The sequence below is a fragment of the Microtus oregoni genome, unplaced genomic scaffold (assembly GCF_018167655.1).
Source record: "Microtus oregoni isolate MIOR12 unplaced genomic scaffold, Mior012 000029F_ref0000214, whole genome shotgun sequence".
Lineage (NCBI taxonomy): Eukaryota > Metazoa > Chordata > Mammalia > Rodentia > Cricetidae > Microtus > Microtus oregoni.
This window is the reverse complement of record NW_024543088.1, coordinates 14,825,073-14,897,161: the sequence shown is the minus strand read 5'-3', so window position 1 is coordinate 14,897,161 and position 72,089 is coordinate 14,825,073. Positions and strand designations below refer to the sequence as shown.

The window sequence follows — 72,089 nt, the reverse complement described above, 5'->3', positions numbered from 1 at the left end:
ACCAGCAATGGATGAGGGTACCCCTTCCTCCACAGCCTCTCCAGCAAAGGCTATCATTGGTGTTTTTGATTTTAGCCATTCTGACAGGTGTAAGATGATATCTCAAAGTTGTTTTGATTTGCATTTCCCTGATCGCTAAGCAGGTTGAGCATGACCTTAAGTGTCTTTTGGCCATTTGAACTTCCTCTGCTGAGAATTCTCTGTTCAGTTCAGTGCCCCATTTTTTAATTGGGTTAATTAGCATTTTAAAGTCTAGTTTCCTGAGTTCTCTATATATTTTGGAGATCAGACCTTTGTCTGTTGCGGGGTTGGTGAAGATCTTCTCCCAGTCAGTAGGTTGCCTTTTTGTCTTGGTGACAGTATCCTTAACTTTACAGAAGCTTCTCAGTTTTAGTAGGTCCCATTTATTCAATGTTGCCCTTAATGTCTGTGCTGTTGGGGTTACACATAGGAAGCGATCTCCTGTGCCCATCTGTTGTAGGGTACTTCCCACTTTCTTTTCTATTAGGTTTAATGTGTTCTGACTGATAGTGAGGTCTTTAATCCATTTGGACTTGAGTTTTGTGCATGGTGATAGATATGGGTCTATTTTCATTCTTCTACAGGTTGACATCCAGTTATGCCAGCACCATTTGTTGAAGATGCTTTCTTTCTTCCATTGTATACTTTTGGCTCCTTTATCAAAAATGAGGTGTTCATAGGTTTGTGGGTTAAAATTCGGGTCTTCTATACGATTCCATTGGTCGACTTCTCTGTTTTTATGCCAGTACCACACTGTTTTCATCACTGTAGATCTGTAATATAGTTTGAAGTCAGGGATGGTAATGACTCCAGACAGTCCTTTATTGTATAGGATTGTTTTGGCTATCCTGGGTTTTTGTTTTTCCATATAAAGTTGATTATTGTCCTCTCAAGGTCTGTGAAGAATTTTGATGGGACCTTGATGGGGATTGCATTGAATCTATAAATTGCCTTTGGTAGAATTGCCATTTTTACTATGTTGATCCTCCCAATCCAAGAGCAAGGGAGGTCCTTCCATTTTCTGGTATACTCCTCAATTTCTTTCTTCAATGACTTAAAGTTCTTGTCAAATAGATCTTTCACTTCCTTGGTTAGAGTTACCCCAAGATATTTTATGCTGTTTGTGGCTATCGTGATAGGTGAAGCTTCTCTGATTTCCCTCTCTGCTTCCATATCCTTTGTGTATAAGAGGGTGACTGATTTTTTGGAGTTGATCTTGTATCCTGCCACATTACTAAAGGTGTTTATCAGCTGTAAAAGTTCTTTGGTGGAGTTTTGGGGGTCGCTTATGTACACTATCATATCATCTGCAAATAACGAAAGTTTCACTTCTTCCTTTCCAATTCGAATCCCCTTGATTTCCTTATGTTGTCTTATTGCTATTGCTAGAACCTCAAGCACTATATTGAAGAGGTATGGCGAGAGTGGACAGCCTTGTCGTGTTCCTGAGTTTAGTGGGATGGCTTTGAATTTTTCTCCATTTAATTTGATGTTAGCTGTCGGCTTGCTGTATATAGCTTTTATTATATTTAGTTATGGCCCTTGTGTCCCTAATCTTTCCAATACTTTTATCATAAAGGGATGTTGAACTTTGTCAAATGCTTTTTCAGCATCTAATGAAATGATCATATGTTTTTTTTTCTTTCAGTTTATTTATATGATGGATTACATTGATAGATTTTCGTATGTTGAACCAGCCCTGCATCCCTGGGATGAAGCCTACTTGATCATAATGGATAATTTTTCTGATGTGTTCTTGGATTCGGTTTGCCAGTATTTTGTTGAGGATTTTTGCATCGATGTTCATGAGTGAGATTGGTCTATAATTCTCTTTCTTGGTTGAGTCTTTGTGCGGTTTTGGTATCAGAGTAAGTGTAGCTTCATAAAAGGAATTTGGCAATGCCTCTTCTGTTTCTATATTGTGAAATACATTAAGGAGTATAGGTATTAGTTCTTCTTGGAAGTTCTGGTAGAATTCCGCATTGAAACCATCTGGTCCTGGGCTTTTTTTGGTAGGGAGGTTTTTGATAACCTCTTCTAATTCTTCGCGACTAACAGGTCTATTTAGATTATTCACCTGGTCCTGGTTTAACTTTCGTATATGGTATTTGTCTAAAAAAGTGTCCATTTCTCAGAGAAAGTCTTACTTTCTCTGAGAATTGGATGGGGGTGGGATGGGAGAGTGTGTGGAGGGAATGAAAGGAGCAGAGGGAGTAGGAACTTTGATTGCATTTTTTAAAAAAATCTAATCATTAAATAAAATAAAACACCAAAATCTGAATTTCCAGCAGTAAATCAATAAGGACGCTTGAAAATGTAATGCTTTGATTTAAGTGTATCACACAATATTCAAATAAGTCAGAACCAAAATGCTTTTCTTTAAAGTTTTTTTTTCTTCAGTAGCACTCAGGGATGTTATTACAGCCACAAAAATGAATCTACATAGAATTGCAAAGAACATTCTGAACCCAACTACAGAATATATATGAGAGAAAACAATAGTATGAGAGGTAAAGAAAAAAATTGATACCCACCAATACCTAAGAGGCTTGGGGAGTGGATGACTGCTGGATAGTAGTAGCTAGGTTTCCCATGAACAGTAAATGTCCCGACATGCACATACACATATGCAGCTTCAATTAGACATGGTGCTTATGAAAGGAGAAATGCAATACAAAGGAAACATGAGGGTGGAGTCATGCAAGTGGTGGAAGGAAAATGGTCACCGATGAGATCAAAAGATATTGTATATACCTTGCACTGTTTGGGACTGTTCTACCTTGACTGGAGGTCACAGAGTTTGAGCTTATTTATGTTCTCTCAAAGTTTGTCTACAAACAAGCGATTCTGATCTAGGATGTGCTTAATTACTATTTTGGGTATAGAGGTGGATTCACTACACCCGGACCAAAGGTCAGAGAATTCAGGTCTATTCCTTTTACTAATGTTAATGAAGTCTGTTGCATTACCCCTTTTGGAGTTAAGTATGTAAGCTTGTGTGCAGCGTGATTAATACAAGCCCAGAAGCAGATATTGAGGTTCAAACTAAAGGTCAGAGAAGCAGAACAGCTAGGCACTGGCTCTTGCCTCTACCTCAGTCAGAAATGTTGATTCTGCCTCCAGGAATCCTCAAAATGAGACTGTTTCTGAGTGCTGTCTCCTTCCATCTTATGTTCCTCCATAGGGCTGGGTTTAAAGGCATGCACCACTACCTTCCAGTTTCCATGGCAAACTAGTCTGTCTACTGCAATTAAAGGTATGTATCACCACTGGCTGGTTGGTAAGGCTGATCAGTGCTATTTTTTTATTTTTATTTATTTATTTATTTAATTTTTTTATTGAGAAAAGGAAAAAAAAAGTATCTGCCTCCTCCCAACCTCCCATTTCCCTCCCCCTCCTCCCACCCTTCTCCCCCTCCCCCCAAACTCCTCTCCCCCTCCTTCTCCAGTCCAAAGAGCAGTCAGGGTTCCCTGCCTGTAGAAAGTCCTAGATCCGCCCCCCTCCGTCCATGTCTAGGAAGGTGAACATCCAAACTGGCTAGGCTCCCACAAAGCTAGTACATGAAGTAGGATCAAAACCCCGTGCCAATGTCCCTGGCTTCTCATCAGTCCTCATTGTTCGCCATGTTCAGAGAGTCCAGTTTTATCCCATGCTTTTTCAGTCACAGTCAAGAGACTTGACCGTAGAGTGGCTCCCAGGAGCCCAGGGTGATGTCCCCAGATAGTTCCTTGGGCAGCTGAGGATAGGGAACCTGAAATGACCCTATCCTATAGCAATACTAATGAATATCTTGCATATCACCATAGAACCTTCATCTGGTGATTGATGGAGATAGAGACAGAGACCCACACTGGAGCACTAGACTGAGCTCCCAAGGTCCCAATGAGGAGCGGAAGGAGGGAGAAGATGAGCAAGGAAGTCGGGACCACGAAGGGTGCACCCACCCACTGAGACAATGGGGCTGATCTAATGGGAGCTCACCATGATCAGTGCTATTTTACTCTCTAATCTATCGGCAAGCTTTTGTTATTAAAATACAAATGAAATATCACTACACATGTTGGAAATATATGAGGCAGATTCATTAATCATTGAATGTTTCTCCTGATGCTGCTCTGTGTTTCTTTCTCTTATTTCATTATACCTCTGTCACTTTTGCTTAATAATTTTAATCCTTGTGCTCCTACCCTGGAATGTATGAGTTTTTTATCAAAGCTGGTCTTCGACAGCATTCACAAAGTTTGAATTAAAAAAACAACAACAGTAGTCTCAAAAAACAGAATATTTTGTGATAACTTTGAAGTATGTTAAAGTCTTATACATTAAATATTTTAAGTTATTGAAAAAGACACCATAAGATGGAAAAATCATGAATATCCATGGATCTGTAGGATTATTACAGAAAAATACTCATTCTACTACTAATAATGTACAGATTCATTGTAGTCCCCATGACAATAACAGCACAATTTCCCAATTAAATAGAAAAAAATGACTTCATATAAAAATACATGCAAAAAATTTTATGGTAGCTGAAAGAGTTCTGAATAAGCAAAATGTGCTGAAGGCATTATCATTCCAAATTGCAGGTTTTACTATAGAGTTATAATAATAAAAACAGCAGAGTATTTGCACAAAAGCTGACACATTGGTCAAGGGAATGGAATAATCTTACATAAATCTACACAAATATGAACAGCTGAATTCTTTAATAAATAATCAAGGAAGACAAAATAGAAAAAGATAGCATCATCAGGAAATGGTGTTGGACTAACTGGATAGCTGCATGTTGAAGAATGCAAATGGACACATACTCACTATCCTGCACAAAACTGAACTCCAAATTGATCACTGAGCACAATATCACAGGGAAGAAAGTGGCGAATGCTCCTAAACTCATTTTCATAAGAAATCACATTCTGAAGAGAACTTTATTAGGGCAAGCATTAAGAACAGCAATTAATAAATGGGGCCTTGTGATGCTGAAATGATTCTGTACAGCAAGGACATCAGAATCTGTGCGAAGTTACATCTTACTGAGTGGGAAAATATTTTTACCAATTATACATCTGATAGATTACGAAGATCTCAAATGTATAAAGAACTAAAAAGAAAATTAACATCAAGAAATCAAATAATACAATTAAAATAGGGTACAGAAGGAAGCAGATTTCTCAAAAGATGAAATTCAATTGACTGAAAAACTGTCCAACATCTTTGGTTATCATGAAATGCAAATAAAAACTACATTGAGATTTCATCTTACACCAGTCAGAATGGCTGAGACAGTAAAAGACACAACAGTACTTGTAACATGAGGGGCCTGCTTGTTGGGGTTCCTGTCCCACCCAGTACCCCATAGCTGGCAAGTCCCAAAGAAAATCACACAGAGAGTCTGCATTAATTATAAACCGATTGGCCCATTAGCTCAGTCTTCTTATTAGCTCTTGTGTCTTATGTTAACCAATTATTCTTATCTATGTTAGCCACAGGGCTCTGTATCTTTTTTGGTGGTGCATATCACATCCTGCTTATTTGGTGGTCTGGGCAGGAGTGCAGAGGAAGCTTCCTGCTTCCCAGAATACTCCTGTTCTCATCGCCCCTTCACCTACTTCAGTCTGGTTGACCCACCTATACTTCCTGCCTGGCCAATCAGTGTTTATTTAAAACATGATTGACAGAATACAGACAATTCTCTTGCACAAAGTACTTACTGGCAAGCAGGTGGGGAAAAAGGAAATGTGTTCCTTTGCCGGTTGGAGGGCAAACCTGTATATTCACTATGGAAATAACTATGTGAGTTTCTCATGATCTACTTCAAAATCCAACTGCACTACTCTTGTGCTAATCAGAAGAAATTTACAGCCTACCAAAGAGAAACTTGCTCAACTATGTAAATTGCTGCTCTACCCTGAATAGCCAAACCTGGAAACAGTATATATGTCCTTCAATGAATGAGTGAATAATGCAAATATGTTACATTTACACAATGAAATAGTATTCAGCTATTAAAAATGAAATCATGAAAGTCTCAAATAAATGGATGGTACTAGAAAAACATGAGGCTACCCAGACCTCAAAATACAGATAAAGTTTACTGGCTCTCATGCCTTTGATATGTGTGCTAAAATAAAACAACCATTGAGGTTCTGTCTCTGGTAAGAGAATAGTAGGAACCAGAGGATCTCCCCCCACCCCCAAAAGGCTAATAAGATATATCATTATTGAGACACATGGGGAATTAGGTGGGGAGGAGGATTGAAGAGAGTGGGTAAAAAGACTGATTTTAGGGAGGGACAACTAACAATAACAGTCACTTAAAGGGAAGTTGGAAACTTACTACTGTATATACTGCTTAAAAAGATAACATATATGAAAATTCTAAATAGGGTAAAAAAATATTAAGGGTGAGAGTACCCCAAATTATGACATCAAGATTACCAGGGATGACTTTTATCTTGTTGAGTTGTTAGCCAAATGAGGCCAATGTGGAAACCTCAAAGCATCACAGACTCTTGACAAGGCTATTGTTTACTCTCTACAACCTGCTGTAAGGTTGTACTGCTGAAGGCAACACTTACATTTGTAATCCAACATAGGGAAATCAAGATGGTGTCTAATAGATGTTTCACCTTACTGATTAGCATTTATGGTACTGGAAGTTCCTTTACATGCTACTGGAAGGGAAAAGCAATCATCAATATCCCAGATACAAATTCTGTGACCTATAGCAGTGATCTTCCTGCAAGATACATAGGTGAAAGTGCACAAGTTTTATTGTTAGAATCAACCACTTTCATGCTGGATTTAAGGTTCCATGAGAGGGAACCCATATCTGACACTGCCAATGTGGTCACGAGCCTGATAGCATACAGGTCATGAGCCTTTGTGAATATGTAATAATATTATTACATGAAAGGAATGTTGCAATTAGATGAAACTTTATAAAATATAGAAATTTGACATTTCCTGAGAAGCTATATCTTACAGTAACCTGTACAGGATTTGGAAGTATGGCCTAATGACTCTTTATTTCCTTGTTGTCTGGTGTTATTTCTCCAGTTGGATTTCTAATTTTATAAATTATGATATTCTCTCTTTGCCTTATAGTCAGTTTGATAAGCATTAGCTATCTTGTTGATTTTCTCAAAGAAATAATTCTTTGTTTTGTTGATTTTTTATATTGTTCTTTGTTGCTATTTTATTGATCTCAGTCCTGACTTTAAATACTACCTGCATCTGCTCCTTTTGGGTTTGTCTGCTTCTTTTGATTCTAAAATTTTCAATTGTGCTCTTAAGTCTCTGATATGAGAAATCTCTAAATTCTGTATATAGGCCCTTAGTGCTATGAATTTTACTCTGAGCACCACTTTTATTGTGTCCCATAAGTTTGCCTATGTTGTTCAATCATTTTTACTAAGTTATAGGAAGACATTAATTTCTTTCTTTATATCTTCCTTGGCCTGGTGTTTATTCAGGAGAGGCTTGTTCAGTTTCCAACAGTTTGTAGGCTTTCCATTGTTTATGTTGTTGTTGAAATCCAGATTTAATCCTTGGTAGTCATAGAATATGGGAGGTTATTTCAATTATCACATCAGTGGAGTATTGCTTTTTGACTGAGTATCTGGTCAGTGTTCAAGAAGGTTCCATAAGGTGCTGAGAAGGTATATTGTTTCATGTTTGAGTGAATGTTCTGTACATATCTGATAGGTTCATTTGAGTCATAATAACTTTAAATTCCACTACTTCTCTATTTAGTTTCTGTGTGATTGACCTATCCATGAATGATAATGGGGGGTTTAAATCTTCCACTTTTAAAATTTAAGGTTTCATATATGATTACACTTCAGTAATGTTTCTTTCACTAATGTGCTTACCCTTGCATTTGGGGCATAGAGGTTCAGAATTGAGATGCCATCCTGGTGGAATTTTTCTACAGTATGTAAGAGATATCCTACTCAATCTCTTTTGATTGATTTTGGTTTGAAGCTTATTTTGTTAGATATCAGGATAGCTACACTGTTTTGCTTGCATGTTAGGTTCATTTGATTAGAAAATCTTTTTCTAATCCTTGGAGGCAATGTCTGTCTTTGCTGCTGAAGTGAGTTTCTTGTATGCAGTATAAGTATAGATCCTGTTTTTGTACACATTGTGTTAAATTGTGTCTTTTGGAGGGAACATAGCCCATTGATATTGACAGATATTAATGACAAGTGATTGTTAATTCTTGTTATAATGATGGTGGTGATGATTGTATGTGTGCTTGTGTGTGTGTGTGTGTGTAGAGAAAGAGAGAGAGAGAGAGAGAGAGAGAGAGAGAGAGAGTTGTGTGAGTGTTTCACTTCTTTGAGATGTGCTGGTGTGAGATTATCTATTACTTGTGTTTACATGGGTGCAGTTCACTTCTTAGGGTTAGAGTCTTCCCTCTACTACATTTTGTAGAAATGGATTTGTGGACTGATATTATTGAAATTTGACTTTGTTGGAAACACAGTCTGCTACAATACAGAGAGGACCAAGAGGTGAGTGACCAGCCACCTGAAGGGACATCCCACTCTCTAGGCTCTCCACATGGGGACAAAACCCTGTGACCCTCTTGCACCTGCCTCAGCTTCACAAGTCAGCCAGCAGTAGTTTCCAGCAGGTAGGCTGCCCCAATACTCCTCCCATTCACTAAACCCTGTAAGCTACAAGCACCACACCACCCCCAAACTTGCCTATCCTCCTGCAACCTCAGTGGAACGCTGAAAAACAGCTTGCTACATTACAGAGAGGACTAAGAGGTGAGTTGCCAGCCACCCAGTGGGACACCTCACTTTCTAGGCCCTCCATCTATAGACAAAACTCCAGGCCCTTCCTCACCTGCCTTAGCTTCTCCAGCCAGCCAGCAGGAGATTTTCCTTTATCTAGCCTGTCCCAATACCCCATCCCATCCATCAGACAGTGCAATCTACAAGTCCCACCCCCACAAACACACCTATACTCCGGCAACCTCAGCGGACCTCTGAAACACAGCCAGCTACTACAAAGAGAGGATCAAGATGGAGGCTGCTCCAACACCCTCATTCTATCCATCAGACCCTGGAAGCTCCAAGTTCCCCTCTGCCCCCAAACCCTACAACCCACCTCAACCTCAGAGGAGTGCTGAAACACAAGATGCAACCACACAGAGAGGACCAAGAGAGCAAACTAGGAAACCAGACTAAGAGAGAAGGCTAAGGAAGATCTCAGTGGCTAGCTAAAACACAGACATCGACAATACAGAGCAGACCAAGAACAATTTCCAAAATGCAGACAGCCACTGCAAGAACTGGAGCAAGATGCAAAGACACTGCGGGCACAATTAAAGGAAGAGATGGGTAGGGCGGCAATGCAAAAATCATCCAGCAACCTAAAAAGCAACATGGTAACACCAGAACCCCGTGGTCATACAATGGGAAGATTTGATCATCCTTACCCAGGAGAAGCATAAGAAAGTGTTTTTAAATGTAACTTTGTGAAGATGATGGAGACCTTTAAAGGGGAAATGAAACCCCCCCTTAAAGAAATGGAGGAAGTCTTTCCTTTTTCCCTTCTCTCTCCCCCCTCCCCCAACCCTACCCCACGGAGAGTGCTTGGGGGAGTGGGAGGGTGGAGGTGGAGGAAGGACAGAAATAGGAGCAGGGAAGAAGATATCTACATTAAGGGAGCCATTTGGGGGTTAGCAAGAGACTTGGCTCTAGAGGGGATCCCAGGTGTCCATGGGGTTGTCCCCAGCTAGGTTCTTGGCAGCAGAGTAGAGGGTGCCTGAACTGGCCTTGCCCCACTATCACACTGATGATTATCTCGAATATCACCATAGAGTCTTCATCCTGCAATGGATGGAGATAGAGACAAAGTCCCTCATCAGAGCAACGAACTGAGCCCCCAAGGTCCAGCTGAAAAGCAGAAGGAGGGAGAAGATGAGCAAGGAAATCTGGAATGCGAGGGGTTGGTCCACCTATTGAGACAGTGTGCCTGTTCTTTTTTTTTTTAACTTTCTTTTTGTTTTATTGAGAAAAAAACAATTTCTGCCTCCTCCCAGCCTCCCACTCCTCCCCCCCACTTCTCTCCCCGTCCCCCCACTCCTCTCCCTCTCCCCCCACTCCTCTCCCCCTCCCTCTCAAGTCTGAAGAGCAGTCAGGGTTCCTTGCCCTGTGGAAAATCCAAAGTCCTCCCCCCCCATCCTGGTCTAGGAAGGTGAACATCCAAACTGGCTAGGCTCCCACACAGCCAGAACATGAAGTAGGATCAAAACTCAGTGCCATTGTCCTTGGCTTCTCAGCAGCCCTCATTGTCCGCCGTATTCAGAGAGTCCGGTTTTATCCCCTGCTTTTTCAGTCACAGTCCAGCTGGCCTTGGTGAGCTCCCAATAGATCAGCCCCACTGTCTCCGTGGGTGGGTGCACCCCCTTGGTCCTGACTTCCTTGCTCATCTTCTCCCTCCTTCTGTTCCTCATTGGGACTTCGGAAGCTCAGCCCTGTACTCCAGTGTGGGTCTCTGTCTCTATCTCCATCCATTGCCAGATGAAGGTTCTATGGTGATATGCAAAATATTCATCAGTATGGCTATAGGATAGGATCATTTCAGGTTCCCTTTCTTCAGCTGCCCCAGGAATACCCAAGAGATGCCCGATCATCTGACAAGGGCATTTGTTCAACTATGTTCATAGCAGCATTATTTGTAATAGCCAGAACCTGGAAACAACCTAGATGTCCTTCAATGGAAGAATGGATGAAGAAAGTGTGGAATATCTACACATTAGAGTACTACTCAGCGGTAAAAAACAATGACTTCTCAAATTTTGCATGCAAATGGATGGTAATAGAAAATACTATCCTGAGTGAGGTAACCCAGACCCAAAAAGATGAACAAGGGATGTACTCACTCATAATTGGTTTCTAGCCTTAAATAAAGGTCAGTGAGTCTATAATTGGATATCCTAAAGAAGCTAAATAAGAAGGTGAACCCAAAGAAAAACATATAGCTATCCTCTTGGGTCGGGGAAGTAGACAAGACTGCCAGGCAAAAATCGGGATCTTAAGGGTGTGGGGGGGAGGGGGGTAAGGGGAGATGGGGAGAGAAAAGTGAGAAGGGTAGGATGGGGAGAACTTGGGGCAACGGGATGATTGGGATAAAGGAAGGTTGGATAGGGGAGCAGGGAAGCACATATCTTAATTAAGGGAGCCATTTTAGGGTTGGGAAGAGACTTGGACCTAGCAGGGCTTCCAGGTGCCCAAGGCGAGGTCCCCAGTGTGCCTGTTCTAATGGGAGCTCACCAAGTCTAGCTGGACTAGGACTGAATGACCATGTGATCAAACCAGACTCTCTGAATGTGGCTGAAAATGGGGGCTGACTGAGAAACCATTGATAAAGGCACTGGGACTTGTTTCTACTGCATGTACTGGCTTTTTGGGACCCTAGTCTATTTGTCTATTTGGATGCAAAGCTTCCTAGGACTGGATGTGTGTGTGTGTGTGTGTGGGGGGGGTTGGACTGCTCACAGGGCAGGATTCCCTGTCCTCTTTTAAGGAGGGAGGGGAGGGAGGAGGGGAGGAAGTGTAAATTTTTTGAATGGAAAAATAAAAAAAAAAGAAATGGAGGAAGAACTGGAGAACTTTGCAGGTCCAGGCCTGAGTGTAGGACCTTTGAGTGAGTAGAGCAGAGCCAGAAACCTTTGCAGGACTGGGCCCAACTCAGGAACTTCTTCAGGAGTAGGCCCAGGCAAGACACATTTACAGAAATAGGTCACATCCAGTGAGGTAGGCCAGAGCAAGCCTGAGACAGCAAACTCCACAGAAACAGGAATAAGGGAGCCTCCACTGAGGGAGTAGGCCAGAACCAATGACCTCTGCAGGTCTGGGTGTGAGTCTGGGACCTCCAAGTAAGTAAACCTGAACCAGGATCTCTGCATCCAGTCATGAGTCTGGGACCTATGAGAGAGTAGGCAGGAACCAGAGACTTCTGCCAGAGTAGGCCCAAGGCAGCAACCTCATCAGAAAGAGCCCCAAGCAAGAAATCTCTGTGGGAAAAGGCCCAAATGACCCCTGCTATTGCAGAATGATCCCGGGAGTGTCGAGTGACCTCCAGGAACATGGAATGACCAACAGCTTGACTGTAACTGTAGCTCTGACTGTACACAGGGAGGACCACACTGAGCCTCGGATACACTGGTACCTGGAAGTTTGATTACCAGAGTCACAGACAGCCCTTACTACACCAATCAGAGGAAAAGATGGGTAGACAAGATGAAGCAGAAGAAAATGACCTAAAAATAACTTTAGGAGAATGTTAGAGGACCTTAAAGAGGAAATGAAAATTTTCATCAAAGAAATGGAGGAAAAGAAAAACAAAAATTGGAAGACATCAATAAATCCCTTAAAGAAAAATGAAAAATACAATCAAACAGATGAAAAAAAACTATTCAAGACTTGAAAACCAAAATAGAAACAATAAATAAAATACAAGCTGAGGGAACTGGAGAAACAGAAATCACGAGAAAATAATCAGGAATCACAAATGCAAGCACAAACAGCAGATTACAAGGGATGGAAAAGAGAATCTCAAGCGCTGAAGATACAATAGAGGAAATAGACTCATCAGTCAAAGAAAACATTAAATCTAATGAAAGCTAAACACAAAGTATCTGGAAAATATGAGACACCATAAAAAGACCAAATCTAAAAACAATATATTTAGAAGAAGGAGAAGTCCAACTCAAAAACACAGAAAATATATTTAACAACATCATAGAAGAAAACTTTCTCAACTTAAAGAAAAATATGCCTATGAAGATAAAAGAAGCTGAGAGAATAACAAAAGGACTGAATCAAAAAAGTCCCCTTTCCACATAATTATCAAAACATTAAATATACAGAATAAAGAAAGAATATTAAGAGTTACAGAAAAAGCCAAGTAACATATAAAGGCAGGCCTTTCAGAATTTCACCTTCCTTCTCATTGGTAACAATGAAAGCCAGAAGGTACTAGTCTCATGTTATGCAGACATTAAGAGACCACGGATGCCATCCCAGTCAACTATACCCAGCAAAATTTTCGATCACCACAGAAGGATAAAATAAGATATTCTATGACAGAACCTGATTTAACCAATACCTAGTGACAAACCCAGTCCTACACAAAGTACCAGAAGGAAAACTTCAATGCAAAGAAGTTGTCTACATCAACAAAAACACAGACAATAAATGATCTCACAGCAGCAATTCCCATAGAAGGGAAAACTACGCACAATAACATCACTAACAATGAAAATTAAAATAAAAAGAGATAGCAATCACTGATCATTAATATCCCTTAATATAAATGGACTTAACGCACCCATGAAGAGACACAATCTAACAGATTGGATATGAAAACAGAATCCATCCTTCTGCTGCATACAAGAAACACTCCTCAAACTCAAAGACAGATATCGCCTCACAGCAAAAGGTTGGTAAATATTTTTCCAATCAAATGGACCTAAGAAACAAGCTGGTTTAGCTATCCTAATATCTAACAAAATAGACTTCGAAGTAAAATAGACAACGAAAGACATTTTATGTTAGTCAGCGGAAAAATCCAGCAAGAGGAAATCTTAATACTAAACATCTATTCCCCAAATACAAAGGCATCCTCATATGTAAAAGAAACACCTCTAAAGCTTATATTACACATTAAACCCCACACACTAAGAGTGGGATATTTCAACACTTCACTCACACCATTGGACATGTGTGTCAGACAAAAACGTAACAGAAAAATAAGGGAACTAATAGATGTTGTGACACAAATAGACTTAACAGAAAGCTATAGAGCATTCCATCCAACGATAAAAGAGTCTACCTTCTTCTCAGCACCTCATGGAACCTTCTCAAAAATTGACTATATACTAGATAACTAAACAAATCTTAACAGATTCAAAAAAATTGGAATAACCCCATGTATCATATAAGATCACTGTGACTTAAAATTAGAATTCAACAACAACACTAATTGCAGAAAATCCACAAAAACATGGAAATTAAACAATGCTCACCTGAAGCATCAATGGGTCAAGGAAGAAATAAAAGACGAATTTAAAGACTTCCTAAAATTAAAGAAAATGACCACAAAACATACCAAAATTTAGGAAAGACAATGAAATCAGTGTTAAAAGGAAAGTTCATAGCACTAAATGCCTACATAAAGAAGTTGGCAAAATCCCACACTAGTGTTTTAACAGAACATTTGAAAATTTTAGAACAAAAAAAAAAAGCAAACTCATCCAAGACAACTAGAAAGTAGGAAATAATCAAATTGAGAGCTGAAACCAACAAAATAGAAACAAAGAAAACAATTTAAAGAATCAATGAAACAAAGAGTTCAAGAAAATCAACAAAATCGACAAGTACTCATCCAAACTAACCAAAAGGCAGAGAGAGAATATCCAAACTAGCAAAATCCAAAATGAAAAAGGCACATAATAACAGACATGGAAGAAATTCAGAGAATCATTAGGTCATGTTTTGAAAACCTGTATTCTAAAAAAATTGGAAAACTTAAAGGAAATGGACAACGCTCTGGATAAATATCACTTACCAAAATTAAATCAAGACCAGATAAGCAAATTAAAGAGAGCTATAACTGCTAAAGAAATAGAAACAGTCACCAAAATTCTCCCCACCCCCCAAAAAAAAGCTCAGGACCAGATGGTTTCAGCTCAGAATTCTGCAAAATTTTCAACAAAGTAATAATACTAATACTCTTAAAATTGTTCCACACAATAGAAACAGAAGGAACATTGTCAGACTCTTTTTATGAGACTATAATTAGCCTGATACCCAAACCACATAAAGATATTACTAAGAAAGAGAATTACAGACCAATCTCATTCATGAACATTGATGCAAAAATACTCAATAAAATACTGGAAAATCATATCCAAGAAAACATCATTTGCAAGAAAATGGATGGAACTAGAAAAAGTAATCCTGAGTGAGGTAACCCATACTGCAAAGATAAGCATGGTATGGACCCACTCATAGGTGAATACTAGCTGTAAAGCCAAGGATAAGGCTTTACTCCATAATCCTAGAGAAGCTAAGTAAAAAGAAGAACCCTAAGAGAAACATGCATACATCCCCCCTGGGAAGGAGAAATAGGAAAGATCTCCTGAGAAAATTGGGAATGTGGAGGGGAGATTAGGCAAGGCAGAAGGGGAGGAGGAAAGTAGAAGAGGAGGGAGGAAGAGAACTAGAGGGTTGTTCAACATGGGTGAAGGACAGAGAGGGAGAACAAGGAAAGATATATCTTGATTGAGAGAGCCATTATGAGTCTAGCAAAAAGCCTAACACTAGAGAAATTCCCAGAAACCCACAAGGATGACCCCAGCTAAGAACGTAACCAATAGTAAAGATGGTGTCTGAACTGGCCTTGCCTTGCCGTCAGATTGATGAATATCTTAAATGTCTTCCAAGGACTTACATCTAGCAACTGATGGAGACAGATGCAGAGAACCATAGCAGAGCACTGGGCTGAACTAAAAAAGTCCAGTTGAAAATAAGGAGGAGTGAGAATATGAGCAAAGAGGTCAAGACCGTGATGGGGTTACCCACTAAAAGAGCTTACCTGAACTACCTTACTGACCTGACAGCAAGGGAGCCTACATAGGAACAAACTAGGCCTTCTGAATATGGCTGGGGCAGACGGTGGGGCCACTGGCAGTGAGACCAGGATTTATCCCTACTGCTTGTTCTGGCTTTTTTGGAACCTATTCTTCCTGGAGGGATACCTTGCTCAGCCTAGATACAGTATGAAGGGCCTTGGTCCTACCTCAAACAATGTGTTAGACTTTGTTGACTCTCCGTGGGAAGCATATCCTCTCTGAGGACAGGAGGGAGGGTAGGCTAAGATTTGGCAAGGGGGAAAGTGGAGGGACCATGAAGATTAGAGGGATGGAAAATGTATTTGGCATGTAAAATGAAGAAAGGTAGATTTTTAAAATAAATTAAAATAAAAATTGATTTGTTTTATGCTATATTATAATTCGCAGTAGTGCATAATGAAAGGATGAAATTATATCTAAAACAAAAGTATTTCTGTTGTTTTGATATCAGGATAACTTCAGCCTCATAACAAGAGTTTGTCAATGTTCCTTCTGTGTCTATTATGTGGAACACTTTGAGGAGTATAGGTATTAGCTCTTCTTTGAAGTTCTGGTAGAATTCTGCACTAATTTTTTTGTTTTTGTTTTTTGGAACCCATTCTCTTTGGAATGGATACCTTGCTTGGCCTAAATACAGTAGGGAAGACTTGAACCTTCCACAAAGCAACATGCCTTATTCTCTTTGAGGAGTGGATGGGGTGTAGTATGGGGGAAAGGTGGAAGGAATGGGAGGAGTAGAGGGGTTGGGAACTGGGACTGGTATGTAAAATAAAAAAGATAGTTTGCTTTATTTTAAATAAATAAATAAATAAAATAAAAGAGTATTTCTGATAAGTGGTATTACCGGAAAGAAGTATAGAGATGAAAAATTATTCTATTTATTGATTTTTTACAAGTGTACTTGGCAGGAGCTGTACCAGAGTGCACTTAATAGCAGAACACAGATTACTGCTTGGAAACAATACTGTGAAATGACGAGGTAGGAAATTATCTTATGTATTTGTCTGGAATGTCCTTACTCATTTCTACATCTTTACAATCATTGCTACAAGGAGGAGAGAGCAGATCAGAGAGTCAGGATAGATACGAGGTCAATGTGTCTGTGAATGACAGACACTAAAAACTACATCACCACTTCACCTTCATGTGAAAACATTGTATGAAATATTTCAAGTGTTTGCAATGTGGAGTCCGGCTATGGCTTTTTCTCTCATATGTTCACACTTCCAAGTGTCTTCCAAAACAGCAATCCAAATCAAATATGCTTGACCTATAATTCTGTCTCATGCTATGCTGTTCTCCAAAGTCACTGTGGATGATTATGAAATCATAGAGGTAGGGAAATAAGGAAAGAAGCAAACATGTTTTTCTCCAGTGTAGAGGATGCAGGTGCAGAGTCCCAGGGCAATGATATCCCCAGAGCACACATACAAGAGTGAAAAGCAAGAAAAGCCAGTGCATTCATGTTCACTCTGATTATTTAGAGGAAAATGTCAACATTCACTTACCCTTGGTTTTCTGGACTTTCTTCTGTGTCCCTGTCTTGCATGAGAACCATAGACTATGCAACATCAGGAACCACCTGTAGCTAACAGTCTTCTCTGACACTGTCAAGGTCTGAACCTGTTCCATGAACTAAGCCAATAATCTTCTTGGCTCATCCTAGTTGCAGGGGATTTTGTCTGGGTAGTGCAGACCCTGACATGTCTCTTTCTTTGCTTTGCCTCTTTCTAATCTTGCAATCTATGTATGCGTTAATGAAAATAACTAATCAGAAGTGTTTTGAGTATGGGAAGCCCACCACATACATGAAGGCTGACTTAATCCTAGGTGCGTTTATCCCCATTTTCTTCACACTAGAAGGACCCAAGGAAATCCAGATATTTTTTGAGAAAAAAGAGAATCCACTAATCAAAAGTTTAATGTAAGTACTTGTGCCCCTGTGCTAAGGATTATTCTCAAACTTAATGTAAGTACTTGTGCCCTGTGCTAAGGCTGTTCTAGCTGTACGACAGTGCATGCTCATCTGCACACATGTAATTCCTTTAAGAATAATGAACTGTATACACAGAAATGTGAAACTCAGTTGGAAACTTTCCTCATTCATTATGCTTCTAGAGATCTTTACTCTCCTCCTCTTTATTTCTCTAGTCAAGTAGAGATCAAAAGAGGGAAATCACCAACTTTTGTGTCTGTCCATATTGTGAGTTCATGGTAAGGCTTATATTATTTTCACAGATCGACTTTAATGTGTCAGGAGTGGTTGCACCCTGCTCACATATCTTTGGGACTCTAAATGTGTTGTGTTTGAATGTTTCTTTCTTTCTATAGACCAGTAAAGTTTCTGTTAAATCCCCATGTCTTTAGTGCATACCTTAGCATCTCCGACCCCACATGTTCTTGCATTAGTTTATTTAAATATCTCAAGATTTTGACATTGTGATCATGTTTATTACTTATTTACTTCTCATTGATATTTTAATGTAGTGTCTGCAAATCCCATTCTTCATTCCTGATACTCTGTCTTCTGCTTAGTCAGTGTTGCTGGAGTCACTTTCCACTAAGTTTTACTGGCAGTTTCTTGATTTTATTTCCAACATTTCTATCTCTTCCTCCCTTACCCCAGAATCTCCATTTCCTTTTAGGATTTGACTTTCTTGGTACTGAGTCTTTGATACATATTTTTTTTCACCCTTCAGCCATTATTTTCCTGTACAGTGTTGTATTTGTCTCAATGCCCAGTTGAATTTACTTTCTTGTTTCTATTTTATTTTAGGTCATCCATCTTTTTACTGTTTGAACTACTAATCTGACATTTGATGTTTCTGAATATTTCTTGGTTCATTTGTTGGTTAGTTATATTTTGGAGTAATAATTTTGCTTTTTATAGTTATTTTTGTTGTTTGCTTTTATTGTTTTAACAGTACCTTTGTTCATTTGAGCATCAATTCTAGGTTTATATGGTCCTATACTATGAAGTTTCTTCTTAAATGTCCAACCTATTCATTGCTCTGTAAGAAGGAAACAAACTTCCAGGCCTATACTCCTGGTACTTGTGGTGTTATGGAATATGTGAAGAAAAAAATTCCTAGATGCTAGATTTATTTGTTACATACACTACTCCTAGGAATGCTTTCACAGGATGGAAGGGCTACAGTTCAGTAGCCCACTACAGCAGGAGATGGAAGGAGTTCCAAGACTAGGAGGAGAGAGAGCCCGTCCTCAAGGAGAGGCAATGGGCAGGAAAGCTTTAACTGTTAACTGACAGCAGTACTTATCTGCCTGATGTGTCATAGGTGAATTCCAGTCGCAACTCACTGAATCTTGCATTAATTTGTTTTAGTTTACAGATGAAGATGAAAGACTTAGATATATTAATATTTCCACTCTCTGTAATCTGTACTGAAACCTTATTGTAGAAGAAGCAGATAGTCAGTGTCTGTTTATAGCTGTTGTAGACTCATGATTTAGAGTCATATCAAAAGCTTAGTGATTTAAAGGGGGATACAAATATGAACACTCTTTCCCTGTTTCCTCTGTCCAGATTTTATGTATGTATGTCAGATAAGTGTTCAGCACAGTGAGAAGCAATTGAAGTCTTATTTAGAAAACAATGAAAGAAAATAAAAATTTTACTCATTGGCTATGAAAATAGTAGGTAGTACTTTACCAAGACTAGATTAATAGCTAATCAGAACTCCGCTGATTAATATGATAAACTATATATGTTTGAATCCTTAAGTCTCATTTTCATAGACCTTAGATAAGTTAAACACACCTTTGTGACTTTCATTTACCTACTTTAAATCACTTCCCTAGAACCTCAAAACTAACATCAACTTCAAACTTTTCTCCATCCAGTCTTTTACCAGGAGACTAATATGATTGACTTATGGAAGCAATAATTCAAGAGGAGGTTCTTTACAATAAAAGAATAGTAAAATGTATATTTGTTTCTAGTAATAGCATGATAGTTTCAATTTGGTTTTCTTTTTTTATTGGTTTTTATTAAGCTCTACATTTTTCTCTGTTCTCCTCCCTGCCTTCCCCCTCACTTTCAATCCTCTCCCAAGGTCCCCATGCTCCCAATTTAATCAGGAGATCTTGTATTTTCCTACTTCCCATGTAGATTAGATCCACGTATGTCTCTCTTAGAATCCTCACTGCTGTCTAGGTCCTCTGGGATTGTGATTTATGGGCTGGTTTTCTTTGTTTTATGTTTAACTTGTTTGTGAGATTATCTTTTTTAGTGTTAGCCCTGTGTGTGAGTCTGCCTTTTTCAGCAGATGACCTGTTCACTGTAGAATAAAACAAGACCTGACTTTTGCATATGATATGGACTGACCATGCAACTGCAGCCTTGTTGGGAGGAGCTGAGTAGGACTGCTTGCTGCTGCTAAAATTATAAAGCTGAAACTTGCTATCACCACTATTAGATATCTGAGGATACATGTGAGCAGGAAGTATAATCTAAATTGCCTCTGTATCATCTAAAATGATAGAGACTTACCTGATACTGGGGCAACCAGTTGGGATCCTTCATATGATTTGAATATCTTTTTTTGAGAGCAGAGATTGTCATGTTTAGATGTCACATGAGACACCACTGGACTTTGGTTGCCACATGGGACAGCATCAGCCTTCAACGACCAGACTCATGAGATTTGAGAAATGTATCTATGGAGGAGGAACTTGAGGAAACTGACCTACCTTGCCAAGGCAGAGTGGGGCATTCAACACCACAGTGTTCAAAGTTTGGGCAGGGATCAGGTGGTGGGTGAGACATGTGCCAGCTCTTGACCCAGTGGCCGGCATTAGTACAGCTGAGGTAATATCCAGGTGAAGTCTGTATTTTCCATGGTATTTGTGGATAAACTCAACTACAGATTGTGGAAGCTGGTATTTTTGTTTATAAGGTGAAGTCTTTTTATTAAGTACCTTAAATGCCATGTTCAACAGATCTCTCTGAGGGGTTTGAGGGACATCATCTAATTTATTTACTATATCTGATTTTACACAAACTTTACTTCTTTTTAGTTACTTGCTTAAGACTTGTCATTGATAACATAAGCAGAAGGCTAAAGCTTGTCCTGCTGTAAATGAAATACATTCGTACTCATCGTGACCAAAACAAGGCTCTGAGCAGGGTAAAGAATTTGATCATTTTTAAAGTGACTGACCATTAGCTTGAATGTCTTAATTATCTTCTACAGTTTACAAGTTGGTAGCTTTTATAAGAATAGAATTTACAGTTTCATCCCTGTTAAGTGAGCCTTATAATTTTGAATTGAACATTTAATTGAAGACCCTTTCTGGGCAGTGGTGGTACATGATTTTAATCCCAGCACTAGGGAGACAGAGGCAGATGGATCTCTGTGAGTTCGAAGTCAGCATGCTCTACAAGAGCTAGTTTCAGGAGAGGTACCAAAGCTACACAGAGAAATCCTCCTTCGAAAAACCAAAGGAAAAATAAAGATCCTTTGGCAACAAAATAAAATTTTAAACAAAAAATATAGTCCACAGCACATCTGGGAACACAACTTCATGATCATTCATAGTGTATCTTTACAGAATATCAGTTTCTTATATGACATGTTTTATTCAAAAAGCTCAAGATTAACAAAGTTATCAAATACAAAAGGGGTATGCATCCATCTTAGATTCAGTTTCTTCTAGCCAGGATAGATGTTAGAAATTTATAAACTTTATCAAGCATAACTTATTCATTAACTACATATTATTCCTTATCTATATTGTCTATATGCCTAGGGTTGGACACAGTTAGCAATGGCAAAAGTGATCTGACATACATCTCTAAATCAGTTTCTATTATGGTAAATAGGCTCTTAAAACCTTGGTAATCATAAATCATCTTGAAACTTTTGCCTTTAGCAAGTTCTTTTATCCACAAACAAGAATTAAATCAAATGACATGTGCAGTTTTTTTGTGTCATATCTGTTTTTCTAAACAAGAGTTGCATTCAAGTCACAAATAAGCATATTCTATATTTTTAACTCTAAAGTCTTTCTGTTACAAATTTTAACCTGAGTTTTTGTTTCAGATTTTACAGATTTTTAAACTATATTCAATGAATTCACAAATTCATAGCTACAGAAGCTTTAGAAAATAGACTTACAAATCTTTAAGACAAATACTTTATCAAAAGTTTTAGGGATATAGGAGAGGGAAGTAGATTAGCAGCCATAATCACTATTTCAAAAAGTTTGTTTTTTAGTTATTTTTAAGCATATGGTGTCTTTTACTTTTTGTTCTCCTTCGCCTTATTATAGATTCAGGTATATCTGACACAGAACAGATTTGAATGAAACTTTCAAGCAGCATACTCAAGTCTGGAGGGAGAGGGCTGAAACACAGAGCCAACTTCTTTATCGAATACTCAAAATAAAACAGTTTTTAAAATTATTCATAGTGCAAAGATATTCTAATCTCTGTAAAACTGTTCAGTGGTCAGAGGAAAACACATGAACAAGCAGAGAGTAAAGAAGATTCCATGAGAAGACAAGAGCGGGGGACAAAGAAAACACAGATATAAGAGACCTTGAGAATAAATAGCAGAATGAGTTTGGAATTCAGGGACTTTGGGATCATATGCTTGTGAAGTAGAGAAAGTTGTTACAATTTTTGGGCATTTGGAAATCCAGAGTGCCATCTTTGCTCATTGACCTATCCTTAGGAATATCCATTTGCAAGAAGACAACTAGTATTAAGGAAAACTCTAAATCTGAGAAGGAAAAAAGATGAGAGAAGGTACATGAAAGTATTCAGAGCAAGCTCAAGGAGTAAGCAAAGAATATGTTTGGAGGAAGAGCAAATATGGGAGAGAGAAGGGTAAGTTTCTTGGAGTTGCCAAGAAGTCTGAGAGATTTGTCAGAGCAAATGTCCGAAATAACAAAGGAGAAACATTGCTTTCCATGAGATGGGTGTCCAATAGGGCAAGAGAAACTGCCTCGTGCACTTGCTAAAACTCTAGATAACCCATCCATTCACATATCAATGCTGAGTGGTTTCAAGATTGCATCTCAAAAGTTCTCCCTTGATCTAAAACCAGAGAAGTTGGAATAACAGAAACTAGAGGTTCCAATGTCTTAACAACATTGACCTTACTATTGATAAAACAAACAATCCAATATAAAACACATGGGCCTAAAGTGAGAATTCAGTTTAGTGACTTAGAAAGAACATAAATATGCTCAAGCTCCTTATCAATTAGTGAAATATAAATCAAAACTTCTTTGATATTTTATATTTCACAAGAACATAAATCACAAGAAATGCAGGAATATATATATGAGTTATGGGGATTACAAACTGGTAAGCCCTATGAAAATTAGTGTGGAGGATTTCTAAAAGTGTGGAAAGATATCTACACTATTCTCTATGTTTATCAGTCCTGGGCATATGTGTAAAAGACTGCGTATCCAACTGTAGAAATTCTTGAACATCTATGCTCATTGTTGCTCTATTCACAATAGTCTTGAAATGGAAGCAGCCTCAATGTCAATCAACTGATGAATGAATATTTTAACTGTAGTACATGTATACAACTAAATTTTATTTGGTGCAAATACAAATAGAATTATGGAATCTATATGTAACATATGGAGCTGGAATTACCATTCTGAATGAGGTAACCCAGACACAATAAGACAAAGTCAAATGCTTTCTCTTATATGCAGATGCTAGTTTTGAATCTTCCGGTGTCTCTACTTGACTGGAGTACACATATTAGCCAGGAAACTACTAAGGTGCAAAGGAGAGGGGATTTCACTAGCAGGGAAATAGAACACATGTGGTATGAAGAAGGGAAGGGAAATACTGGAGCAGGAAGGGTTAAGTAGCAAGTGATGGGGAGCAGACCAGAGAAAGTGTGTGAAGGAATAACTAACTCTAAGACCTTGGAGAAAGCTCATGGAAATGTACTCCTATAGAAGCTTCCTAAATACATACACTTATAAAGCACTATTGCTGGGGGAGAATGCCTCTCCCAAAGATCATGAACCATTAAGCAAAATACAAGTGCTAGGTATGAGTTAACTGTCTTACGTTGTTTGCAAATATTTGTCGCTATACACACAAACATTACCAGCTTTTCCTTTGCTCTTGGTTACCCTCCAGAATCTGATGGAAGGACCTGTTTAGTGGGAACATCACATAGTTGAGTCACAGGACATGGAGTAATTAAGCTGTGGCTGACATGGAAATTTCATTCGTACCTGCAGCATCCACAGTAATTAAAAGTGTTATACACATTAATAAAAAATGTAATAAACTGTATAACACACCAGCAATCCCTGAAACCAACAATTATGACTGGCAGGAAAACATATGCCCACTGATGACATTTCTTTATACTGGCATGAATATTATGGGAGTAACCCACAACATTCTTCTCAGGTTTAAGTCCAGCTCCAATAGTCAAATATCATGTCCCATTGACATAAGAAACTATGGTTAGTTGTGTCATTTGTCCTAAATGAGAGCCTAATAATATTATTAGGCTAAATAGAGCAAAATGTTACCTACCTGCTCAGTTCTTACCTTTAAGTGGGAATTTAAGTGCATACTTTCCTTATACCTTCTCAGGGAGGCTTCATTTTCCAATAGATGGTGTTCAATACATAAACCTATAAGTAGTCACCAACCAGATAATGAGAGATTGTGGAGTACCCAGATCTGCATGGGACACGTTTATCATATACTCTTTCCCCTCAAAACTCAGAAGAGAGGGTAGAACTTTCTAAGAGTCAGAGGTAGTGCATAATTGGGTTGAAATTGTTTGTTCATTATATGACATGGCCATGGCACACATGGACTGACTGCACAGGACCATCAAGAAATGAATAAAATCCCCGCATTAATGGGAGAGAGGATCATGAATACTGCTCCTGCCTAAGGAGCCATTGACAGTTTGTAGCTGCTCAAGGTAGGAAAATCGGTTTTCTTCAGGATGTGATCACTGAGAGGATTCCCATTCTTCAGCAGAAGGCCTCCCTCCCATGTATGTGCAGGTAATGCAGAGCGCCCTCTATGGGGATTTACAGAGAATGCACTTGAATTTAGGTGGTGAAAGTGTCAGGAATGATAAGGGAACAAGAAGTGGTTAAGGGGCGATATGGATTTGATGAAAACACATTCTATGCATTAAGATATTCTCAAATAATAAAGACATATATGCTATTTTTTATTTCTTTATAAATAATACCCGTGAAAATTTCCACTTCCTCCCCTCCTCCCACTTCCTTCAAGCTCCTCCAGACACCCTCTCTCCCACCCCCTTCAGTCTTAAGAGAGAGCAAGGCACCTTGGACTGTGGGATGTCCAAGGCCCTCCCCCCATTATCCAGGCTTAGGAAGGTATGCATCCAAAAAGAATAGGATCCCCAAGAGCCAGTACATGCAGTAGAGACAAATTCCAGTGCCATTATCATTGTCCCCTTTGTCTGCCCCAACTGTCAACCACATTCAGAGGGTACAATTTGATCCCATGCTCGTCCATTCCCAGTCCAGCTAGTGTTGGTGAGCTCCCATTAGCTCAGGCATATTGTCTCAGCAGGTGGACCAACCCCTCGGGTCCTGACTTCCTTGCTCATAATCTTCCTCCTTCCACTTGTCAACAGGACTTTGGGAGCTCAGTCCAGTGTTCCTATGTGGGTCTTTGTCATTGTTTCCATCCTTCACCGCATGTAGTCATCAGTCTGACTATGGGACAAGGCCAGTACAGGCACCATCTTTTCCACTGCCCAGGGTCCTAGCTAAGGTCATCCCCATGGACTCCTGGGAAATCCTGCAGAGCCAAGCCTCTTGCAAACTCCAAAATGGCTCCCTCAATTAAGATATCTCCTCCCCTGCTTCCATATCCATCCTTCCTACATCTCAACCATCCCACTCACCCAAGCTCTCCCCTCCCCTTCCCTTGTTTCCTCTCCCCTTCTCCCCTTCACTCTAGCTACTCCCACCCAGTGCCCCATGTACAAATTGTTGCCTGTCAATCTTGTTTGCTTCCAATTTCCAGAAGGTTCTTTATGTGTTTTTCTTTGGGTACAACTTATTACTTAGCTTCTCTGAGATCATGAACTATAGGCTCAATGTCCTTTTTTTATGGCTAGAATCCACTAATTAGTGAGTATATACCATATTCATATTTTTGGTTTTGGGTTATCTTACTCGGGATAGTGTTTTCTACTTCCATCTATTTGCATGCAAAATTTAAAATATCATTGCCTTTTACCATTGAGTAGTACTCTAATGTGTAGATGTGCCACACTTTCTTTATCCATTCTTCAGTTGAGGGACATCTAGGTTGTTTCCAGGTTCAGGATATTACAAATAGTGCTGCTATGAACATAGTTGAACAAATGCTTTTGTAGTATGATTGGGCATCTTTTGGGTATATTCCCAAGAGTTATATTGCTAGATCCTGAGGTATGTTGACTCCCAATTTTCTAAGAAACTGCCACATTGATTTTCAAACTGTTTGCACAAGTTTGCATTACCACCAGCAATGGATAAATGTTACCTTTACTTCAGCATGAGCTATAATTGGTGTTTTTGATTTTAGCCATTCTGACATGTGTAAGATGGTATCTCAGAGTTCTTGCTAAGCTAAGGAAGTTGAACATGTCCTTAAGTATCTTTTGGTCATACTCAGTTTAGTTCAGTACACCATTTTTATTTTTTATTTATTTTTTTTAATTTTTTAATTCATTTATTTATTAAAGATTTCTGTCTCTTCCCCACCACCGCCTCCCATTTCCCTCCCCCTCCCCCAATTAAGTCCCCCACCCCTCAGCCCGAAAAGCAATCAGGGTTCCCTGTCCTGTGGGAAGTCCAAGGAACCCCCACCTCCATCCAGGCCTAGTAAGTTGAGCATCCAAACTGCCTAGGCTCCCACAAAGCCAGTGCGTGCAGTATGATCAGAAACCCATTGCCATTGTTCTTGAGTTCTCAGTAGTCTTCATTGTCCTCTATGTTCAGAGAGTCCGGTTTTATCCCAGGCTTTTCCAGACCCAGGCCAGCTGGTCTTGGTGAGTTCCCAGTAGAACATCCCCATTGTCTAAGTGTGTGGGTGCACCCCTCACGGTCCTGAGTTCCTTGCTCGTGCTCTCTCTCCTTCTGGTCCTGATTTGGACCTTGAGATTTCAGTCCTGTGCTCCAATGTGGGTCTCTCTCTCTGTCTCCTTTCATTGCTTGCTGAAGGTTAATATTTAGGAGGATGCCTATATGTTTTTCTTTGGTTTCTCCTTATTTAGCTTCTCTAGGATCACTAATAATAGGCTCAATGGCAGAATGGCTAAAATAAAAAAACACCAATGATAGCCTTTGCTGGAGAGGTTGTGGAGAAAGGGGTATACGCATCCATTGCTGGTGGGAATGCAAACTTGTGCAACCACTTTGGAAAACAGTATGGCGGTTTCTCAGGAAATTCGGGATCAACTTACCCCTGGACCCAGCAATACCACTCTTGGGAATATACCCAAGAGAGGCCTTATCATCCAACAAAAGTGTATGCTCTACGATGCTCATAGCAGCATTGTTTGTGATAGCCAGAACCTGGAAACAACCTAGATGCCCTTCAATGGAAGAATGGATGAAGAAAGTATGAAATATATACATATTAGAGTACTACTCAGCAGTAAGAAACAAGGACTTCTTGAATTTTGCATACAAATGGATGGAAATAGAAGACACTATTCTGAGTGAGGTAAGCCAGACCCAAAAAGAGGAACATGGGATGTACTCACTCATATTTGGTTTCTAGCCATAAACCAAGTACACCATTTTTAATTGGGTTATTTAGAATTTTAATGTCTAGTTTCTTGACTTATTTAAATATTTTGGAGATTAGTCCTTTGTCTGAGTGGGGTTGGTGAAGATCTTCTCCCATTCATAGGTTGTCATTTGTTTTAATGACAGTGTCCTTTGATTTACAGAAGATTCTCAGTTTTAGGAGGTCCCATTTAATCATTGTTTTTCTTTTTGTCTGTGGTACTGGGGTTATACATACGAAGTGATCTCCTGTTCCCAAGCATTGCAGGCTACTTCCAACTTTCTCTTCTATCAGGTTCTGTGTGTTCAGATTTATATTGAGGTCTTTAATCCATTTGGACTTGAGTTTTGTGCATGGTGATATATGGATCTATTTTCACTCTTCAACAGGTTGACATCCAGTTATGCCAGCACCATTTATTAAAGATGCTTTCTTTTTTCCGTTGTATAATTTTAGTTTCTTTGTTAAAAATCAGGTTTTCATAGGTGTGTCGATTAATATCTGGGACTTCAGTTCAATTCCATTGGTCAAAATGTCTGTTTTTATACCAATACCAGGCTGTTTTCATTACTATAGCTCTGTAATAGAGTTTGATGTCAGGGATGGCAATGCCTCTGGAAGTTCCTGTATTGTATAAAATTGTTTTGACTATCCTGTTTTTTTTCCATATAAAGTTGATTTTTGTTCTCTCAAGGTCTGTGAAGAATTTTGTTTGGATTTTGATGGGGATTGCATTTAATTTATAGATTGCCTTTTGTAGGATTTCCATTTTTACTATGTTGATTCTACAAATCCAAGACCATGGGAGATCTTTCCATTTCTGGTATCCTCTTCATTTTCTTTCTTTAAAAGACTTAAAGTTCTTGTCAAATAGGTCTTTCACTTCCTTGGTTAGTGTAAACCCAAGATACTTTATGCTATCTTTGTCAATTGTGAAAGGTGAGGTTTCTCTGATTTTACTCTCAGCTTCTTTATCCTTTGTGTATAGAAGGGCTACTGATTTTTTCAGTTTATCTTGTATCCTACCACATCACTGAAGGTATTTATCAGCTATAGGAATTCTCTGGTAGAGGTTTTGGGGTCACTTATGTACACTATAATATCATCTGCAAATAACAAAAGTTTGACCTCTTCATTTCCAATTCTAATCCCTTTGATCTACTTATGTTTTCTTATTTCTATTGCTAGAACTTTAAGCACTATGTTGAAGAGATGTGGAGAGAGTGGACAGCCTTGTCTTCTTCCTAATTCTAGTGGAATCTCTTTGAGTTTCTCTCCATTTAATTTGGTGTTAGCTTCTGGCATGCTGTACATTACTTTTTTGATATTTAGATATGATTCTTTTATCCTGAATCTCTCCAAGATCTTTATCTTGAAGGGGTGTTATATTTTGTCAAATGCTTTTTTGACATCAAGTGAAATGATTGTAAGGTTTTTTCTTTCAGTTTATTCATATGATTGATTACACTGATAAATTTTTGTATGTTAAACCAGACCTGAATCTCTGAGATGAAGCCTACTTGATTGTAATGGATGATTTTTTTTTATTATGTGAACTTGGATTTGGTTTGACAGAATTTTATTGAGAATTTTTGCATCCTTGTTCATGAGCAAGATTGGTCTGTAATTCTCTTTCTTGGTTGAGTCTTTGTGTGGTTTTGTTATCAGGGTAACTGTAGCTTCACAAAAAGAGTTTGGCAATGACCCTCTGTTTCTCTTATGTGTAACACATTAAGGAGTATAATTATTAGGTCTTCTTGAAAGTTCTAGTAGAATTTGCACTAAACTCATGAGGCCCTGAGCTTTGTTTGATTGGGAGTTTTTTGATGACAGCTTCTATTTCCTTGAGACATATAGGTCTATTTAAATTGCTCACCTGTCTTGGTTTAATTTTGGTATGTGGTATCTATCAAAAAAACTGTCCGTTTCTTTTACATTTTTCTATTTTTTGGAGTACATGCATTTGTAGTAAGACCTAATGATTCTCTGAATTTCCTCAGTGTCTGTTGTTATGTCCCCTTTTCATTTCTTATTTTAATTTGGATGTTCTATCTCTGCCTTTTGATTAATTTGGATAGGGATTTGTCAATTTTGTTGATTTTCTCAAAGAATAAGCTCTTTGTTTCATTGAATCTTTGTATTGTTTTCTGTGTTTCTATTTTGTTGATTTCAGCCCTCAGTTTGATTACTTCCAGTCTTCTACTCCTCCTTGTTGAGTCTGCCTCTTTTTTTCTAGAGCATTTAGGTATGCTGTTAAGTCTCTAAAGTGAGCTTTCTTTGTTTTCTTCATGTGGGCACTTAGTGCTATGAACTTTCCTCTTAGCACTGTTTTCAATGTGTCCCATAGTTTTGGGTATGTTGTGTCTTCATTTTCATTTAATTTAAGAAAGACTTTCATTTCTTTCTTTATTTGTTCCTTGAACCAAGTGTAATTCAGTTGTTGACTGTTCGGTTTCCATGAGTTTGTAGGCTTGCTGGGGGTAGTATTGTTGTTAAATTCTTACTTTTCTCCATGGTGATCTGATAAGACACAGGTGATTACTCCAAATTCTTTTGTATTTGTGGATGTTTGCATTGTTACCGAGTATGTGTTCAATTTTAGAGAAGGTTCCATGAGGTTCTGAGAAGAAGGTATATTCTTTCTTCTTTGTGTGGAATGTTCTATAGATGTCTATTTGATTCATTACATCTGTTAGTTCTCTTATTTTTCTGTTAGGTTTCTGTCTGGTTGAACTGTCTCTTGGTGAGAGAGGACTGTTGATATTTCCTACTATTAATGTGTGGGGTTTGATGTGTGATTTGAGTTTTAGTAATGTTTCTTTTACATATGTGGGTGCTTTTATATTAGGGGCATAGATATTCAGGGTTGAGACTTCATTTTGATGAATTGTTCCTGTTATAAGTATAAAGTGTACTTCTCCATCTCTTCTGATTGATTTTAGTTTGAAACCAATTATGTTAGATATTAAGATAGCCTCACCCGCTTGCTTCTTAGGTCCGTTTGATTGGAAAATCTTTTCCCAACCCTTTACTCTGAGGTAGTATCTGTCTTTGAGGTTGAGGTGTGTTTCCTGTAAACAGCATAATGTTGGATCCTCTTTTCATATCCATTCTCTTAGCCTGTGTCTTTTTATAGGTGAATTGAGTCCATTGATATTAAGTGATATTAATGACCAGTGGTTATTTTTTGGTGGTAGTGTTTGTGTGTTTCCCTTCTTTGAGTTGTGTTGGTGGAGGGTTATCAGATGTCTGCGCTATTGTGGGTGTTGTTGGCTTCCATTGGTTGAGGTTTTCCTTCTAGTACTTTCTGTAAGGCTGGGTTTGTGTATACATATTGTTTAAATCTGTTTTTGTCATGGAATATCTTGTATTTTCTCTTGATGGTGTAAGAAAGCTTTGCTGAATATAGTAGTCTGGGCTTGCATCCATGGTCTCTTAATGTCTGCAGCACATCTCCAAGATCTTTTGATTTTCAACTTTTTCATTGATAAATCAAATGTAATTCTAATAGGCTTACCTTTATATGTTACTTGACATTTTCCTTTGCAAATCTTAAAATTCTTTCTTTATTCTGTATGTTTTGTGTCTTGATTATTTTATAGTGAGGGTGTTTTTTTGATCCATCCTCTTTAGAGTTCTGTAAGTTTCTTGTACCTTTATAGGAATATCCTTCTTTAGATTGGGAAAGTTTTCTTCTGTAATTTTGTTGAATATATTTTCTGGGCCTTTGAGCTGTAATTTGTCTCCTTCTTCTACTGTATTATTCTTAGGTTTAGTCTTTTCATGGTGTCCAAGATTTCTTGGATGTTTGTTCTAAGAATTTGTTGGATTTTCTTTGACCAATGATTCTATTTCCTCTATTGTATCCTCTGTGCCTGAGATTCTTTCTTCTATCTTTTGTATTCTGTTAGTAATATTTCCCTCTGTAGTTCCTATTTGTTTACCAGGTTTTTCATATCCTATCTTCCCCCAGTTTGTGTTTTCTTTATTACCTCCATTTCAGCCTTCATATCTTGAACTGTTTCCTTCACCTGTTTGATTGCTTTTTTTTATTTTCTTGAGTATCTTTGAGGGATTTATTAATTTCTTCTAATTTTTCTTTGTCTTCTCCTTCATATCTTTAAAAGAGTTTTTTACTTCATTTTTAAAGGTCTCCATCATTTTCATAAAGTTGTGGTTAAAGTTCTTTTCTTCTACTTCTTCTGGGTTAGGATGTTCAAGTTTTCTTGTATGTTCACTGGATTCTGATGTTACCATGTTGCTTTCAGTGTGTTGGAGTAATGTAGGCATTGGCACCTACCCATCTCTTCCTTCTAATGAGGCCAGCAGAGTCTTCGCACCTGTATCCAATCTTTGCTGTGGCTGACTGATTGCTTGGGAGTTTTTCATGGTCTATTGTCTCTTAGGTTCCCTCACCACTGGAGCAGGCTGTGATGCAGGGTTTCAAGGATTTTGCAGGCAAAAAGGCAGGCTCTCCAGTCCCCTCTCTATCACGGTTCCAAGGACCTTGCAGATGAAAAGGCAGGATTTTGGGCAGGGTGGATGGGAGATAGAAGACCCAGTGGCAGGAGCATTCCCTTCTGGCTCTCCAGTCCCCTCAGACCTGAAGCAGGCTGTGTTGAGGGATCCAAGGACCGTGTGGAAGAAAAGGTGGGCTTGGGGGCAGGGTGGGATGGGGTAATGAAATCAGAAGTAGAAACACACCTCACTGGATGGCCAGAAAAGCTTAGGGAACTGGGGAAGGCTGGATTCTGTCTCCCTTGGAAGGTCCCAGAGAGTGGCACTTCTTGCTGTTGGTCTTGTGGCCATCAACTCATCTCTCTGGTCCCCTCAGCAGGAGAGCTTGGTCTCTTGCACGGTTCCAAGAACCTTGCAGATGAAAAGGCCTGCTTGGGGGCAGGGTATGATGGAAAAAAGAAGACCCAGTGGCAGAAGACCCTGCTGGCTCTCTGCTCCCCTCAGCCCTGAAGCAAGCTGTGTTGGGGGTTTGAAGGACCTCGCAGAAGAAAAAGCGACATACAAACTCTTTTAAATGTAATGGGGAAAATTTAAATCGAGTTTTAAAATTAAAAAAAAAGAAGCTAAGGGTTAGCAGAAAGGGATATCCCTGTTTTCAGTAATTGCAAACTTCCACTTGTGCATATGGAAGGAGTTCAGTTAACAGTGTGACCACTTCTCCTTCTTTGGCTTATCTTGTTCCTGTGTCTATACTGAATGAGGGTCTGATGTCCACCAGCCTGTGTTAATGGGAGCCATTTTTCTTCTTTGAACATCAGAACTCTATAGCCACATTGAGCTGTGAATTCTAAGGGCTGGCTAGATTCTCTCACTCTTTGGGACTACCCCTGACCATACTGCTCTCAATGCTGTATAACCACTGGGTGACTCCATATTGACATGAGTCTGGAAAGCCACTTTAGCATGAGAACAGTACAGGTGTTGACACTTTGAAAACCTGTTGGTTGTTAAACAACAGGCAGGAGGATGCTGTGTGGATCTCAGAAACACCACAATAATCTTTCGGTATCCGGCTTCACTGTAATGATCAACAGATTCATAGATTTATATTTTTACTACCTCAGTGGGCTAAGGCTCAGAGGTTTCATTAAAAACTCCAGCATAATTCTCTAGTAAGAAACTTGATTTGTGGTTGCCCATGGCTGGACTCTATTTCTTATGTCCTTTCTAGACTAGCTTATTTGCTGCCTGATCATCTGGTATATAACTTTCCTGCATGCCTGTTTTCTAAAATCCACATTTTGTTCTTTCCACTCAGAATTTGTGGAAGACTAAGTACAGTACCCACACCCTGTGGGTTTTCCTTCATGTCGGTGTGTTATATTGCTAAATCTTTAAAATTTTTGTATACTGAAATTTTTATATACTTTTTCTTTTTTACTAAAAAATTGCAGACAATTTATATTGATCATTTTTTCTCTCCAGCACCTCCACATTTAAAATATAATTCTCTTATTTCCTCCTCTTTACCTACATCAAACTCTGTCTTGTCTCTTAGAGCCATTTTCTATCAAATTCATTTTTATAATTATTGTTAGTTAACAAATTCCGCACATATAAATAAATAAGTTTACATATATAACCAACTTAATCAATTATTTGCTGTATACTATTGTTTTGTGTCATTGCAAAAACCTCAGCCCTGAACTCAAATGGAAAAAGAAAAAATTTATTCTAGAATCAAATTAGTGTGATCATGGCTAGTGAACACAGATTTAGGTGACCCAAGATCTATGTTCCATTGAGGAGACAGTTTCATGAAGATTTCATAGTAAAATATAAAGCAAGTTGTAAATCAAGTAAATTAGTGGATACATCAGCCAGGAGGTCACAGGCAAGTCAGAAAAATATATGCTTCAGGACCAATATGATATCTGATGTCATGGTTAGCTTTTAGGTTGTTGGAAGACAGTGCTCTACTAAGTTCCTAGATTTCAAGGGAATTTCACCTTCGTTATAGGAGATTAACTCACCTCCAAAGTTGTCCATAGATGGCTGTTCATGTTGGTGCAGTTAGCCTGGAGTAAGGTAATGAGCTTCTAGATCTGCAAAATTCCAACATCTCCACATCACTAAAGTTGATATCAGCCAGTCTCTGTAGAAACGGATCTTTCCAGGAGTTCTCATGTATGATTTATACACATGAATACATTTATACACATGTTAATCATATACACACATTTACACATGTATACATTTATATACATGTGTACATTTATACTGCTGAACACTCAGTATTGAATAATCCACAGGAAGGGATTTCTCCTTTTCTTAATAGTGACTATTCATTGGTTATGAACAACAGATTCTCTCTTAACATAGCATCTAGCTATAGACCTCACAGTCACATGATGTAAACAAAAGTCATATTTTTTTCTGCTGCCAACAGATCTCTATGTAGAATCTCTCCTTTAAGAGAACTCAGTGGATACATGATTTCTCTTGCTTGCTCCAGTAGGGCTAACCAGGCTCTCATCTAACCCAGGTTTTGAAAGTATCTCCTAAAATCCCCTCTCCAATCACTGAATATCATAAGTGAGTGAAACAGTTTAGCTCACCTTCCTGCTTCCAAGGTTTCTTTTCCTCTCATTTTGAGAATTCTTTTAGTACTGTCTTGAATTTGGGAGTTTTTACTATTTTTCATATTCTAATTTTACTTATTATTTTACTTACATTTCTTCTTCCCTGGCAGGAGACTCTATTCAGTCATTTAATCTGCAAGTTTAGAGAACCATTTTTTCTTTGTTTACAAGTTTCTGAAATTTTAGAAATATTTCTTTTTTATTTTTTTGTCTATTGTTTGTAGATTGTTTTGTCTACATGTGTATGTGCTCCACATGTGTGCCTGGTGCCTGCAGAGGCCAGAGGAGGACATGGATCCCCAGAAAACAGGTGTTGCAAACTATTGTTGCCCAAAGAGTGGCTTCTGTAACCTGAATCAGAATACTACACAGGAGTAGCAAGTAATTCCAGAAACAAATACTAAAATATAATTCAAATACCAAGAACTTCATGAGCCATGCCATGATGTTCCTGAGCTGTCAGCAGCTCATTCATACAAGCTTTATGTGTTAGAATAGAAGTCAAGGCTTAAAGGCCTCTTCCTGAATCTGTTATGGAGTTTCTGAGAATAATGGCCTGATTGTACTCATCATTCTGCTCCTCCTGTTTAGAGAGAAATGGAAGAACTATCAATATTTGCTGACCTTATACTTTGCCATTGAGGAGATCAATAAAGATGCACAACTGCTTCCCAATGTGACCTTGGGTTTCCACCTCTACAACGCTTTTGACTATCACTACAGAACCTTAGAAGGACCTCAGATGTGGCTGTCTGGAAGGAGTGAGTTTATCCCTAACTACAAATGCAAAACTCAATACAAAGCTCTTGCAATCATTGCAGGAGTCAGGCCTGAATTTTCTGCTGCAATTGGAACACTTTTGGAACTCTACAAAGTTCCACAAGTAAGTTAATAATGTTCTGGTGACTATACTCACATAGGAGACCTGACCAAAAGAAGATGAAGTTGCTATATTTACCTCCAGTAATTTAAAATAAAAGTAAATGAATTACCTGGATTTTGCTATAATCAACAGGGGAAAGAGTGTGGTGAAAAATGTGAGCAGCAAATATTTGAATTTCCAAACAGATCAATTACTAGTATTTATGATTCTATGTCCAAACATTGGCAGTATGTACTGTGGTAGATTATAGCTGAGTGCTGCTCACAAGTCAGAGTCTACAGCACAGATAACTGTCCAAGCTAGGTCATAAACATCTCATAGTTCCTCCAATGGTTTATTACTGACAGAGCAACAGAAAGTTTGGGACATTTAAATAAATTTGGACAATCCTCAAAGATATTATTAATAAAAGTGTTACAAGGAATTTATTTTCTCATTCAGAAAAGTAGATCTCTGAATAGCACTCACAGAGAAGAACTGCTTAGATAAATCCCCACAAGGGGCTCTTACCAGGCACTATTGAAGCAAAACAGCCATCATTAGGCATCACTACAAACAGAAAAACCTTAGATGTGGACCATGCTCAGGAATAAACAAGATTAGAACATTGGACAGTGCAACACTGATTATTATCACTCAGTTAAAAAATGATAAATGTGCTGGATCCTGATATAAAAAAATGATATACATGATAATTTTCAGGTACTCACATTTTATATCAGTTGCTCAGTGATGACTCATCAAATCTATCATTAGGGAAGGAGAAGGCAACAGAATTTGCTGATGTTCCCTCAGATCATCAGGCCTTGCTCTTTTCTAAATGCAGGAGCTAAATCTATGAACAAATTTGTCATTTACTTTCCTAAAACTAAAGATTCTAGTAAAGATATTGATATGTAGTCAGACTACAGCACTTGATAATGCTTCTGCAGTCTTTCTCTACAACAGATGCTCTGTTCAATTGTTATTTGAACAATAGAATTCAATTGTACCTTTCAAAACTGCCATGAAAATGATATCGGTCACTTTTTAGGTGCTTCAAAAACTCTTAGTAACTTTGGAGCCCATAGTACTTGAAAGTGACCGTATGCCATCACATGATGAGAGAGAAAAGCTAATCTCACAGAAGACACTCTCTTCACCAACCTTCAGTTTCCTGATTCTCTTCTGTGAATAATAAACTCATTTCCTCTCTAAGGGTGATGACTCCAACACCCAGAATCTCTAAATGACTTTTTTTGTTTGCTTCATCAGATCTCATATGGAAATTTTGATTCTGCACTAACTGAGAAAGATACATTTCCATCCCTTTACCAGATGTCTCCAAAAGACACAGCACTAATCCAAGGTGTGATCTCTTTATTGCTGCACTTTTCCTGGAAATGGGTGGGGCTCATTGTGTCTGATGATGTAAAAGGTAAGGAGTTCATCTCTGACTTGAAAGCGGAGATCGCATTAGAAGATATCTGTGTAGCTTTTACAGTAAAACTCCCAACTAATTGGAAGATTCAGTTAGTATCTGAAGTTGGGTTGCTGAGTTTAAATCAAGATACACAAGTAAATGTACATATATTCTATGGTGATATAAATGACATATTGTTTTTCTGTTTCAAAAATGGACTCATATCAAACAGAAGGAAAGTGTGGATAATGACAAAGCCACAATTATTTCACTTGGAGTCTGAATATGAGTTAAATATTTTGATGTACATTTTTGGAGGAAGCTTTTCATTTTCAAAAAATGAAAATATTCCTGGCTTCAAGCACTTTATCAAAGCACTTATGCCCTCCCAATACCCAGAAGATCTTTACTTCCGTAAATTCTGGATTGACACATTTGATTGCACACCTCCTCCTTTACACTGTGGAAAATATATACCCTGCCCACCAAATATATCCCTAGAGACTAAAGAAGAAAAGGTTGTGATGATCACTTCTGAAACCAGAGTTTCCATATGGAATGCAGTGTATGCAGTGGCCCATGCCCTCCATAAAATGCTTTTGAGTAGAACAGAAATAGCACCTCACAAAGTGGCAAACAAGGACAGTCTTCTACCTTGGCAGGTAAGCCAACTCATAACTAAGGGAAGCACTGGGCACTTACATTATTAGTAAGTAATTCATGGTACACAAGCGTATAACACATTTTCACCTTATAATTAAAAGAGTAAGGCAAAGTGTAAAGGGGTTCTTTCACAATGTGTGTGTATGTGTCTGTAATATGGTGCACGCTTTGGGAGATGGTAGCTTTGCTTTGAAGATATTAATTCTGTACAAATTTCAACAAATGCTTTCATAGTATGACCTGAAATTCTGCAAGATATCCAAAAACAATTAATCTCAAAATTTTTAAGTTCAATAGTCAATTTTTTCTCTTTTATTTTTTTATAATAACTTAAAAAATACCAATACAAATTACCACTTCCTCCACTCCTTGCCCTCCCTTCACTCATCCTCCATACACCTGCCCCTCTCCCCTATGCAATCTTAAGAGAGGGTAAGGTACCCTGTCCTCTGGAAAGTTCAAGGATACCCCCTCACTACATCTAGGTTGAGCAAGGTATACATCCAAAGAGAATAGGATCCCAAAACACCAGTACATGGAGTAGAGACAAATCCCAGTGCTGTTGTCATTGGCCACACAATCTGACCCAACTGTAAACCACATTCAAAGGGACTAGTTTGATCCCATGATCATCATTCCCAGGACAGTTGGAGTTGGTGAGCTCCCATTAGCTCAGGCACATTTTTTCAGTGGGTCAACTCCTTGTGGTATTGATCCCCTTGTTCATAATCTTACTCCTTCCACTTTTCTACTGGTCCTTGGGAGCTTAGTTCAGTACTTCGATGTGGGTCTCTGCATCTCTTTCCATCTGTTGTCGGATGAAGGTTCTACGGTGATATTTAAGATAATCATCAGTCTGAATACAGGGAAAAGCCAGTTTGGGCACCCTTTCCTCTATTGCTTAGGGTCTTAGCTGGGGTCATCCTTGTAGATTCCTGGGAAATTTTCTAGAGCCAGTTTTCTTGCTAAACCCCAAAAGGCTCCCACAATAAAGATATCTCTTTTCTTGTTCTCATATCTGTCCTTCCTTCATCTCAACTATCCCATTTCCTCAAGCTTTCCCCAACCCTCTCCTTCTCCCCTCCCCTTCCTCTTCTCCACTTCCTTCTACCCCCATACCCTATGCTACAAAGTTTTGTTAGGCAATCTTGTCTGATTCCAATTTCCAGGTGAATCTACGTATGCTTTTCTTTGAGTTAAACTTATTAGTTAGTTTTTCTAGGATCAGAAGCTATATGCTCAATATCCTTTGTTTATGGCTAGAATCTACTTATGAGTTATTACATACTATATTCATTTTTTGATTCTGGGTTACCTCACTCAGGATAGTGTTTTCTAACTCCATCCATTTGCATGCAAAATTCAAGATGACATTGATTTTTACCACTGAGTAGTACTCTAATGTATAGATGTATCACACTTTCTTTATCCACTCTTCCATTGACGGGCATCTAGGTTGTTTACGTTCTGGCTATTACAAATAATCCTGTTTTGAACATAGTTGAACAAATGCTCTTATAGTATGATTGGGCATCTTTTGAGTATATGCCCAAGAGTGATATTGCTGGATGCTAAGGTAGGTAGATTCCCAATTTTCTGAGAAATTGCTACGGTGATTTCCAAAGTGGTTGCACAAGGTTGCATTACTATGAGTGTTCCTCTTACTCCACAGCCTCTCCAGCATGAGCTATCATTGGTGTTTTTGCTTTTAGCCATTCTTACAGGTGGATGATGGTATCTCAAAGTTGTTTTGATTTGCATTTCCCTGATAGCTAAGGAAGTTGAACATGTCCTTAAGTATTTTTTTATCATTTGAAATTCTTCTGTTGAGAAATCTGTTTAATTCAGTACACCATTTTAATTGGATTATTTAGATTTTTAATGACTAATTTCTTGAGTTCTTTATATATTTTGGAGATCATTCGTCTGATGTGAGGTTGGTCAAGATCTTCTCCCATTCAGTAGGTTAACTTTTTGTCTGATTGACTGTGTCCTTTGTTTTACAGAAAGTTCTCAGTTTTAGGAAGTCCCATTTATTCATTGCTGCTCTTATTGTCTGTGATACTGTGTTCATACACAGGAAGTGGTCTCTTGTGCCCATGCATTGCAAAATACTTTCCACTTTCTCCTCTATTAAGTTCAGTGTGGTTGGGTTTATATTGAGGTCTTTGATGTATTTGGACTTAATTTTGCTGTATGGTGATAGCTATGAATCAATTTTAATTATTCTACAGACCTCCAGTTATGCTATTACCATTTGATGAAGATGCTTTCTTTTTTCCATTGCATAATTTGCATAATTTTAGTTTCTTATCAAAATTCAGGTGTTTGTAGGTGTGTAGATTAATATCTGTGTCTTCAGTTTGATTACATTGGTCAACATCTCTATTTTTTGCCAATACCAAGCTGTTTTCATTACTGTAGCTCAGTAATAGAGTTTGCTGTCATGGATAGTAATGCCCCCAGAAGTTCCTTTATTGTATAGGATTGTTTGGCTATTATGGGTGTTTTGTTTTTCCATATGAAGCTGATTATTGATCTTTCAAGGTCTGTGAAGAATTGTGTTGAGATTTTGATGGGAACTGATTTAAATCTATAGATTGCTTTTGGTAGCATTTTATTTTTACTATGTTGATCATTCCTATCCAAGAGCATGGGGGATCTTTCCATTTTTCTGATATCTTCTTTCAATTTCTTTCTACAAAGGCTTAAATTTCTTGTCAAATAGGTCTTTTACTTCCTTGGTTAGTGTTAACTCAAGACACTTTATGTTATTTGCAGCTATTGTGAAAGGTGAGATTTCTCTGATTTCCTTCTCAGTTTTGATGTGGAAGGGTCTTCTTTTTGTGATGATTTCATTGGTTAATAAAGAAACTGCCTTGGCCCATTTGATAGGCCAGCCCTTAGGTGGGTGGAGTAGACAGAACAGAATGCTGGGAGAAAGTGAGGCAATTGCCATGCCTCTCCTCTCTGGGTCAGACATGATGAAGCTCTAGCCCAAGATGGATGTACACTAGAATCTACCCAGTAATCCATCACCTTGTGGTGCTACACAGATTATTAGAAATGGGTTAGTCAAGCTATGAGAGTTAGCTAAGAAGAGGCTAGAAATAATGGGCCAGGCAGTGTTTAAAAGAATACAGTTTCCATGTAATTATTTTGGGGAAAGCTAGCCAGTGGCCTGGAGCTGGGAGACGGGAAGCAGCCCGCAGCTCCTTCTACACAGTTTCTTTATCCTTTGTATATAGGTAGGCTACTGATTTTTTTGAGTTGATCTTGTATCCTGCCACTTTACTGAAGCTAATTATCAGCTATAGGAGTTTTCTGGTAGAGTTTTTGGGGACATTTATGTACACTATCATATCATCTGCAAATAACAAAAGTTTGATTTCTTCCTTTCCAATTTGAATCCCCTTGATCTCATGTTGTCTTATTGCTATTGCTAGAAATTCAACCAGTATGTTGAAGAGATATGAAGAGAGTGAACAGCCTTGTCTTCTTCCTAATTCTCGTGGAATCTCTTTGAGTTTCTCTCCATTTAATTTGTTGTTAGCTGTTGGCTTGCTGTATATTACTTTTATTATATTTAGATATGATCTGTGTATCCCTAATCTCTCCAAGACATTTATCATGAAGGACTGGTGAATTTTGTCAAATGTTTTTTCACATCTAATGAAATTAGTATCTGTTTTTTTTTCAGTTTTTATATGATGAATTACATTGATAGATTTCTGTATGTTAAGTCAGCTCTGTATCTCTGGGATGAAGCTTACTTGATCATAATGGATGAATTTTTTGATGTGATCTTGGATTTTTTTGCCAGTATTTTATTGAGAAATTTTGCATCGATATTTATGAGTGAGATTGTTCTGTAATTCTCTTTGGTTGAGTCTTTGTGGGTTTTGGTGTCAGGGTAACTGTAGCCTCATAAAAAAAGGGTTTGGCAATGACCCTTCTGTATCTATTATGGAACATATTGAAGAGTATCATTATTAGTTCTTCTTAGAAGTTCTGGTAGAATTCTGAACTAAAAAAAATCCAGCCCTGGGCATTTTTTGGTTGGGAGGTTTTTGATGACAGCTTCTATTTCCTCATGACTTATAGGTCTGTTAAGATTGTTCACTTGGTCTTGATTTAATTTTGGTATGTGGTATCTATCTAAAAAATTGTTCATTTCTTTTACATTTTCCATTTTTGTGGAGTAAAGACTTTTGTAGTAAGCTCTAATAACTCTCTGAATTTCCTTTTGTTTTGTCCCCCTTTTCATTTCTGATTTTGTTAATTTGGATGTTATCTCTCTGCCTTTTGATTAGTTTGAATAAGGGTTTGTCAATCTTGTTGATTTTCTCAAAGAACCAGCACTTTGTTTCACTGATTCTTTATATTGTTTTCTGTGTTTCTCTTTTGTTGACTTCAGCCCTCAGTTTGATTACTTCCAGTATTCTACTGAGGTTGAGTCTGCTTCATTTTTTGTAGATCTCTGAGGTATGCTCTAAGTTGCTAATGTGAGTTTTCTCCATTTTCTTTATGTGGGCACTTAGTGCTATAAACATTCCTCTTAGCACTGCTTTCATTGTATCCCATAGTTTTGGATATGTTGTACCTTCATTTTCATTGAATTCAAAGAAGACTTTTATTCTTTCTTTATTTCTTCCTTGACCCAGGTGTGGTTCAGTAGTTGACTGTTCAGATTCCATGAGTTTGTGGGCTTTCGGCGGGGGGAGGGTAGTATTGTTGTTAAATTTGAACTTTGCTCCATGGTGATCCAATAAGACAGGTAGTTACTCCATTTTTTTTTGCATTTCTTGATATTTGCTTTGTTACCGAGAATGTGATCAATTTTAGAGAATGTTCCATGAGGTTCTGAGAAGAAGGTATATTCTTTTCTGTTTGGGTGGAATGGTCTATAGATGTCTGTTATGTCCATTTGCTTTTTTACATCTGTTAGTTCTATTATTTCTTTGTATTTTGATGGTATGAAGTTACCTGTTCCCTGTGTTCTCATGGGTGTAGCTTGCTTTTTCAGGTTGAAGTTTTCCTTCTAATACTTTCTAAAAGACTGGGTTTGTGGATAGGTGTTGTTTAAATCTGGTTTTGTCATGGAATATTTTGCTTTCTCCATCTATGGTGATTCAAAGTTTTGCTGGATACAGTAGACTGTGCTTGCAACCATGACCTCTTAATGTCTGGAGCATGTCTGTCCAGGATCTTCTTTCTTTCAGGATTTCAATTAAGAAGTCAAGTGCGTAATTCTGATAGGTCTGCCTTTATATGTTACTTGGCCCTTTTCCTTTACAACTCTTAATATTCTTTCTTTATTTTTTTTTTTTGAGACAGGGTTTCTCTGTAGATTTTGGTTCCTGTCCTGGAACTAGCTCTTGTAGACCAGGCTGGCCTCGAACTCACAGAGATCCGCCTGCCTCTGCCTCCCGAGTGCTGGGATTAAAGGCGTGCGCCACCACCGCCCGGCTTCTTTCTTTATTCTTATATTTAAGTGTTTTTTTTTTGTTTTTTCGAGACAGGGTTTCTCTGTGGTTTTGGAGCCTGTCCTGGAACTAGCTCTTGTAGACCAGGCTGGTCTCGAACTCACAGAGATCCGCCTGCCTCTGCCTCCCAAGTGCTGGGATTAAAGGCGTGTGCCACCACCGCCTGGCAAGTGTTTTTATTATTATATGGTGAGGGGACTTTTTTGTCCAGTATATTTGGTGTTCTGTAAGCCTTTTGCACCTTCATAGGCATGTCATTCTTTAGGTTGTGAAAGTTTTCTATATGATTTTATTGAATATATTTTCTGCTCTTTTGCACTGGAATTCCTCTTCTTCTACCCTAATATTCTTAGTTTTGATCTTTTCATTTTGTCCTAGATTTCTGAGATGTTTTGAATTAAGAATTTGTTGGATTTAACATTTTCTTTAACCAATGAATCTATTTCATCTATTGTATCTTCAGATTCTGACAGTCTCTCTTCCATCTCTTGTATTGTGTTGGTTATGCTTGCATCTGTAGTTCCTGTTTGCTTACCTAGATTTTCCATTTCCAGAATTCCCTTAGTTTGTGTTTCTTTATTGCCTCTTTTTAAGTTTTTAAATCATGAATTGCTTGGACTATTTGCTTCACCTGTTTGGTTTTTCTTTTTTTTTTAAAGTAATTTATTGATTTTTTTCAATTATTTTCATCTTTTCCTCCATTTCTTTAAGAATATTTTTATTTCCTCTTTAAGTGTCTCCATCATCTTCATAAAATTATATTTAAGGTTGTTTTCTTCTACATCTTCTGTGTTAGGCTGTTCAAGTCTTCCTGTTTTATGACCACTGGGTTCTGGTGTTACCATGTTGCTTTTAGGTTGTTAAATGCATTTTTGCATTGGCAACTACCCATCTCTTCCTCAAAATGGTGTCAGCAGTGTCTTTGCCTCTTTCTGCAATCCTTGCAGTTGGTATATGTGTCTCAGGGATCCTCTCTTAGACCAACCGCTGCAGTTGCTGTGTGTGTCCTAGGAAGCTGCTCTTTGTCTGCTCTGTGCAGTCACTTTCTGTGTCTCACAAGGCTCTTTGGATGGGAGATGGGAGTGGAGCGTGATGTGTAGCTTACAGGGTTGATCATACCCACCTGGTGGCTCTCAATTATGTGTAAGTTCCATTCTAAGGAATGTGACACACTTATGTCCCCTGTAGGAATCATACATGTAGTTTGTGTATATGCATCCATATATAGACAGTACACAGAAATAAAAAGAACACAAATCTAGGGGCCAGAGATTGCTCAGTGGTTAGGCATACTTTCTGTTCTATGGAAGACCCAGGTTCAGTTCCAAGTATCCACAAAGCAGCTTATAGCTGTCTGTAACTTTGGTTATGGAGGCTCCAGCACCATCTTCTATTCTTCAGCAAGCAACTCAACACAAAATTAAAAGGAATTAATCTAAGAATAAATCTTTTAAAATTCAGGTTAAAGCACTGAATATTTGGGTTTTAATTTGCACCCAGTAATGTTCATACAAAATATAAAAAGAAAATTATGTGATTCAAACTAAATAAAGAAAGAATGGAGGCAGTTAGTGGGTCTCTTTACAGTTTCCTGAAGCATAAGTGACACACAAAATTGCTGCATATTTAATATATATTTTTATAAATTAAGAGCTTTGCATGAACTCCTGCTGATATTATAAGGTCAAGATACTCTGTATATCTGCCCATATACCTATCTACTTAACTAACTGTACACACATATGTTCATTGTATGCTATAAAAATATAAATATTTTAATACCTATACACCAAAATACATAGTGTTGTTTATATTTTTACTTCAGTTTAGTTCTGAAAACATGTATATTATCTAACTGGAGACACAGGGCCTTTGTTCCACTAAGAACATGCTTCCAACTATGCTATGTTTTACCCCTTAGATGCCATTTCAATTTATGTTCAGCTACTCCTACTTTAGTTTCATGAGGAGCAAAGTTTATCTCCCTGGAACTACTTGGGAGACAATGACTCAAATTAAGTCTTTTCAAAAAGAAAGCCACAATAGGGAGAGAGAAGGAGGCTTGTTCTGAGGAACCATCAGTGAGACACTGGTATGCACCACTCAAGTCCAAATGATGTCTCTCTCCAGCTTCATCCATTCCTGAGGAAAATTCAATTTACAAGCACTGATGGAGAACAAATATGCTTTGATGAGAACAAGAATCATGTGGAAAAATATGACATACAAAATTTTATGGAACATACTAATCATTATACATTTCTAGTTAAAGTAGGAGAGTTTGTCTCCAAGAGTCCACAAGATCAAGACTTGTTTATTAATGATGTTATGATCAAATGGCCAAGCCACTACAATCAGGTCTGACAAAATTTCAACCTTTAATATATTGAAAAATATGTACAGAGTTCTGTGAATTGTATTATGTCTCTATGAAATTTTCAAATAATTCTTTTTTATAATTTATTTTTAAAGAAGAAAACAATCTTTTTTCATTTTACATATCAATCCCAGTTCCCACTTACTCCCCTCTTCCCATTTCTTTCACCTAACCCTAAATACTACCCCCATGCACTCCTCAGAGAGAGTTATGTTTATTATTTTGGGGAAGATCCAAGGTCCTCCCTACTATACCTAGGATGAGCAAGGTATCCATCCAAAGAGAATAGGCTCCCAAAAAGCCATTACAAGCAGTAGGGATAAATCATGGTGCCACTGCCAGTGGCCCCGCAGTCTGCCTCAGCCATATAGCTGTCATTGTTGTATGGGGTCGGGGGAGAAGTGACAGTGGAAGAGGAAGAGAATGGGAGAAGGGGAGAGAGGAGGAGAACTGAAGGGAACAGGATAGATGAGATGGAGGAAAAATAGAGATGAGAGCAAGAAAAGAGTCTAGATTGATCCTATGCTGGTTCCTTTCCAGTCTGGCTGGAGTTGGTGAGCTCCCATTAGCACAGGTAAGCTTTTTCAGTGAGTGTCACTATTATGGTATTGATATCTTTTCTTATATTCTTACTCCTCCCACTCTTCAACTGAACTTTGGGAGCTCAGGCCAGTGCTCCACTGCTGATCTCTGCCTCTGTTTTCATCAGTTGCTGAATGGAAAGTTCTATGGTGATATTTAAGGTACTCATCAATATGACTAGAGGGCAAGACCAGTTAGGACACCCTCTCCTCTATTGTTCAGAATCTTAGCTGGGGTTATCCTTGTCAATTCCTGAGATTTTCTCTAGAGCCAGGTTTCTTGCTAGCCCCATAGTATCTCCCTCAATCAAGATATCTTTTTTCCTTTCATCTCTGTCCTTCCTCCATCTCAACTATCCCATTCCCTCAAGTTCTCCTCCCACTCTCCTCTCCTCCTCTTCCCCTTCCACCCTCTCTTCTCCCCCATCCACATGCTCCCAATTTTGTCAGTCAATCTTATCTATTTCCTTTTTTGAGGTGGATCTATGTATATATTTTGCCAATATTATAAGTTCTTAGCTCTGTTGTGAACTTGTGTGTGAATGCTTATGCATGTGAATGCATGTGCCCGCTGAAACCATAGTCAGAGTGGATACCATCTGCAAACATTCTCCATTTTATTATAAACACAATCTCTCTTTGAACTCCTTGCCTTCTGATTTAGCTTTCCTTTCTGTCCACCATACCACAGGCTGTATTCTTGTCTCCATTACTGCCAAAATTGGATAACAGGCATACAGTTTGGCACCTGACTTTTCTATACCTCCACTCTGCATAATCAAATCCAGGACTGTGTGCTTATGCGGGAAGCACATTAAATACTGGGCTACCTCTTTTGTTCTATTTGATGTTTTTAATTTAAAAATAAATAAATCTTTTAAATTTGACTGTGATATTGTATATCAAAGTCATGTATATGTATATACATGAACATATGCATAGGCATATACAAACAAACAAGAACGTATTATTAGCTAATTCCTGTAGGTAGAATGAGTTTGAATTGAATTTGAACTTTTATGCATTTATTCATATTATAATGAATGAATAGATCAGTATTTATGGCTATATATGTATATATATCATTGTATGTATATTTCCATGTGTATACACATACACATTTTATTATACATGCATGTAGATGCTCAGTGCATCTCTCCATTGAACTCAAACTTGCCCATTGTTCTCATAAAGAAATAAATTATGAATATGTAAATAAATCATCTCTATAGCCAATGTTTGTAAAGTACCTTTTTGTGTGCTGGGAGCTGGCCTCAGGGTTTCTCTGCAAAAGTAATATGCACTCTTAAATGCTGGGCAAGTTCTCCATCCCAATATGTAGATATTTATGAGGCAGACACTGAGTCCAAATTATGACAAGAAGAAAGATATTAGATAAATTATATCTAAAGGAAAGATAGAAATATTTTTTGCATACACATTTTCCAAAAATATCAACAAACTGAAGTTTTGTTAAAAGTATAGTGATTAATGTAATTAACTTAGAAGTAAAATGGTTTAAAAATGCTAAATGATTATGTCACTAATGTTTGAAAGAAAAAGCATGGTATTATTCTGAGCACAGGGGGTGAAGGATGAAACTCACAGTAATGGATCATAATTCAGTTTCTCTGGAACATCAACATGTCATGAAGTCAGGAGAAACTTTGATCACCTACCAATGGCCAAACTCTCTTTCATGGGACATGTCAATCAGAGTGAATGGTTGTGACTACAAACTTGGGAAGCTAAAAGTAGAAGCAGATAGGCAAGAGTGTCTGGGTTTCTGCTTAACAATTCAACTGATTTGTAATTCATACAAAGGAGGAGTTTTGGCTTGCACTTTCAAAGGAGATACTATATGAATGTTCTACACATTTCACAAAAGCTAGCAGAAGTGAGTCACAGTTTGGTCAGCATAAAGAAACTTTGAACATTTAGCATCTTGAAATGTGCCAACTTCAACTCTACATTCTACATTTCCGTATGGACACTTCATCGTGCCTCATAAATATGCACAACTTTCATAGTCTTCATGCAGTTTAAATTGCTTGGCTTAAAATTACCTTAAGCCTGTGATTGAGGTACAAAATTATGACCAGGTTTTCTGTTTTTCCCTTAGACTCCTGAATCTGTATGTACACAGAGCTGTGGTCCAGGTTTCTGGAAAATTCTAGAAGAAGACAAACCTATCTGCTGTTTTTCTTGTTTGTTTTGTCCAGAGAGACACATTTCCAATCAAACTGGTAATAAAATACTTTTCCTCAAATTGCTTGTTAATGTAGAAGGAGAAAGATAAGAAGTAACCATGATGTTGTAATGCAGCATGGAGAAACATGTCTCTTTCATTCATCCCCATAGTCAATAGTAATCACTGCTGATTCCACACAAGGTGTGAACATTTGTGTGGCAGTCCTCATGTTATTGTGTCATCTGCATCCATTTTCCCAAAACCTCTCTTTCTTTACATAATAGTTTCACCTCAGCTCTAGCTGTGATCCATACTAGAGGCTGCCCAGGCAATGTGAGGTGTGCACATTACCATGCTACCTGTGTGTTCCTTAAATAAATGAATTCAATAATTCTTTCCTGAAAATAATCCCTGGGAAGACAAGAACATGTGGGGCTGTTACCAAAATATACCACAAATAGAATTAAAGTATACAACACTACTTTTATTTATTTTTTGAGCTCTACATTTTTCTCGGCTCCTCTCCCTGACTCTCCCTTCCCTTTTAGCCCTTTCCAAAGGTCCACATATTTCCAAATTTAATCAGGAGATCTTGTCTTTTTCTACTTCCCATGTAGATTAGATCTATGTATGTCTCTCTTAGGGTCCTCATTGTAGTTTAGGTTCTCTGGGATTGTGATTTGTGGGCTGGTTTTCTTTGCTTTATGTTTAAAACCCACTTGTGAGTGAGTACATGTAATAATTGTCTTTCTGTGTCTGCGTTACCTCACTCAATATCTAGAAGAAAAACTCCAACCCAACGAAGTTGGCTACATCAACAAAAACACTGACAATTGATGGTCTAATAGCAGCACATTCCAAAGAAGGGGAAAATGCACAAATTAACATCACCAACAATGAAATTTAAATTAATGGGAGATAGCAATCACTGGTCATTATTATCCCTTAATATAAATGGACTCAACTCATCTATAAGAAGGCACAGGCTAACAGGTTGAACACAAAAACAGAATTCATCCTTCTTCTGCATAAAAGAAACACACCTCAACCTCAAAGACAGACATTGTCTCAGAGTAAATGGTTGGGAAAAATATTACAATCATATTGAGTGAGGTAATCCTTTTGTATTCTTATTGCTCTAGCTAGAACTTCAAGTACTATGTTGAATAGATATGGAGACAGTGGACAGCATTATCTTGTCCTAAGTTTTAGAGGAATTGCTTAGAATTTCTCTCTGTTTAATTTGATGTTGTCTGTCAGCTTGCTGTCTATTGCTTTTTTTTTAGGTTTAGGTTTGTTCCTTGTATCCATGCACTCACCAGAATGTTTATCATGAGGAGGTGTTAGATTTTATCAAAGGCTTTTTCAATATCTAATGAAATGTTCATGTGGATTTTTTTCTTTCAGTTTGACTATATGGTCAATTTCAATGACATATTTTTGTATATTGAACTATACCTGCATCTCTTGATCATCCCTACTTGATCATAGTGGATTTGTTTTATATTCTTGGATTCTATTTGCCAGTGTCTTTTTCAGTATTTTTGCATCAATGTTCATGAGGGAGATTGGTCTCTTTCTTTATTGCATATTTGTTTGGTTTGGGTATCAAGACATCTACAGCCTCATAAAAAGAAATTGGCAATATTCCTTCTGTTTCTGTTGTGTGCAACAATTTGAAGAGTATTGATAATAGCTTCTCTTTGAATTTCTAGAAAAATTCTATACTGAAACCATCTCATCCTGGTCTTATTTGGTTGGGAGAATTTTTATTTTATTTATTTATTTATTTATTTATTTTTGGTTTTTCGAGACAGGGTTTCTCTGTGGTTTTGGAGCCTGTCCTGGAACTAGCTCTTGTATACCAGGCTGGTCTTGAACTCACAGAGATCTGCCTGCCTCTGCCTCCCAAGTGCTGGGATTAAAGGCATGCGCCACCACCGCCCGGCTTGGTTGGGAGAATTTTAATAATTGTTTCTATTTCCTTAGAAGTTACATGTCTGTTTAAATTGTTTACCTGGTCATGATTTCACTTTGGTATGTTGTACCTATCAAGGAAGCTGTCCATATCTTTTAGGTTTTTCAATTTAGTGGACTAGAGGGTTTTTGAAGTATGACAATGATTCTCAGGATTTCCTCAGTGTCTGTGTTATATCCTCCTTTTCATTTCTGATTTTCTTAATTTGAGCATGTTCTCTCTGCCTTTTCATTATTTTGGATAAAGGTTTGTCTATCTTGTTCATTTTCTCAAAGAACCAACTCTTTGTTTCAATGATTCTATATGTTCTCCCTGATTCCATTTTATTAATTTCAACATTCAGTTTGGCTATTTCCTTGTAGTCCATACTCCTGGATGAGTTTAATTCTTTTTGTTCTAGAGCTTTCAGGTGTGCTGTTAAGTTGCTTATAAAATTCTTTATATAGGTAATTAGTGTTATGAACTTTCCTCATAGCAAGGCTTTCACAGTGTCCCATAAGTTTGGGTATGTTGTGGATTCATTTTCTTTGCATTCTAAGAAGTCTTTGATTTCCTTCTTTATTTCTTCTTGACCCACTGGTGATTCAGTTGAGAATTATTCCATTTCCATGAGTTTGTAGGGTTTCTGTAGTTTGTGTTGTAATTGAACTCTAACTTTAAATCTTGGTGATCTGATAACAAGGTGTTATTCTATTTTTTTGTATCTTCTGATTTTCCTGATTCCTGAGTATGTGCTAAGAAGAAGGTATATTCTTTTGTGTTTGGGTGAAATGTTTGGTAGATGTTCATTACATCCATTTGAGTCATGACATCTGTTAATCCCCTTATTTCCCTGTTAAATTTCTGTTGATCAGACCTGTCCATTGGTAGAAGCTGGGTGTTGAAATCTCCTACTGTTAGTGTATGGGGTTTGATGTTTGATTTAAACTTTATAAATGTTTCTTTTACAAATATGGGTGCTCTTGTATATTGGGCATAGATGTTCAGAATTGAGACTTCATCTTGATGGGTTTATCCTCTGATCAGTATACAGTGTACTTTTCCATCTCTTTTGATTAATTTTAGTTGAAATTCTTATTTTGTTAGATATTAGAGTAACTACACTGACTTCCTTCTTCAGACAGTTTGATTGGAAAATCAAACCCTATACTATGAGATAATGTCGGTCTTTGAGATTGAGGTGTGTTTTTTGCCTACAATAGAAGGAGATATCCTCTTTTCATATATATTCTGTTAGTCTGTCTCTATTATGGTGAATTGAGTCCATAGATACTAGCTGGTATGATTGATCAGTGATTGTTATTTTTTCTTATTTTGGATTTTGGTGGTAGTGATACTAATATTTGTGTTTTCCTTCTTTGGGTTTAGATGTTGTGAGATTATTTATTGCCTTATTTTCATGAATGTAACTGAGTTTCTTGGGTTGGAGTTTCCTTCTAGTACTTTCTTTTGTGCTGCATTTGTGGATGGAGAGATGTCTCAGCAATAAAGAGCACTGTCTGCTCTTCCAGAGGTCCTAAATTCAATTCCCAGCAACCACATGGTAGCTTATAACCATTTGTAATGAGATCTGGTGCCCTCTTGAGGAAGAAACCAGGTCAGTCATCATCATCAACTTAGACCACGAAACTGAACATGGACAAGTACAGCAGAACTACCATATGTGAACTACCCATGCATGTTTCAGCATTGCCAGGGCATAAATTTCATTTTTTTATTCATTGGTTAAATCAAGTTTTGTCATGAAATATCTTACTTTCTGTCTCTATGGTGATTGAAATTTTTGCCGGGCTAGTATCCATGTTCTCTTATTATCTGTGAAATGTCTGTTCAGAACCTTCTGGCTCTCAGAGACTCCATTAAGAACTCTGGCATAAAATCCTTATAATTCTGTCCAGAAGGCAGAATTATATGCTATTCTCATGGTGATTAGGGATTTTAAAGAACCTCTTAATATAGTTACTGATTTACAATATGCAGAAAGAGTTGTCTTGCATATTATTTTTTGTATAGGATAGTTTTTTTATTTTATATTTTTTATTGATTTTTATTTATTTAATTTATTTTTTTATTAAAAATTTCTGCCTCCTCCCCACCTCCCTTTTTCCTCCCCCTCCCCCTACTCCCCACACCCCACTCCCCTCCTTCCTCTCCAGTCCAAAGGGCAGTCAGGGTTCCCTGCCCTGTGGGCAGTCCAAGGTCCTCCTTCCTCCATCCATGTCTAGGAAGGTGAGCATCCAAACAGGCTAGGATCCCACAAAGCCAGAACATGCAGTAGGATCAAAACCCAGTGCCATTGTCCTTGGCTTCTCAACAGCCCTCATTGTCCAGCATTTTCAGAGAGTCTAGTTTTATCCCATGCTTTTTCAGTCCCAGTCCAGCTGGCCTTGGTGAGCTCCCAATAGATCAGTCCCACCATGTCAGTGGGTGGGTGCCCCCCTCAGGATTTTGTTCCACCTTACTTAAGTCTTCTGATTTGTAAACTGCCTTCCATGATTTATTTGCATCAGTATAAAATGCACAAGCTCCAGTTATTAAAGCATCACGTATAATTTTGGGAAGAATCCAAAAAAATTCTTATTATAAGCTTAAGTCTATCACTTTTGGAATAATTGCTATTAATTTCTCCAAATAAATTCGCAGAAGTTCTTTACCATGAAAAAAAAAAGAACTCTGGTATAATCTTACACCTGTCAGAATGGCTGAAATCAAAAACACCAATGATAGCCTTTGCTGGAGAGGATGTGGAGTAAGAGGAACACTCATCCATTGCTGGTGGGAATGCAAACTTGTGCAACCACTCTGCAAATCAGTGTGGCAGTTTCTCAGGAAATTCGGGATCAACCTACCCCAGGACCCAGCAATACTACTCTTGGGAATATACCCAAAAGATGCTCTATCATACTGCAAAAGCATTTGTTCAACTATGTTCATAGCAGTATTATTTGTAATAGCCAGAACCTGGAAACAACCTAGATGCCCCTCAACGGAAGAATGGATAAAGAAAATGTGGAATATGTAGGCATTAGAGTACTACTCATCAGTAAAAAACAATGACATCTTGAATTTTGCATGCAAATGGATGGAAATAGAAAACACTATACTGAGTGAAGTAACCCAGACCCAAAAAGATGAATATGGTATGTACTCACTCATAAGTGGATTCTAGCCATAAATAAATGACATTGAGCCTATAATATGAGATCCTAGAGAAGCTAAATAAGAAGGTGATCCCAAAGAAAAACATATAGTTATCCTCCTGATATTGGAAGGAGACAAGATTGCCAGGCAAAAATTGGAAACTTGGGGGTGCAAATGGGGTGGGGGTAAGGGGAAATGGGGAAAAATGAGAAGGGGAGGATGGGGAGAGCTTGGTGTAATGGGACGATTGCGATGGAGGCAGGGTGGATATGGGTGTAGGGAAGTCTCTATCTTAATTAAGGGAGCCATTTTAGGGTCAGAGAGAGACTTGACTCTATAGGTGTTCCCAGGTGTCCAAGGAGATGTCCCAGCTAGATCCTTGGGCAGCTGAGTAGGGGAAGCCTGCAATGGCCCTATCCTATAGCCATACTGATGAATATCTTGCATATCACCATAGAACCTTCATCTGGTGATGGATGAAGCTAGAGATAGAGACCCACATTGGAACACTGGACTGAACTCCTAAGGTCCAAATGAGGAGCAGAAGGAGGGAGAACATGAGCAAGGAAGTTAGGTCCGTGAGGGTGCGCCCACCCACTGAGACTTTAGGGCTGATCTAATGGGAGCTCACCAAGGCCAGCTGGATGATGGAGCATGTGATCAAACCAGACTCCCTGAACGTGTCTGACAAGGAGGGCTGACTGAGAAGCCAAGGACAATGGCACTGAGTTTTCATCATACTGCATGTAATAACTTTTTGGGAGCCTAGTCTGTTTGGATGCTCACCTTCCTTGTCCTTGATGGTGTGGGGAGGACCTTGGATTTCCCACAGGGCAGGGAACCGCGACTGCTCTTTGGACTGGAGAGGGAGGGGAAGGGAGATCGGGGGAGTGGGAGGAAAATGGGAGGAGGGGAGGAGGTGGAAAATTTTAATTAAATAATAAAAAAAGAACTCTGGTATAATTCTGATAGGTCTGCTTTTATACATTACTTGGTCTTTTTCTTTTGAACAATAGAATTCTTTCATTATTCTATATGTTTAGTGTTTTTATTATTATGTGGTGAGGGTACTTTTTTGGTCCTGCCTATTTGGTGTTCTGTAAGCTTCTCATACCTTTATAAGTGTGTCCATCTTTAAGTTAAGAAAGTTTTCTTCTTGAACTTTGGTGAATATATTTTCGGTGCCTTTGAGTTGGGATTCTTATTCTATTGAAGGAGTAAGTCACACAACAATCCCACACCAGTTTGGAATTATGATTAATAAAAGGGTTATTTATATAAAGAGAGAAAAACTTACATATCACCATTCCAGAAAACAGCTCTCTGCGTGATCAGGATCGAAGTCTAACAGCCAGAAGCAGAGCCAGAAGCAAGAGAGTGAACACGTGGCTACCAATTCTTTTGAAAACAAAAGAGACCATGCCCGAGTTGGCTGGTATATTAAAGGCTATTGGCTGAAGGAGCGGAAGTAGCTCCCACAGCATTCTGTCACTCTTATTCTTAGGTTTGGTCTTTCAGGCATACCAGATTTCCTGGATATTTTGTGTTAGGAATTTATTAGATTTAACATCATTTTCTTTGACTGATGAATCTATTTCTTCCATCATATCCTCAGCACTTGATATTCTCTCTTCCATCTCTTGTGTTTTGTTACTGAGGTATCTGTTGTTCCTTCTTTCTTTCTCACATTTTCTATTTCCAGAATATCTCTGATTTGTGTTTTCTTCATTGCTTCTATATCAGTTTTCAAGCCTTGAACCATTTCCTTCTTTTGTTTTTTATTCTTGGCTTTCTTTCAGAAATTTATTGATTTCTTCCAATTTTTTGTTTGTCTTTTCCTTGACTTCTTTAAGAGAATTTTTCATTTCCTCTTTAAGAACTTCTATCATCTTCCTTTAAGTAATTTTAATTTTGCTTTCTTGTGTTTGGCTGTATTGTAATCTTCAGGTGTTGCTGTTGTAGGATCACTGAGTTCTGGTGATGGTGCAAAATTGCTTTTTTGGCTATTGCATGCATTCTAACATTGGTGTTTACTAATCTTTTCTTCCAACCAATGTGGCTTGTGCCTATGTCTGTTCTTCCAACTGTTGTGGTTCATTCTTGTGCCTGATTTTCCAAATGGTGTGATTTGAGCCTATGCCTACATAATCTGATGGGTCTGAGGGGGAAAACTAGCCATGGGGAGGATGTTTAGGCTCATGGGGTTGGGCAGCAGAGTGAGTCGTGGTAGACAACATCTAGTGGCTATTAGAGGTTTTGGTGCAGCCTGCTCACCAGTCTGCAGGTTGTCAGGAACTATACTAGAGCAGGGACTTCCACTGGTGGTGGGAACAGGTTCATGCTCCCTTGCTGGTGATGAGATATGAAGGGGCACAGAATGTACCCTGGGTTTGAGTTATACACTGGATTTGGAGCAGTCCAGTTGAGAGTTCCTGGACTCTCACCTAATATTCCACCTGGTGTGGCTTGTGCCTGTGCCTGTGTAATCTGCTGGAGCTACAGAAGTGGGCTGACCATGGTTAGAATGTTCAGGTGCATGGGGTTGCGCGGTAGGGTGTGTCTTCATGGCATAGCATGTAGTAGGTGGTGTGCTTTGCATGCAGCCTGAAGACAGGTTTCTCATCTGCCTGCAGGCTGTTAGGGATTTCACTAGAGCATGGGGAATTTCATCGGAGGTGGTGGCATGGTCCAGCTGCCTTGCTGGTCCTGGATAGATGGAAAAGGGGCATAGTATTTGCCCTTGGGTTATATTAGGTTCTGGACTTGGGGCAGTCCAGTTGACAGGCCAGTCACTCACATGATTTTCCAATTGGTGTGGTTGAAGCCTTTGCCTATGTAGTCTGATGGGACTACAGGTAAGGCCTGGCCATGAGAAGGCTGCTCAGGTGAGTGGGGTTGGGTGGTGGAGTGGCTGATGGTGGAACACTGTCCAGTTGGTGGTAGGGGTTTGGGCACAGCCTGGAGGGAGACTTGTAGGGACCTTATCTGTAGAAAAAAGCAGGCTAGCTAAAGGATAAAACAATTATATTTTTATATTATAAGGGGAAAACTCACAAAACAGGAAACTAGAAGTACAAGTTCCACTGCATGCCACGGGAATCACCCAGAAAGAGTAAGCACCTGGCCATGCACATGTTTTTGTCTCTGGGTTCCAGAAAGCCACACCTTAACTAAGACCCACCTCTTAAAGATAATTGGCTAACAAGCTTGCCCGTCATCTCCCCTCTTTTGTCTAAACAAGATTCTGGAGTAATAATATATCAGCACCAATGTCTAGTAAGCCTTCAATAAAAATGCCATTCATACACACTCTTAGCTTTGGTGTTTGATCATTTATAGAAGTCTGCCAGAATATATGTTTCCTATATCCTATTGAAGTTTTTGACTCGTCATCTACATTTATTCCGTCATCCAGACCAGTATTGTTTTTTAAAGTAGGCCGTGGACTTTTTAATTTTCCTGGTGAGACATGTTCTCCACAGTAACTGGGAATGAATAGACCACATTCATCATGGGGGACCTACAAAAGTTTCCCAATGGTATTGGGTTGCCTTGACTGTCTTTTGTTGACTTAAATTCATTGGACTAATGTTGGCCTTTGCCACACATCTTACATATACCTGAAGGATGAGTCTTCATATTCTTGCCATTTCCAGAGGAGACATTATTCCTAGAAATTTATTGTCTATAATCCCTTCTCAGATGCCCCATTCCACCACATTTAAAACATTTGGTATTTTTATGTCTCCTTTTACCATTGGATATTGCTTCTCCTACCCATGTGTCTATACCATAGTAAAGTGTCTCAACATCCATTGTATGCAAGACCCATTCAACCATGGGTACTGATCTGTTTTTTAAAGGTCCAAGGATCCTTTTGCATACTGAGTTGGCATTCTCATAAACCAAAGATTTAATTAGTATACATTTAGCTTCTGGGTCAAATATCCCTACTTGTACAGCCTTAGTTAATCTTTGTAAAAAGTCACTAAAAGATTCTCTCTGAACCTATTTAACCTTAACATATGATTCAACTCTATTTCCTAGTTTCTAAATCCTGTCCCAAGCATTTAAAGCTGCTGTGATACATAGGGAGAAGGTGTGCTCATTGTAAAGAGCCTTATCCTGGGGATCAGAGTAAAGTCCCTTGCCCAAAATTTGATCTTGGGAAATTTCAAGTCTTTTTGCTTTTCCCCGTTGCTCTAAAATTTTAACCTCTCCCCTAAAGTAGCACCACCAAAGCAACTGGGGTCCATTTTCTAAGACCACTAAAATTAACTGAGTCCAGTCTTGTGGTGATGTTTTGTTACTGGAAGCCCATGTTTTGACCATTTCTCTAACAAAGTACAAATGTATTTTGTAAAATACAATGGCTTATTTAATTTCTTTTAGATCAGTCATACATGTGGGCTCCCATGCATATTCTTTGATTACCTTAGGGTATTTTGTGCCAGATGATATTTCTGATGATATCACCAGAAAGACAGGTAGAAATCTGGGTAAGTTTGGTACATACTGATGAGGCTAATTTTTTTGTCTTTGTACCATTTGTCCCTGGTCTTCAAATGCAATAAATTCTTCAATCTTTTCAAATCTATTTACCACGGCCTTTTGTAAAGTATGGATGTCCTGTCCACTGTTCAGTTCTAATGCCCTCATTGAGGATTCCAAGATGTGAAGTATGTCTAGTAGAAATAATATATGATCCTTGAACTAATTTTTATAGCATGCATATTACCTTCCTGGAGAAACATTCTATCAGTCAGTCTATCATATCCCTTTGACAGAGTCCAAATAATACATTCAACAGTACAAGTTTTCTCAATATGTCAGCACCCTCTGTCACAGACTGAGTTTTGTTTGTCAAATTGGCCGTATCCTTCTCCAGAGTGTTAAATTTTCCTTTTAGTAAATTACTATAAGTCTGTAAAGATTGTACCATTTCTAAAAGCACCTCATTCGACTGAGTTTTGTTTGTATCCTTCTCCAGAATTTTGAATTTTCCTTTTAATTGATCAGTGTCAGTCTGTAAAGACTGTATTATTTCTAAAAGTGCCTCATTCGTGGGCCCATTGTCATACCATGTTTTTAAGGAAAAACTATGGAAAACAACACTAATACCCAGAACCAAATATAATGATGTAGGAGGAAAATCATATAAACCTTGCATGACATAATACATAGTATAAGTAAAAAAGCTAGTGAATTCCTGGATGGTGAAATTGTCCATCATTTTGATCTTTTAAATTATAAATTTATAATTTATATTTTTGATACTAAATCTTACTTGTGGTTTAGTTAGTTAACTGAAGTAGGTGCAATAACTGTTAACTCTCAGTAGGTGTCAGCCCACTTGTAGTTGTGTAGTTGGTTTGAATCTGATTCTGGTGCTAAATGATGAACTATGTTCAAATTAAAAACAGTTCTTTAATGCTCATCACAGACTGTGTGCTCTGTGGATGTCCCTGATTGTTTGGTGGTCACCCAAGCAGTAGAATAGCAAATGCAGACAAATTGTTAGGAACAGTGGAACATAGGCTCAGACAGGGGAAGCCCAGAGCAGCTCTAAGTCCTCAGGCACTTTGGTCTGAGGTGTTTAATGAGGTCATAAAAAGAACTGAGGCCAATCTGTAACAAGACAAAACACTGTGCAAGAATTCTATACCCAAATAAACTGCTGGCTCTGAGCACAGGCCAAGGTTGAGGCGGGCTGATAGAGGAGGCATGGGCTAAATACACATTTAGCCCAACAGAGGATGTGAGGGCACACAGGACCATGAATTGTATACTAAACTTTGGGCTCCAAGTGTAGAACTAACTAGGCTAGTTAAAGGATAAAACAATTATATTTTTAGTTATTATAAGGGGAAAAGTCACAAAACAGAAAACAAGAATTCCAACTTCTGCTGCATCCTTCAGGAATACTCCAGAGAGAGCAAGCACCTGGATGGGCAAATGTTTTATCTCTCTGGATTTGAGAAAGCCACACCTCTCTTCTATCTCTTGTATTTCGTGGGTGATGCTTGCATCTATAGTTCCTGTTCATGAACCCATTTTTCATTTCCTGAATTCCATCACATTGTGGTTTTTTATTGCTTCTATTTTGATTTTTATGTCATCAATAATTTCCTTCAATTGATTCTTTTTCTTATCTTTTCTTGGTATTTTTTATGCATTAGTTGATTTTCTCTAATTCTTTGGTTAGCTTTTTCTTGATTTTTTAAGGGAGTTTTTCATTTTACCTTTGAGGATATATATCATCCTCATTAAAGTTGCTTCAAGTTCATTTTATTGTGCTTTGTATGTGTTGGAATACTCATGTTTGCTGTCATAAAGTAGATGGGCTGTGGAGGTGTCATATTGCCCTGGCTGTCATTGATTCTATTTTTACCTGGACATTTAGGCATCTGGGTTTGGGATGGTTAGCTCTAGTTACTGATTTCTGAGTTTGTCTTTCTTGGGTGGGTGTTTTTTTATTTTTATTTCCTCTCTGGTTTTTTTTATGCCCTAGATTTCTGGTTGCTGGTGTGATCTCTGGAGGTTAGTTTCTACTTGCAGAAAGGGGTTTGTGTTCTTCTGACTGGTTTGGCCTGAACCTGTGCACCAACAGTTTGAACAAGCTGGTGTGGCTTAATTTTATAATTATTTAAAGGATTGCTTGGCAGTTTTACTTCATCTAAATAAGGAGATTACTATTTTACTCTCATTGCCCTAGAAAAACAGTAATAAACTTGACAGCACATGGCTCATTTTGAGGTAGACATGACAAATAGTAGAAATGGCTTTTTAAATAGTTATTGTCCTTCTTGGCACTGGCGTAAAGCAGAATGGGCCAGGCTACAAAGGACAATAGTAGAAGACATTCTTTGTGGCATGAATGTAAAATGAGTAAATAATTGTAGAAGCTGACATGTTGGTTCATTTCTTCCCATAGATCAGCAGGAGTGTATCCCTTGCCCAATTCAAGAGTACCCAAACCCTGAGAGAAACAGCTGCCTGCCCAAGTCAGTGACATTCCTGTCCTTTGATGACTCTCTAGGCATGACTCTGGCCTGCACAGCTCTGTGCTTGTCTGTCAGCACAGCTATAGTTTTGGGAATCTTTCTCAAGCACCAAGACTCACCCATTGTGAAGGCCAATAATCGGACTCTCAGCTTCATCCTGCTCATCTCCCTCCTCCTCTGCTTCCTGTGCCCATTTCTCTTCATTGGCCAGCCAAACACCGCCTCCTGCATATTGCAACAAATTACATTTGCTCTGGTGTTCACTCTGGCTCTTTCCACTATTTTGACCAAAACTTTAACTGTAATTCTGGCCTTTAGAGCCATGACACCAGGAAAAACAATGAGAAGACTCTTTGTCTCAGGCTTCTATAATTCTGTCATCCCCATCTGTATCCTGATCCAGTTTATTCTCCTTGGAGTCTGGCTGGGAACCTCGCCTCCCTATATTGAAGCAGATGCACACTCTGAACATGGTCACATCATCAATTTGTGCAACAAGGGTTCAGTCACTGCTTTCTACTGTGTGTTGGCATACTTGGGGATCCTGGCCCTAGTGAGCTTCTCTGTTGCTTTTCTAGCAAGGAACCTGCCTGATACCTTCAATGAAGCCAAATTTCTGACATTCAGCATGCTGGTGTTTTGCAGTGTCTGGGTCACCTTCCTCCCTGTCTACCACAGCACCAAGAACAAGACCATGGTGGCTGTGGAAGTCTTCTCCATCTTGGCTTCCAGTGCAGGGCTGCTAGGGTGCATCTTTTTCCCAAAGTGCTACATAATACTCCTAAGGCCTGATAAGAACTCTTTGAAATGTTTTAAGAACAAAACACGATCTAGGAAAAACTGATCATTTTGATGAATTAACTAAGTCTCTCTCATAAAATCTTAGTATAGTCAGGTGAAACTATTACCTACTTCTCAGTGTGTTTTTCTGAAATGTTGTTGAAACAAAAATAAAAGAGTCCCTTGCTGTATCTCACATAGAAACAATCTATTTCAGAATAGCAACTACTAATGAAAAATGCATGTTATTAAGTCATGCATGTCACTTATTAACTTGTAGCCATTATAAATATTCAATATACATTATATGATAATAACCTAGATAAATAAAACATTAACTAAATGATTTTCCTCTAAATCTTTTAGTTTTGGAGTATAGCAGAGCTTTATGTGATAATATTTATGGCTCAGAGACATGCACAACATGGAGATAAAATATTGTAAAAGGCAGAGGATCGGAGTTTACACTGAAACTGTGTCTCCTAATAATGTCAGAAGCAACACCCATAAGTGTTACCAATATGACTGCATGAACATGAACTGAAAAAAGGAAATGATTATACAGATGCTGAACTGGACTAGGAAGAGACCATCAGGCTTCAACCTTACACAAAAATCTACACGGCTGAGAATGGAAGAAATAGTCTTCCCCGGGGGGGAGCACAATAATGAGTTAGTTATCCAACACAAAATGATCAGCTCTGAAAACAGAAACAATAATATGATAAGATGGAGAAACTTATATGTAGGAGTATATACTTCTGTTCAGAAAGAGGCAAGCCTCCCATGGCTGTCAACAAAGCATGGCATATTGAGGTCAGACTGAGTTCATCCCCAAGCATTAAGGCTAGACAAGGCAACCCAGAATGAGGAATAAGTTACTGTAAGCTAGCCCAAGTGTTAGGGACAGGCCCAGATTCCACCACTAGGAGTCCCACAAGTAGATCAAGCTACACAACTGTTATACATATGTAGAGACAGGAATTCATGGATCCCTGGAAAGGGGAAATAAAAGAGATCTCGTGGGTAAACTGGTGGCCAGTGGAGTTGGGAATATAAGCAATAGGAACTCATGGCTTTTTTAAACTGTTATTTCATGCTTTATACATACATCTATTTTTAAATATAACCTGTTTGGTTTGTAAAATGCTACCAGTATATATGTTTTCAGGACTGAGCATCATATTTCTTTTTAAAACAAGATTAAATGCTCAAAGTTAAATAAAGAAATAAAAGGTAACCAATATTAATCAATTTTTAAAAATTTAAAGAAATATCACAAAACAACAAAATAATGGGAATTTATAAATATCTTTCAGTAATAACTCACTGGTAATAGATTCAATTCTACAACAAAATGGCAAATATTATTTGAAAATAAATTCAATTAGGATTTTTGCTGCCTTCAAGACACTCACTTCAATTTATCAATGACAGACATAAACTTAGATTAGTTCTTTGAATAGATTAAGGATCTTCACAAACTTTAGACTAATAAACTCAAAGAAAGAGAATTCGACCTAATTTGATGAAATAAGAGTCAAATAGAGGCACTGTACTGGCTAGTTTTTATCTCAACTTGTCAGAAGCCAGAGCCATCAGAGAAAAGAAAATCTCATTTGAGAAAATGCCTCCATAAAAATCAAGCTGCAGGTATGTCAAAGGCCAATTTTTAATAGGATTATTTGGTATTTTGATGCCAAGTTTCTTGAATTCTTTACATGTTTTGAGTTCAGCCCTCTGCCAGATGTGGAGTTGATGATCTTTTCCCATTCAGTAGGCTCCCATTTTGTCTTATTTACTACATCTTTTGCCTCACTGAAGCGTCTCAGTTTCAGAAGGTTCCATTTATTGTTGTTGTTCTCAGTGTTGTGCTACTGAGGTTATATTTAGGAAGTGATCCTCTGTGCCAATGTATTCAAGCCTCTTCCACTTTCTCTTCTACAAGGTTTACTGTACCCGGATTTATGTTGCAGTCTTTGATCCTCTTGGACTTCAGTTTTGTGCATTCTATTAGATAAAGATTTATTTGATTTCTTCTACATGTCAATATCCATTTATGCCAGCACAATGTATTGAAGACGCCTTTTTATTCATTATACAATTATGGCTCCTTTGGCAAAAATCAAGTGTTCATAAGTATGTGGATTAATTTTGGTGTCATAATTCAATTTCATTGATCCATGTGTCTGTTTTTATGCCAATACCAAGTTGTTTTTATTACTATAGTTCTGTGGCAAAGCTTGACATCAGGGATGGTTATGCCTCTAGAGGTTCCCAAGTTGTTCAAGAGTGTTTTGACTGTCCTTGTTATTTTGTTTTTTTTCTTATGAAATTGAATTTGTTTCTTTCAAGGTCTTTGAAGAATTGTCATGGTGATTGCATTGAATCTATAGATAGTATTTTATGGGATGGCTATTTTTCTTCTGTTGATTCTACCTATTCTAAAACAAGGGATATCGTTTTTATTTTCTGATATCTTCTTAAATTTTTTTTGTCAGAGACAAAAAGTTCTTATCATACAGGTTTGCTTAGGGTTAAGCCCAAGATATTTTATGTTATTTGTGGCTAGGGTAAAGGTTGATGCTTTTTTGATTTCTTTTCCAACCCATTTATCATTTGTATAAAGAAATACAATTGGTTTTTTTTTGTTAATCCTGCATCCACCACTACCCCTCATTGCTGAAGGTGTTTATCAGTTGTAGATGTTACCTGGTAGAATTTTTGGTGTCTCTTATACATATTACCTTGTCATCTGCAAATAGTGAAAGTGACATCTTTCTTTTCAATTTGTATCCCCCCAATCTTCTTTTGCTGTCTTACTACTCTAGCTAGAACTTCTAGTACTATATTGAATAGATATGGAAAAAGTAGACTTCCTTTTCTTGTTGCTGATTTTAGTGGAATCACTTTGAGTTTATCTCCGTTTACTTTGTCAGCTTGTTGTGTAATGCCTTTATTGTGTTTAGGTATGTTCCTTGTATACCTGATCTCTCTAAGACCTTTATCATGAAGGAGTGTCGGATTTTGTCAAAGGTTTTTTCAACATCTAATGAGATGATCAAGTTATTTCTTTCATTCAGTTTGTTTAAATGATGGGTTACATTGACAGATTTTTGTATGTTGAACCATCCCTACATCTCTGAAATGAAGCCTACTTGATCACGGTGGATGAATTTTTGATGGATTCTGTTTGCTAGTATTTTACTGAGTATTTTTACATCAATGTTCATGAGGAAGATTGGTCTGTAATTCTTTTTCTTCATTGCATCTTTGTATGGTTTACATATCAGCTTTAGTGTAGCCTCATAAAAAGAAATTGACAATGCCCCCTGTGTTACTATTGTATGGAAATAGCTGAGAAGTATTGGTATGAGGTATTAATTAAAATTCTGGTAGATTTCCATGTTGCAATCATCTGGCCCCAAACTTGTTTGGTTGGAAGACTTTTAATAACTGCCTCTATTTCCTTAGGGGTTATAAGTCTATTTAAGTTATTTACCTGGTTTCTTTCAGATTTTCCAATTTTGTGGAGTACAGGTTTTTGAAGTATGATCTAATGAGTCTCTAGATTTCCTCAGTGTCCCCCTTTACATTTCATTTTTTTCAGGCTAAAAGAACTTTATTACTTGTTTTAAAGAGTGATATAAAGTAAGTTTTCTTCTAATTACTGATCTACTCTGAACTTCTGGAGAAAAGAAAGACAAGAACCTGGGAGATAATGATTCTGCTGGTTGCTCTTGCATTTTCACTGTTTTTTTTTTTTGCCAGAGATGGCAATAGATAACTCCCATCCACATGTGGTTCCTGAGATGCAGGAAGCAATTCCCTCCAGGGAACCCAGTGGCAGCTAAATGAGCTGAGCATGTTACCTTGAGGGTCAAGGGGAAAACACCAAAGTGTGCTGAGTACTGCTTCCATGGCATCTGCCTACACATTTGGCAATGATACAGATGATTCTCGTTATAACAATTCTACTAGTGTACTTGTTCTTCATTTTCTTTTTCTCCTTCCACACCAGTGGCTTCTGAAAATATGGATGTGCTGCATGATAATATGAGTCTTCCTGATCTGATAGAGTGGGCAGGCATTGAAGTTGTAAAGCAAGTTATGGGAAAAAAACCTGACTGATGAACGAATTGGGGAAATTTGGGGAAAATGCAGAAATCGGTTTTTTTACCTGATTATAAAATTTACCTGATTATCTGATTCGGCAAAAGAATCAAACTGAAACAGAAAAGAACTTGGCTATGATGAATAAAGTTTATGAAGAACCTTGGGCCTTCGGGATGACTGCTTATGGCTTTATAAATCAAAACTGGAACCCCAACTCCCTTGGTTTTCTAGCCAGCCAGGAGGGAGTTTCCTCTGTCTAGGAACCCCCCCACCCATCCAGCTGTCATCCAAACTACTAGCTACACCCCAGTCCCAAACCTGCCTATTTGCCTGCAATCTCAGTGGAACTCTGTAACACAGCTTGCTCCAATACTGAGGGTACCTAAGAGGTGAGTGAACATGGCAAAATGCCCCACTCTCTAGGACCTCCCCATCAGAACAAAACCCAGGGCCCCTTTCCTAACTCCCTTGGTTTTTCTAGCCAGACGGCAGGAAGTTTCCTGTGGCTAGGCGCACCCCCAACCCATCCAGAAGCCATCCAAGCTACTAGCTACTCCCCATCTCCAAACCTGACTATTTGCCTGCAATCTGAGTGGAAGTCTAAAAACGCTGCTTGCACAAATACTGAGAAAACTAAAGAAGTGAGTGAACAGTCACACAGACAGATGCCCCACTCTCTCGGACCTCCCCAGTGGGACAAAACCCAGGGGACCTTCACCAACACCCTTGGTTTCCTAGCCAGCCAGAATGGAGTTTCCTGCATCTAGGCACCCCAAAACCCAAACCCATCCACTGGAACCCTCAAGCTACTAACCACACCCCAACTAAGAGCTGAGCACTTGCTAAAATATTGAGGGAAGGAAGAGCATGCTACAACATTGAGGGGATTAAGAGAGAACATCAAGAGAGCAAACCAGAAGAGAAGACCAAGAGAGCAGATATATAGAGAGCTTAGAGGCTTTCTGAGACAGACATTAAAAGTACAGAGCAGAACAAGAAAAACTCTAAATACTCAGACAGTCACAGCAAGGATTGGACCAAGATGAAAAGACACTGCTGGCCTCATTAGAAGAAAGAGATGGGTAGGCACCAATGCAAGAATTCCTCCAAACACCTAAAAAGCAACATGGTAGCACCAGAATCCAGCACACAACAGGAAGACTTGATCATACTAACCCAGAAGTAGAATACAATGACTCTAAATGTAACTTTATGAAAATGATGAAGACCTATAAAGAGGAAGTGAAAAAGTCCTTAAAAAATGGAAGATAAGACAAATGAAAAATTGGAAGAAATTAATAAATCCCTCAAAGAAACCCAAGAAAACCAAGAGCAATAAGACAACTGAGGAGATCAAGGGGTTACAAATGGGAAATAACAAATCCATGTATCATTATTTGCAGGTTATATGTTAATACACATTAATGACCCTAAAATTCTACTGGAAAACACCTTCAGCTTATAAACCTTTTAACAAAGTAACTGGATACAAAATTCAATCACAAATATCAGTAGCTCTCCCATACACAAACGACAAGCCATGGAAACAAAAACTTTCACAATAGCCTCAAATAATATAAAGGATCTAGGATAATTTTAACTAAGCAAGAAAAATACATATCTAATAAAAATTGTAAAACATTGATTGAAAAAAGAGATTGAAGAAGATATCAGAAGGTGGAATGATGTTCTAAGCTCAAGAATCAGTAGGATTAATATATTTAAAAAATAGCCATTACTAAAAAATAGCCATATTATAAAATAGCCATTATATTAATAAAAAATGAAACATGGTATTGACACAAAAGCAGACATTTTGATTATTGCAATTGAGCTTTAAACCTAGACATAAGTCCACACAGCTTTAAACACCTGATTTTTGACAGAAAAGACACAAATAGACAAATAATGTAAAAATGGGAAAAAAGACAGCATCTCCAAATAATGGTGCTGGTAAAATTGCATGTGTAAGAATGCAAAAAATCCATTCTTATCACTCTGCACAAAATTCTACTCCAGAGAGATCAAATATCTCAATATAAAACCACATACACTGAACGTGATGAGGGGCAAGTGGAAAATAGTCTTGAACTCATTGGTACAGGTAAAAAATTTTTAAACAGAAAACTAGTAGTACAGGCACTAAGATTAACAATTAATAAATGGAACCTCATGAAACTGAAAAGCTTCTGTGCAGCAAAGGGCACCATCATTCAGACAAAGCAGCAGCCTACAGACTGGGAAAGACTTCTACCACCTGCATATCTGATAGATATCCAAAATATACAAAGAACAAAAAATTGAGATATCAAGGAAACAAATAATTCAGTTGTAAATGTGGTATAGATCTAAACAGAATTTTCAAAAGAGAAAACTCAACTGGCTTTAATCATCATTAGTCATCAGGGAAATGCAAAGCAAAACTACTTTGAGATTCCATCCTACACCAGTCAAAATGGTCAAGATCAATATAAGAAATACCAGCTCATTTTGGAGAGGATATGGAGTAAGGGAAACACTCATCAAACACTCTTGGAACTATAACTTGTGCATCCATTATGGAAATTAGAGTAGCAGTTCCTCCATAAGCCTTGAATGGATCTACCTCATGATCCAGCTATACTACTCTTAGGCAGATACCCAAAGGATGCTTCATCTTACCAAGAAAAACTTGCTCAACCATGTTCATAGATGCGCTATTCATTACAGCCAGGAACTGGAAACAATCTAAATGCCAACAAATAAATGATTAAAGAAAATGTGGTTCATTTACATATCAGAACATTACTCAGATGTTGAAAAAATGAAATCATGAAATTTGCAGTTAAGTGACAGCATAGGTACGGTCTGCACCAGATGGAATCCTAGAGATGAAATGAGAAGTGAACACAGGCTTTTATCCCTAATCCAGAAGCTATCTCCAACTGATAAGCACTTGAAAATTTTATATTCTCCAAGGGAGTCACACTGGGTAACAAATTTCTCCTACAGGTGGAATGCATGCCCAACAGTAGATGGTCAACAGAAAATGAACCCTGTAGTATCTTTGGAGGTTCTTGTCTCATAATGTCCTATCTGGACTTTCTATTTCCTTCCTTCTTTCCTTCCTTTCTTCCTCCTTTCCTTTCTTCCTTCCTTCATTACTTTCTTTCTATGTTTCTTTCTCTTTTTTCTTCCTTCCTTTCTAAAATATTCTTTTATTTGACACATATGTATGTGTGTATGTATGTATACATTTTACCCTACAAGATTTTGTATATTATGGCTTTAGTTTTTATTTTTTTTTGATTATTTAGTGTGTAAATCAGTGGGTTTTTCTGTCTATATCTGTTCCTTGTGACTTTTCTTGTTTTTTTTTTACTTATTTTTTTTGTCCTATTCTTATGTGTTTGTTCTGCTTTATTTTATTATGTTTTAGTATATCCCTTAAATGCCTGTTTGTTTTCTAATGAGAGACAAGGAGAGAAGGTGCGAAGGGAACTAGACATGTTATGGGGTCTGCTTGGCTCTAACACAACTCAAACACCAAGTGAACAAGAAAAGAAAACCTCATTGTAATCAAGCCACTACTGTTCAATTATGGCTGCAGAACAGACCTGGGAGCTGAACTGTGACCCTGAGCCAGAATGCTACCAAGTTTTTAAGCATAGAAATCACAAATGCCACAAACATTTGTGCAAGTTACAGTTACTATTTCCACAGGTAATTCAGAGATAGGGGCCTTTCTTGAGAACATTTGTTTGTGGTCCACTTATCCTGTTCTCATTGGTTGGTTTATTCAACTGTGGTTGGGTGCCTTGTCCCACATTCATGTCTCAACTTCCCAATCATGTTGTCAGTCACCCAGGGAGGTCTTGGGATAATAAACTAAAGTGAAGAGTTTTGGATTAATTCTGTTGGCAGAAGAAATCTCAAGTCCACCTAGCTTAGACTCTGTCGTGTGGTTATAAATGTTAATTCTTATAAAGATTTATAATAAAAATGAGCATGCTGAGCAGGGTAAATACAAAATATAAATTTTGAGGAGAAAAAGAGAGCCTAGGAAGTGGAATGAAGGTAAATTCTAATGAGGGCCTTTGAGGTCCAGCCGAAAGACTCTCTTCAGGGTTCAGATTGGATGCTACAACAGCCAAAAGGGACTTTTTTCTTGGGATATTTGGGGGTAAATGAATGAACTCTTTCACTGTGTGCATTTCCAAATCAGTCTCTTCATTTCTCTTCTTCTATTCTAATTTTCCTGTCTTACTTCTAATTTTTCCTAGCTTCATCTTTTCTTCCTCCACTCTAGCCTAAAATCTCTCTCTCTTCTTACAGGAGAAACTTGAAGCTATAAAAAGAATTACATGAGTTAGCTCTCATTGATCAAGAGCACTTCCCAAGGTAAGCAACTGGGAGCTGAGCCATTGTCATAGCAACACAAGGTTCCAATGTTGCAGGAGTAAGAGTGTGACCAGATTGGAGGGGAGGCACAGTGCCCATTGACAAATTTTAAGACATTGGTTTATTGTCAGCAATCTGGTAAGTGAAAATTTGACATGTTTTTTCTAGGATGCTTTTGTGTTGCAACCTTGGTTGAACATCTGTGACTCTGACCTTGGGAAAATCTATCAAGTTCCAAACTTATGATCTATTTACAAAAAGCTGTTAGTCTCCTAAGAAATTATTCTGAGGTCAAAGTGAGCAAATTGGGTATAGTTAGTCTGAAAAAAAGAACAAAGAAGGCTTTTAAGTGTCTACAATCCTTGTAGGACAAATAGATCTAGTTATGAAGCACATTCCAACACATTCTATACACCAAAATTATATAGCTAAATGAATAGCCATCTTCTTGACCTTGAACAGATATATGTGCCCATAAGATTGAGACATAAAAATGAGATTACATGTAAACATTACATGAAATTACACATTATAGTGTGGATATTGGGTAGACACCAAGCTGCTTTAGCAAAAGTGAGCAACAGTTCCAGAGTCAATGATCCTGTAGGCCTTGCCTGGACAGGATCACTCTCTATCAGAATCACTCCTCTGTTAGGTTGACATCTGAATTATCAATTGCCATAGGCTGTATATTTCTATGGCCTCTGACAAAATTCTGTGTTCAAGGAGATAAACAGATTAAGAAATAGAATAAAGGGAGTGGTAACTTCAGGCAAGATTCCATGTACCTAAGGTTCCAACTTGTAAAAAGGAGCTAAGGAATAGCTTAGAGCCAGTATGGTGGGGCACACACTGAGAAGGAAGAAGCTGGCAGATCTCTGAATTTGAGGCCAGCCTGGTCTGATATACAGAGCGAGGTTCAGGGCATTCAAGCTTAGCAGTGAAGGACAGGAATTTGGTGAAGATGTAATTGAAGGCAAGCTCTGTGGAACCCTGCCACACAGCCTCAGCCAATACTGAGTGGACCTAAGACATGAATCAGCAGTGGCCTGTAACCCTGGATGCCCCTTGTCCTAGTGCCGGGAACTGACTCTCTTGGAGATCGAAGACCGAGGGAGAACAGGGGTGAAGGCTTAGGAGAATCCGGGATTCGGCGAATGACAGACAGATACAACTCTAATGAGATTTGAATCTGATGCAACTTTACTAAAATTCAAGCATCACTTTTAAGAGATAACAGAAGGAAGTTGGCAGTCATAAAAGTTTCCATAGAAAATGATTACAGACAATTGATTATTCTTAACAAGTCTTGTGGTCAGGGCAAGATGGGCAGAGCTGTTCTTTGAAATTCATCTCACACCACTAACTAACTGTGCTTTCTCATGGCCCTAAATCATATCTGCCCTCAAGGTAACCAAGGAAACCCAAACACCATTCTTTAGGATTCCACCCCCAGGGTTTGTTCCAATATTGAATGGCTGACTTCATGTTATCAAGAATATCTTGCCTTTCTTTCCTATCTAAAATGCACCAGGGGTTTCTCATTCTGGCTAGCCTCTCCATAAATGGTAACTCATGCCATTCCACACATTTTCCTTCATAATTTACCCATCTTCTACCAAATCTCCTATCATGAGCTCTTTCTGTTCTAGGGTATCTGTAAATTCCCCCAGAGAGTGAGCCAGAGTCTTAATCATAACATTAATGGCCTGAATCGAGGGAGGGAACTGACACATCAGTTCCTCCGTATTCAAGGAGCCGTTGGAAGTGTTTCCTGGTTTCTTGAACAGATTAAGTTTTTGTCAAGAGAAAAATAGAACAGAAGAAAGGATAGCAGAGTCAATGCAAGAAACCATCGCCAGGAACAAAGTGAACGGAGGTCGTTGAGGCTAATCAGGCACCTCAACTCGAGCAGACTGCCAGGGAACCGCCGGGGGCCAAGCTCCAAGAAGCACGAGCCCCTCATTTTGAGACGGCCACTACCTGAGAGGCATTTTGTCACACAGGCGAGACAGCCGTGGATGTGGCACCCTAGGACCTCTACGTGGGAGAAAAACCAGGGGCCCCTCACAAGCTTTCTCGTCATTTCTAGCTGACAGTAGGGAGCTTTCCTGCTAGCACTCAAACCACCCAGACCCCAACATGCTTTTCCCTGTGAGCTCCTTAGAACCTTACTACACAGCCTGTGCCAATACTGAGTATACCTAAGAGCCTGCTACAATACTGAGTGGACCTAAGAGACAGCCACAGCAAGTATTGGTCCAAGAAGCCAAGACACTATAGGCCTCATTGAAGGAAGATAAGGGTAGGCACCAATGCAATAATTCTTCGAACATCCTAAAAAACAGCAGGGTAAAACCAAAAACCAGAGTATACACAACAGGAAGACTTGATTATCCTAAACCAGAAGATGTAGAAGAAAACAACTTTAAGTATAACTTTATGAAAATGATGGAGACCTTTAAAGTGAAAACCTTCCTTAATAAAATGGAGGAGGCCAGGCGGTGGTGGCACATGCCTTTAATCCCACCACTAGG

At 38.3% G+C, this 72,089-nt stretch overlaps 1 protein-coding gene across 1 annotated transcript; it reads left to right on the top strand.

The window, feature by feature from the left end:
* The first annotated feature begins 17,385 nt into the window (after positions 1–17,385).
* On the top strand, positions 17,386–61,120 carry LOC121464687 (vomeronasal type-2 receptor 26-like). Its single transcript, XM_041677713.1, has 6 exons — positions 17,386–17,606; positions 35,162–35,453; positions 36,708–37,517; positions 45,135–45,362; positions 48,085–48,208; positions 60,207–61,120. The coding sequence occupies exons 1-6, from the start codon at positions 17,386–17,388 to the stop codon at positions 61,118–61,120; spliced, it is 2,589 nt and encodes an 862-aa protein (XP_041533647.1).
* The last annotated feature ends 10,969 nt before the right edge of the window (positions 61,121–72,089 follow it).

Excerpts from the sequence above, each read along its gene's own strand:
- LOC121464687 (XM_041677713.1), top strand. The coding sequence starts at position 17,386 with ATGTCTCTTTCTTTGCTTTGCCTCTTTCTAATCTTGCAATCTATGTAT. Across the intron at positions 35,454-36,707 it reads AACTCTACAAAGTTCCACAA|ATCTCATATGGAAATTTTGA; the intron begins GTAAGTTAATAA and ends TTGCTTCATCAG. Across the intron at positions 37,518-45,134 it reads ACAGTCTTCTACCTTGGCAG|CTTCATCCATTCCTGAGGAA; the intron begins GTAAGCCAACTC and ends GTCTCTCTCCAG.